Raw genomic sequence first — 72,089 nt, forward strand, 5'->3', positions numbered from 1 at the left:
AACACCTTCTTATCCTCCCAATCCGGCAAAGGACTCTTAGGGTCAAGAAGTGCTTGCCTAGCAAGATGATAAAGTGGTGGATATTGATCGTAGTAAGTATTCACCCGATCCTTTTAAGGTTCTCTATGGATATGCTTCATTAACTTAGTCAAATAATCATCGCCTTCCACAACATTAGGGTCATTAGTTGTGAATTCTTCGAAGGCAAAGGGCTAAGATAGTATAACCATGGAGGAGGGCTCTTCAATCGGATTTTGTTGTTGGTTGATGATGGTCTTGGCAAGCTTGGGGACAAGGATAAGGTAGTTATTTCGGCGAGTGGAAATACGACTGATTTTTCTTGGCAAGATAATAGAGTCGGCTCCCTTGATTGTCTATTCATATCCCGGGGCGGAGTTATCATGCTTCACCCAATGAAATTTCTGAATCAATGTGCACATATCAAGGAGATTACCACCTTTAATCGGTTTGTATGCTTTGTTTTCAATGAATTTCGGGTTAAAGTGTTTGGCCAACCTCGTTATCAAGCCTTCATTAACAATAAAAGCTGTCTTTTCTTTTCTTTCTTTGATGTCCAACCACCTCTCCAATAACAATTTGAGAATATTGTAATCATTCTTTGACTTTCCATAGACATTCATTCTAGACTCCATGTAGATAAGGTCAAGTTCGGTCATGTGGTTTGCTTCTTTTCTCGCGATCAAGGTGTTCGAAATGGACCTATGCCAATACCGAATACCCGGATGGTGGATATACAAGGCTTTGCATTCTCTAAATGTGGTCAATTCTCTTCCGGCAATTGCCTTCCAAAGGGGTTTAGAATCAAAGTTGAGGGGTTTATTGAAAAAGTTCCAATGGTCACAAAGTCCAAATATCTTCCCGAAATGATCCTCAATCATTCTCCTACTTTGGTTTTCAAGCCGAAATTCAACATATCTTCGAGTCTCAATCTTATACTCCCTCAAAAAACTAATGAATTCCAAGGTAAGGGCGGGGTGAGTCAATTTATTCATCTCAAATAGGGTAGATAACCCTATAGACTCGATAAATGCTTTGGTTTGGTCAAGCACTCCCAATTTTTCCAAATTATCTTGGCAAACAAACTTTGTGGCAATCACTTTATTTTTGGCAAGGGATTCGAATGCAATTCTATGCTCATTAGAAATGAAAGTTACCTCCGGATAGTCCTTGTGTTGTTCGACCTCCGGTATTATTGTAGCAACTTCCTCAATGGCCTTAATAGGGTCCCTTGCTTGCTCCCTAGCTTGTTCCACTACCACCAAAGCCTTTGATGCTAGAACTTTTTGCCTTTTTGATAGAGTTGGGGATTTTGATGCTTGAGTGTTTCCTTTTATTCTTGCCATGATGATTACTCCTTGTAATTGATGTCAACAAACCTTTGATATGCTTGAATGCTATTCTTTTCTTCCAACTTCAATCAATTTCTCAATCAAATTGGGGGTTTTCGATTTTGCCTTAACCCTTGAAATTTTTGATTGATTTTGATGTTTAATAGTCTAAATGGTGATGAAGGAGTGATTTGAATTGAATTTGAGCAAGTTTGCAATAATTTTTGATGAATTTGGTTGAGTATTTTGTGATTTTGGATGATAGGGTATAGTGTTATAGTGAAGGAATGTGTTTGTGTTTGTGAATGAAGAAATATAAATGAGGATTTAAGGTTGAAGATCCCGTGTTTTAATTGTAGTAGCAGGTAGGGACGCTCGAGCCTTGTTGGGGACGAGCGGATTCTGGATCAGGACTTTTGCTTGTTCTTTGGGGATGCCCGTCCTAAGATGGGGTTGAGGGAGCTGAGCTCTGGGATGCTCGTCTCGCTTTCAGCTCGGGCGGATTTCAGTACAGCTCCCCCCCTCTTTTTTTCTTTGCTTTGCTCCAATCCCCACGGGCTCAGGTCTACTCGTGGGGATCCCTTTCCCGCGACTTTGATTCTTCATTTCCTATTCTTCCGTCATGGGGTTGCACTACAAAGACTTAGTTAGCCTAGGCAATTACTTCCCCACACTTGATCATCATACACTACACATTTCAAACACAAAAAAAACCCTCCCTCACTTTCTCCCATGTCAAAAAAATTTCTAAAACAAAGCATATAAGATGCAATGCAAACATAGAGTAATGTATAAATTAAATGAAATGCAAGTTAAGAGGTTAGAATATTTACAAATGGTGGTTTAGGGAGGACTCCACCAAACTCTCCTTCATTTGAGAGATGTCAAGGGAGGAAAGCAAGGGCGTTGTTGATGTTGCTCAACGCCTTGTAGAAGTAATCAAAGTCTTGTTGATTTTCATGTTAGAGGTCTTGCATAGACCTCGGTACATACTGGTCATCATTAATGTAGGAGTCCGAGTCAATGTTGTGGTGACAAGGATATACAAAGCCTTGGTTTAGGGTCATAGCATTTCCAATGTAAGGATTAACCAATCCGTTAAATTCGTCATCCCATAGACCATATACGTCATTTGCTTCTTCCCCCATATTGAGAGGATTATGAGTTGGCAAGAGCAACTCCTCTTTCTTGTTGGCATGGACAATGACGCCTTCATTTATGGGTGAGCTTTGCAAGCTCTTATTCTTATTGTGAAAAATTCCATGCTCTCCGAATAGAGCCACTTCAATATCATCCACTTCTTTCTTCCAATTGGGCGGTGTTTCCTTGCCCTTCTCTTTAGAATTTTCATTTTTGACTTGACCCTTGAATGGGGATTTCACTTTCTTCTTGTCACCTTCCCGACTATAGTGATCAACCATAAAGCATGGTTCATGCAATTTGGGAGCTCTCATAGTCTTATCAAGATTAAAGGTGATTGTTTCATCACCAACTTTAAGTGTGAGCATCTCGTGCTTTACATCAATCACCGCTCCGACGGTGTGTAGGAATGGTCTTCCTTGAATGATTGGTATGTTGGAATCTTCCTCCAAATCAACAATATCAAAGTGGTTTCTCTGTTGTTCAGTCTGCCATTTGTAGAGTCATATTAGTGCACTTGAGCTCTCCCACACCTAGCCTTTCACATGCCGAGTATGGCATGACACTCATACTTGCACCTAGATCACATAGTGCCTTGTTGAATGTGGTGTCACCATTGGTACATGGAATGGAGAAACTTCCCGGATCTTTGAGCTTAGTTGGGGAATTCCCATGAAGTATTGCACTACTTATCTTCGTGAATGCGATGGTCTCCAACTTCCTAATGGACTTCTTCTTTGTAAGGATGTCTTTCATGTATTTCGCATAGGCCGGCACATGGTTGATCATCTCCGTGAATGGGATGAAAATATCTAGGTTCTTCACAATCTCCATGAACATTCCAAGTTGCTCATCAAGCTTAGGCTTGGCTTGGCGACCTGGAAATGGAAGTCTAATCATAATAGGTTCTTTCTCAACCTCTTTGGCCTTCTCTTCATTTTTATTCTTCAATGAGTCATTGGTAGTTGGTTCCACTACCCTAGGATTTCTCCTCAATGGTTCCATCACATCTCTTTGCTTGACACTTTCCTCAATATCATCCTCATCAATTTGCTCCTTAGGTCCTTCATATTGTGTACCACTCCTCAAGTGGATGACATTGATGGTTTCATGTCTTGTAGGAGGATTACCTTGAGGAGGTAATTGTCCTTTTTGTCTTTTGGAACTTAAAGCGGCCAATTGGGACATTTTTGTTTCCAACATCTTGGTAAGAGCAATGACATTATTGATGGTAGTGTCTTTGGCATGGCTATCTCTTTGCATTTGAGCAAAGAAGTCTTGTTGGCTCTTTTGCATTTGAAGGACCGCCTTTAGAACATCAAACGCTTGGTCATTGGATTGATTGTAAGAGGGTTGGTTTTGGAATCCTTGGTTTTGGTTGAAAAATGGTCTTTGAGTAGGATTTCTCATTGGAGGTGGGGTGTATGTTGGTTGAGGATTTTGAACATTTTTACTTTTGTATGAGATGTTTGGGTGAAATTTGGTGTTTTCATTGTAATAGATGGAGTAAGGGGGTGCCATTATTGTATGCTTGGAAAGCATTCACTTGCTCATTTGTGCCCCTACACTCTTGTTGATCATGTCCCAAAGTTCCACAACTCTGACATACACCATTTAGAATAGAAGATATTACTGCCATGTCATTGACTTGTTGATGTTGCTTGGATGATTGAGAGGGTTCATTCATCTTGACTATGGCCTTCTCAAATTTCAAGTTCATTGTGTCAATATAGGAACATAGTTCGGCACCCAAATCGGCACCCAACCGAGTGATGGATTTAACTTCATGTCTCCCTCCCCTAGTAGCTTTTCTTGGCCTACTATATTGAGAGTTGTGAACCGCAATCTCCTCTATCTTTTCCTAAGTTTGATTGTCATCTACCTCGGTGAATCTTCTATTAGAACCCATGTTGAGTACATTCCTTGAATCTTCATACAACCCATTCCAAAATTATTGGACAAGAAACCATTCGCTTAGCCCATGATGAGGACAAAAGTGACATGTATATTTGAATCTTTCCCATGCCTCATATAGAAATTCTTCATCTCTTTGTTTGAACCCGGTGATTTGGGCTCTTAACATGTTGGTTTTATTTGGAGGGTAGTACTTCTTGTAAAAGGCAAGTGCTAACTTTTTCCATGAATCAATTCCAAGAGTGGCCTTGTCTAGGCTCGTCAACCATTGCTTTGTCGCTCGGATCAAGGAAAAAGGAAATAATACCCATCGGATTTGATCTTAAGTTACCCCCATTTTGGAATTGCATCACAATAGTCACAAAAAGTCTCCATGTGTAGATGAGGATCCTCACTAGGCATCCCTCCAAATTTGCTTCTTTCGACTAATTGTATGAATGCGGATTTGGCAATGAAATTACCAGTCAAGTGGGGTGGTGTTTGAGTACCATTGGGTAGGTTCTCCTCGATAGGTACGGAATGAGATGAAAATTTAGGCATTGTAGGTTGATTTTGTGGTTGGTTTTGAATTGGGTTATCCTGTCCTTGTCTTGCAAAAGGGTTTGTAAACTCAACAGTATTCGTTTGGATGATATCAATGTCCACAAGTTCTCCAATACCCACAATTGTTGAAGTCCCTCGAACGGTTCTTCTAATATTTGTCAAAGTTCTCTAGATTTTGTGATCAATAGGCAAAAGACCGCCTTGTGATCTCCTAGTCATGCAAAAATCAAACAACTAGAAAAAAAAATTAAAACATCCTTGAGGATTTTAACTTCCCCAAGGTTAAGAAAGACACAACTAAAAACAACAAATGATAACAACTCAATTAAACACCGTCCCCGGCAACGGCGCCATTTTTTATTCGGGTCGAAATTTTGTCGTCTTAGTTCTCCAATCAAAACATTATTTATATTCTTCAACAATCTACTCTTAGTAGAGCGGTAAGTAAAGGTCGGATCCCAATGGACAGGTATTATATTGACTTATCGGTTGTAGAAAGCTATGTCTTTGGTGTCACAATTTGGGTTGAGGTTGAGATTTGCAATCTAAACTACTTAACAAAAGCAAAGTAAATAAATGAAAGTAAAGCAAGGTAAGAAAATGGGGTTTGCAACAATTGATTAAAACACTAGGGTGTCATGGGTTCATAAGGTTATCATGATGAGATCACATAAATAAGTTTCATAGATGCAAGCAATTTATTGTTGTAATGGAATCAAGTTGGTTTATATCTTACAATTCCTAAAGAGTTTTGGGTCTCGGAGCCGAGTCGGTCTAGACTTTATAACACCTACAACGACTTAATTCTCCCTATTTAACTATATGTATGGTCTAACAAGCCTTCAGGTGGTTTATGTCTTACAAGTCTTGTTGAAAGGATAAGAGAATCATGCTTGGTTGTCATTCAAGAATTTCATCAAGCATAACATGTGCATAAGTTGAAACTACCACAAGCAAGCGTTCATATGAACTTCTTAATTAAAGATCTACCCCATGATTAACTTCCCTAATCCCTCTCTAACCCTAGTTAGGGAACTACTCACTCATTATCATGGTGAACATGCTAACAATGGTGTCAATCATCTTTACAAGTCTAAAGATGATGAAGGAGTAAAACAATAAACAAGGATTAAGTACAGAGTAGAGAAATTTTACCAACTTTGGTTGACCAAATATAAAGCAAAGAACAATAGAACAAGACTTGATTGATGATGAAGAGTTGTCAATTCTACAATAATCCTCAAATAATCTTCAAATTACCCAACTAAATCTAAGAATACTTGAACAATAATTAAGGAAAGAATATGATGTAATTAAGATTGAATTGTGTAATTGAATTGTATTAATCTACTAAATAACTTGAATTAATCTAAGAATACATGATAACCACTTGCTAATACAAGGGAGTATTTATACTAAGTACAAGTATTAGGTTAACTAAAGGCTTAAATGATAATTAAGTCCCTTAAATGAAGTTTAATGCCTTGCAAGTTTTACTATGGGACGCACGACCTGCCCTTGTTAGACGCTCATCCTGCCTTGAAGGATGTCTGTCCTGCTTTGGGACGCTTGGGTTGAGCTTGGAGACGCCCGTCCTTCACTTAAGGACGCCCAGACTGCTTTTGGGACGCCCGTCTCAAAGGCCAGTTTTGCTTCTTCTTCATTTGGCTGCCACATAATCCGTGGGGATCATTGAGGAGTCGCGGCGGTCCTTCATCATTGCCCATATACTTATTTTATTGACTTAGGCCTTTAGTATTAGTCTCCTATTTGTTGCTTAGCCGTTAGATGCAATCAATTTATCTCCGTTTTTGCTCCATATAAGCAAGGCTAGCATTCCTCTCCTACCAAGGACCCAAAACCTCATAGAATATGCAAAATAGGGAGCAAAAGATAAGAAACGACCATAATACATGAAAGAAAGCATAGGAACGAGGCTAGTTAGGGGACTAAATATGCATAAATATGAGTCACATCACATTCTTGACATCAATTACCGCGCCCGCGGTATATAAAAAGGGCCTACCCAAAATGATTGGGATTTGGGCGTCTTCGGCCATGTCAAGGAGAATAAAATCAACCGGAATGAAAAACTTACCAACTTTTACAGGAACATCCTCCAAAACTCCCAAAGGGCGTTTTATAGAACGATCCGCCATTTGCAAAGTGACCCTAGTACATTATAAGACTCCCATATTTAGCTTATCACAAATAGAATATGGCATCACACTCACACTAGCACCTAAATCACATAAAGCTTTATCAATAGTATAGGTGGCAATGGTTCATGGAATAGAAAAGCTACCGGGATATTTTAACTTAGTTGGCGACTTATTTTGCAAAAGAGCACTACACTCGGCGGTGAATGCTATAGTTTCAAGTTCATCAAAAGTCCACTTCTTAGTTAAAATATCTTTCATGACCTTGGTGTAAGATAGAATTTGAGTAATTAATTCGGTAAAAGAAACGGTTACCTGTAAATTCTTCACCACTTCCATGAACTTACCGAATTGAGTTTCCTTTTGATGCTTGGCAAATCTATGGGGGAAAGTCACTTTGTCTTTTTCTGTCACTTTAACTTCAACATCTTTCTTTGGAGGAGCATCCACCACATCTTTCACTTTCTCAAGAACGATGGGTTCATCTAGTTTCTTGGGAATAACTTCACCATTATTTACATTAGGAGAAACCTTCATCTAACAAGTACCTCCTCACTTTCTTTGAGCATAGGGGGCTCATCATATTTGGTACCACTTCTCAAGGTAATAGCAATAACGGTATCATGTGGTTGCTTACCTTGGGGTGGTAGTTGAGCCGTCTTCCTTTGAGAGCTAGAAGAGGCTAGTTGAGCCATTTGATTCTCTAGCATTTTGATGGCGGCATTGTGAGATTGATCACTTTTTTTTTTTGCATTTGAGACAACAATTCAGATTGGGTCTTAGCCATTTGCATCACCAAGGCTTCAAGTTTGCTCCCCCCTTGGTTATTTTGTTGGGAATTTGAAGATTGAACTTGAGTTGGTTGGAAGTTTTGTTGAAAGTTTTGTTGAGGTGGCCTTTAATTTTAATTTTGGCTTTGATTTTGATTTGTATAGCCTGGTGGATAATTGAACCTTTGTTACGGGACAAAGCTATTTTGTTGTTGTGGAGGCAGAAAATTATTTTGTGGTGGTTGGGGCCCAAAGTTATTTTGGGGTTGAGGATTTAGCACATTATTGCTTTTGTAAGACAAATACGGGTGAAACTTTGTGTCGAGATTGTAAGTATTTGAAAAAGTACCCGGTGGAAATGAACTTTGTCTAAAACTTTGAAAAACATTTACCTCCTCAATGGTGGCTTGACATAAGGTGGTGCAATGTCCCGCACCTCCGAAACCTTCACAAACAACAATTTGGCTAGAAGTGGACATGGCATTGACTTGTTGAAGAGAGGAAGCCGCATTTTGAGTCTCCAATTTTTGTTAAAGCATGGCAATTGGAGCCTTCAAAATGGTTGTATCGGAAGACTTTTTGCAGTGTCACACCCCAGACCTGACACAAAGATTTAACCTTTAAATGTGACCAACTGTTTTGGTGTTTTCCCGGATGCAATAGACTTTCAGAATTGGATTAAAAATACCAAATTGCCTACTAAAATCATGAAATTTGGTGACAAGATAGTTAAATGAATAAAAAAACTGATTAAACTTTCAAGAATTTTGAAGCACTCTAGGTATTTTTGATAAATCAAATAAGACTGCATGACAGGAGAATTCAGACAATCTGACGCAGGATTGATGTTTGAGACTAAACAAGGACCAAGGGATATAATTATCAATTCAATTCCCACAGAATACTCACAGGGAAGTAAGCTAACTAATTGGACAACTTTAACTTGAAATTATCATAGCCATGCACAAATAAAGACCAACACAAGTTAACAACAAGATCAATGAACCCACAGTCTGAGCACATGATTGATTAAGCCTCATTAACAGACTTTGTTCAACACTTAAAAGACTAAGCACAAGTTCTAGAGGTTTAAAATTGAGAGAAAACTCAGGTTTAATATTCATCAAAAAGCTGCATGAATGCTGTTGGAGGAGAGGTCCTTATATAGGCCTTCCTCTTGGAAATCTATTACAAATTTTAACCTAGAAATCTCATCCAGGATTAGTTCTTAGGACATAAATAAAGTACTGGAAATATTTTACAATGATGACAAAACGATTTAAAGGAAAACTGCAATAAACAACAGAAATCCTGCACTGATATTGACATGCTGCTTCCTAGGCTGTTGTGTTGTCTTGGCTGGGAGTATAAGGACGAATAGGTGCAGTAAGGGCCTTTACTTTGGCTCTTAGATGGTATCTGAAATATGGAGAGAAAAGCAAAAGTATCCCATGAATAGCTCCTTCTCTGTTTAGCCAGAAATGGCAATATGCTTTATCCTTTATGTCCCTTTCAGCAGTTTTGACTTTCAGTTTGATTTTCTCTTGAATGCAGGGTGAGTTAGACCTGGCTCCTTAGGACTTTTCTGATCTTAGTTACTCATGGTTTCAGCTGGCCAAGGTGACAACTGGTGGTTCAGCTTGTACTGGTACTTGTGACCTCCCAAAGCAGGCTTGCCAGTGGGTGTTAACGGGGTAGTGTGATTGGGATTCTTGTTTGCTGCCTGATCAGTGTTGCCCTGGTCCCTGGCTCCTGCTGCAGCCTCCCCTGGTTGAACAGGGCTTGTCCTCAAGCCTGTAGCCTCCTCACCATCTGAGTCATAGTAAGGACTGAGATCTCCCATATTGAAAGTGTCATGTACTCCATAGTCACCTGGTAGATCAACTTTGTAGGCATTTGTCCCAATCCTTTCAACAATTTCAAAAGGGCCATCAGCTCTTGGCATCAGCTTGTTCTTTCTCCTAGCTGGGAAACTTTCTTTTCTCAGTTGAAACCAGACCAGATCACCTGGCATGAATTCCTTCTTCTTTTGAGGGACCTTAGACTGTTTCTTGTACCTTTCATTGGCTTTTCAATCTGCTTCTTGACTAATTCATGAAGTTTTAGCATCTGTTTAGCTCTGGCCTTAACATCAAAGTTCATCTCCACTCTTGGAACACTAGATAAATCTAAGGTCATGAGTGGATTAACCCCATAGGCTATCTCAAATTGACTATGACCAGTTGCAGCAGATGGTGCCCTGTTGAATGCAAACTCAGCCTGTGGCAGTTTTAAATCCCAATCCCTCAAGGACTTGCTAACCATGCATCTCAGTATTCTCCCCAATTTTTGTTTGTGACTTCAGTTTGGCCATCAGTTTGAGGATGCTGAGATGTACTGAACATCAACTTTGTTTTCAGAAGACTCCATAGGGTTTTCCAAAAATAACTCATGAATTTGGTGTCCCTGTCAGACACTATGGTTTTTGGTACCCCATGCAGCCTCATAATTTCCTGTAAATAGAGCTCAGCAACACTGGCAGCATCCTCAGTCTTCTTGCATGCCACTAAAAGAGCCATCTTGCTGAACCTATCAACAACTACCATCACATAATCCTTTCCCCTCCGAGTCGTGGGTAAGGCAACAATAAAATCCATACTTACATCTTCCCATGGTCTATTAGGCACTAGTAGAGGAGTATATGGGCCAGCCTGGAAAGAACTCTTGGCTTGTTGACAGATTGAACATCTTCTGAGGATGACTTGGACATCTCCCATCATCCTGGGCCAGTATAATTGATCCTGAAGAATTGCTAATGTTTTCTTGACCCCAAAGTGACCTCCCAAGCCTCCTGAGTGAACCTCCCTTATCAGTAGATCACTGTAAGAACCTCTGGGCACACACATCTTGTTGCTCTGGAACAAGAATCCTTCCTGCAAGAGATACTTGCTCCCTGGGATGTTCTATCCGTCAGTTTGAGTTATCCATTCTTCAGAAAAATCAGGATCTTCCTTGTACATTTCTTTCATAAACTCAAACCCAAGGACTTTGTTTCCCATGACTGACAGTAAGGAGTGCCTCCTTGACAATACATCTACCACTACATTTTGTTTTCCCTCCTTATATTTACTGGAAAAAGTGAATGACTGCAAAAACTCCACTGACTTAGCATGCGCGTGACTCAATTTGTGTTGACCATTGATATATTTTAGTGCCTCATGGTCTGAATGCAACACAAATGGTTTAGGCTTCAGATAATGATTCCAGTGCATCAGGGCTCTGATGATAGCATAAAACTCTTTATCACGTATTTCAATTTAGCTCCATTTAGCTTCTCAGTGAAATAGGCCACTGGCTTCTGCGCCTGAATTAAAAGTGCTCCAATGCCAACTCCGCTGGCATCACACTCCACTTCAAATAGCTGATCAAAATCTGGCAGCTTCAGGATAGGGGTTTCACACATCAATTTCTTAATTCTTTCAAAGGACTGCTGAGCACTGTCAGTCCATTGAAACTCTCCCTTCTTCATGCACTCAGTGATTGGTGCTACAATTAAGCTGAAGTTTTTAATGAACCTCTTGTAAAAGGAAGCTAATCCATGGAATCCCCTAACTTCAGTGATTGTTTTAGGGACTGGCCAGGACTAAATTGCTGAGATTTTCTCCTGGTCCACTGATATACCCCTTCCAGATACAATGTAACCTAGAAAGGTCACCTCTTCAACCATGAAGGTGCACTTTTCTAGTTTGCCAAATAACTTTTGCTCCCTGAGAATTTTAAAAACCACTTCAAGATGCCTGATATGATCTTCCCTGCTACTGTTGTACACCAGTATGTCATCAAAGTACACTACAACAAACTGATCTAAGCATGGCCTCAGCACTTCAGTCATTAACCTCATGAAAGTGCTGGGTGCATTTGAGAGGCCAAATGGCATCACAAGCCACTCATATAACCCATGATTTGTTTTTAAGGCAGGCTTCCATTCATCCGCCTCCCTGATTCTCACCTGATGGTACCTTGCCTCAGATCAATTTTAGAGAAACCTTCGGCACCACTCAGCTCATCAAGCATATCATCAAGTCTTGGAATTGGGAATCTATACTTGACAGTAATATTGTTAATGTCTATACTGTCAGTATACATTCTCCATGTTCCATATTTCTTAGGAACAAGCAATACAGGAACTGCACAAGGACTTAGAGATTCCATGAGAAAGCCCTTGCTCATAAGCTCCTCAATTTGGTGTTGTAATTCCTTAGTGGCTGCTGGATCACTCCTATAAGCAGGTCTGTTAGGCAGTACAACACCTGGTACAAGATCAATATGGAGCTCAATTCCCCTCAAGGGTGGCAGTCCATTAGGCAGTTCTTTTGGAAAAACATCCCTGAACTTATGGATCAAATGTTCAATTTCTGCAGGCAACTCTGACCCTCGTTTTCAGTCACTTCCTTGGATAGCTCGATCAATATAGGTTGGTCCTGTTTCATTTCCTAGATCATGGTAGCCTCAGACCAGAACAATACACCACTGATCTCTTCTGGCATGTTTGGACTCCCATAGTTTCTGTGATTTGGTGGTAAGGGGGTCAGGGTGACCTTTTTACCCTTCATGTTTGAAGCTATAAACATTCTCCTTCCCCTGATGAGTTGTATTCCTGTTAAACTCCCATGGTCTCTCTAACAGCAAGTAGAAAGCATCCCTGGGTACAACATCACATAGTACCTCATCCTTGTACACTTCCGCAATAGAGAATGGAACTAGACATTGTTTGTCAACCTTAACCTCTGCTCCCTTGTTTAACCATCTTAGTTTGTAAGGATTTGGGTGATCCTGAGTCATCAAATTCAGCTCGTTGACAATGGTGATGGAAGCCACATTGGTACAACTCCCTCCATCTATGATCAAGTTACAAACCCTTACCTGAACTGTGCATCTACTCCTGAAGATCAGGGATCTCTGGTCAGCTTCTAAGGGTGCCTGTTGTTAATGCATAACTCTCCATAACACCAAGCTGTGCCCTGTGTTAGGGTAAGCTATATCCTCATCTTGGCTTGATTCCTCCTCAACTTCCATTTCCTCCAGCACTAGGCTCTCATCCTCCTCAGATTCAACCAATCCTTCCCTTTCCCACTCTTCTACTTCAATTGCTGTCAGTGCTCTTTTAGAAGGACAATCCTTCCCGAAGTGGCCATTCTCTTGACACTGAAAGCATTTGATCTTTCCCTCAGTCACATGTGGGTTGGTTTCCTGGTTCATGAGGGTTTTTCCTTGATCTAGTGTAGGTGGTGCAGCTGGTTTAGGTGTACTACCTATCCTAACACCAGTAAATGGTCTGAATGCAGGTCTAGTGGTGGTTTTAGACACTGCAAGCTTAGCCTTTCCCATTTTTTCAACTCTCAAAGACAGTTTAACCACATCATCATAAGACCACAAGGGTTGCATCCTAACCTTTATAGCAATATTCTTATCAAGACCCTCCAGAAACCTACACTACTACAGATACATGCTATAACAACGGTTAAAAACCGATGTTATATAAAAAAGAGGACGTTGTTAAAGCGTCTGTTGTTAAAGGTTTTAACAATGGTTGGTTCCTAAGAAACCCGTTGTGAAAACTATTAACAACGGTTAAAAACCGTTGTCATTACGAGACATTCATTGTGGAAAGTGTGACTAATTTTTGGTGGGAAAGTTATAACAACGGGTACAATAGAAAAAACCGTTGTTATAACTAAAGACAACGGGTTTTTTTAATAACCGCTGTTGTTGATTTAAAAAAATAAAAAAATAAATTATATTTTACTAGATGCATGCATTATTACTGCAATTCCGATGCATAATGCATTATTACTGCCAAATCCATGCATATGAAAAGACACAATAATATATGGAATGAGAAGGGTTATAAGATTTGGCACAACTTCCTAAACATATTAATTAAAAAACAACTCAAACGACACATTACTAAGTATAAATTCATGCATTATCTCAATAACCATTCCATTATATCACTATCTCCACCCTAAACTCCAAACCCTAAATTTTTAAAACCTAATAATAAACTCCAAACTTCCTTCAACAACAATGAATGATACCATTCGTAATACATGCATTATGACCGAGTACAACAAGAGTTTCATACGCCGGTTGCTGGACATCGAGAGGAGGTACATGAGCTACCTTGAGGATGATCCGATCGCACAGAAGGACGCCAAAAAAATGGCTTGTTAGAGCCGCAGATAATGCAGCTATATGACGATATAGCATCTGCGGAACAAAACATCGAAATAGCAAAGGAGGAGAGGATGAATATCATAGAAGAGAATGCATCTCTCTATGCATATCTAAGAATTGCATTTTTGGCAATGTAATAAGTTTTTTATGTATTTATATATTAATTAATTAAGTTTATGCATTCCTCTCCATCATCTTCTTCTTTGTTTTATTTTATTTAATTTGTTTTACTAGCTAATAAACGCAGAAAAACAACAGTGACAAAACTAATTAAGCGAATAATACTTAGAGAAAGAACAATAATGATCGAGAAAACACATGCAAATAAAATAATTAGAGAAAGAAAATAATGACAGATATGACAATACCTAAAACCATAAAGCGATATATATTTACCTGATAATTAGAGAAAGAAAGAGACGATGACAACAGTGACGGAGATGATAAAGCGACGATGAGAAAGAGTGTGGTTGTGTGTTTGTATTTGCTGTGTTTGTGTTTGTTTTTGTGGCTGTAGTTTATCTGTGTTTGTGTGGTATATATTGTGGTATTTGCTTGAAAGTATTGACAACGGTTTTTACACATAAACCCGTTGTCATTAGAGAATATATTAACAACGGGTGCTTAGAGAACCTTGTTAAAAAGTATTAACAACGGGTTTATATATAACCGTGGTAATTACTTTTCACTAATTTTGCGCCAAATTATTAACAACGGTTATAATGTATTACAGAGTAAACTGTTGTTATTAGTTTTTATATTAACAACGGTTGTGCAAGTTTGACCCGTTGTTAAAACTAATAAAAACGGTTAACAGCACATAACCGTTGTAATTAAGTTTAGTAAAATTCGCGCCATCCATTCTACAACGTTTTATGGAGATTTTCGTGAATAAGCGTTGTTAAAGGGCCGTTGTGGTTGCCTGGATTTGTAATAGTGCTAGCAATGCTTTGCTTAGGTTTTTCATTAATCTCACACTACAAGGTTAACTGCTCAAAGTCCCTTAGGTAGGTTTCAACTGCTCTCTCATCTTGCCTAAGTTTGGACAGTTTAATAAAGAGATCTTGAGTGTAATCCTTGGTGACAAATTTAATCAACATCTTTTTCTTAAGTTTAGACCAAGACCTAAGTGGTTCTTTCCCTTCTCTAATCCTTTCGTATTTCAGATTATCATACCAAAGAGAAGCATAACCTTTAAGTTTCAAGACAGCAACTTTAAAGGCCTTAACATCAGTGTAACCTTTATACTAAAAAAATTTCTCAATATCCCTAATCCATTCTAATAAACATTAGGATTTAGGCAACCAGAAAATTCAGGGATTTCTACCTTTAGATGCTTGTCTGTGTGCTGAGGCATCTTCTTTTTTGTGTTCTGATGCTTTCCTCTGATTCTGATTCATATCCACGTGGTGGTTGTCCTCTCCCTGCTCCCATGAAGAAGCCTCTGCCTCTACTTCTTCCTCTGGCAGGTGGTTTGGACTGGACAACATTACATGGACAACATTAAGTAGTGTATCCACATTTCCTGCAAGAGTTTCTATTCTGGTATAAATACCAGCAAGTCTCTCTTCACTCATGGTTGTTATTGTATTTTGTTGTAGGTAGGGATAATGAACTCACAGTTTCTCTCAACCCAAGACTAACACAAAGGTGGAATTGTTTTAAACCTTGCTCTGATTACCAAATTGCAGTGTGAAACCTCAGGCCTGACACAAATATTTAACCTTTAAATGAGACCAACTGTTTTGGTGTTTTCAGGATGCAATAAACTTTCAGAATTGGATTAAAAATACCAAATTGCCTACTAAAATCATGAAATTTGGTGACAAGCTAGTTAAATGAATAAACTAACTCTGATTAAAATTTCAAGAATTTTGAAGCACTCAAGGTATTTTTGATAAATCAAATAAGACTGCCTGACAAGAGAATTCAGACAATCTGACGCAGGATTGATGTTTGAGACTGAACAAGATCCAAGGGATATAATTATCAACTCAATTCCCACAGAATACTCACAGGGAAGTAAGCTAACAATTTGGACAACTTAAACTGGAAATTATCACAACCAGGCATAGATAAAGACCAACTCAAGTTAACAGCAAGATCAAATAACCCACAGTCTGAGCACATGATTGATTAAGCCTCACTAACAAACTTTGTTCAATATCTACAGACTAAGCACAAGATGTTAACATGCCTGACTCTTAACTATAGACTAAGCACAAGTTATAGAGGTTTAAAATTGAGAGAAAACTCCGGTTTAATATTCATCAAAAAGATGCCTGAATGCACTTGGAGGAGAGGTCCTTATATAGGCCTTCCTCTTGAAAATCTGTTACAAATTTTAACCTAGAAATCTCATCCAAGGGCCAGGATTAGTTCTTAGGACATAACTAAAGTACTGGAAATATTTTACATTGATGACAAAATGATTTAAAGGAAAACTGCAATAAACAACAGAAATCCTACACTGATATTGACATGCTGCTTCCTAGGCTACTGTGTTGTCTTGGCTGGGAGTATAAGGACGAATGGGTGCTGTAAGGGCCTTGACTTTGGCTCTTAGGTGGTATCTGAAATATGGAGAGACAAGCAAAAGTATCCCAGCAACAACTCCTTCTTTGTTTAGCCAGAAATGGCAATATGCTTTATGCTTTATGTCCCTTTCAGCAGTTTTGACTTTCAGTTTGATTTTCTCTTGATTGCAGGGTGAATTAGACCTGGCTCCTTAGGACTTTTATGATCTTAGATGCTCAAGGTTTCAGCTGGCCAAGGTGGCAACTGGTGGTTCAGCTTGTACTGGTACCTTTGACCTTCCAAAGCAGGCCTGTCAGTGGTTGTTAACAGGATAGTGTGATTGGGATTGTTGACTGCTGCCTGATCAGTGTTGCCCTGGTCCCTGGCTCTTGCTGCACTTTTCCTTAGTCTTTTGTGGTGTACTTCGGGAATTGACATAATGTGAATCATGAATCGCCATGGATTCAATTGTGGTATGAGTAATATCGGTGACAATTTGATCAAACCGCCCATTGTTGGCAGAATCAAGAACTCGTCGGGACTCGTCACAACATCCATTGTATAATGTTAGAGCGAGAAACCAAGGATCCAACCCATGATGTGGGCATTTTCTTTGCAACTCCTTGTATCTCTCCCAAGCTTCATAAAGGCTTTCTCACCCTTGTTGACGAAATCCCGTGATTTGGATCCTCAAGGTTTGAGTTTTCTCTGATGGAAAATAGTTTTGATAAAAGGCATGAGCCAAAGTCTCCCAATTGGTGATTGCCATGGAGGTTCTATCAAGGCTATTTATCCATAGCTTAGCCTTGTCCTTCAATGAAAAAGGGAAAAGTATCTCCATTATTTGAGATTGTGTGACTCCCGTTTGTCTAATCATTGAGCAATAGTCACAAAATTTTGCACATGCAAATTGGGATCCTCCAAAGGACTTCCCCCAAATTGGCTTCTCTCCAAAAGGCTAATTGTAACACCCCGATTTACAAAGGAGCCTTTAGCAAGACATTCCCTAATAAACCGGACTGTTACCATCTCGGTTTCCCGAGGTAGTGATTATAAAGACATAACAATCCAAATTACTTTAATTATACTTTAAGTGAATACTGTTTACAAAACCGTACAAACTAAAACTGTAGCAAAACAATTTACAAACTTTTAGCGGAAATAAAACTTCTAAAACAAGGTGGATAACTAAACATGATTAAACGAGGTGGACTAGACACTAAGTCAGGCAATCCAAGCTCTCTTCCCATCCAAATCCTATCGGTCTCGAGGTACTGTCAATTCCCCATTAAAAGGTTCACCGCAGGTGTTCACGAATACACAGGGTCAACCACGAGGTTGAGTAGGGTAATACAATGCAACAAGTATGTATGATATGCATGCTCCTCCATCACCACCACCATCTCATCGCAACTCATAACCCGGACCACCCACCATACCGATCCCCTAGACTATATATCGACCGTAGCCGATCCGCCATTTCCTTGTTGAGGACACCAGGGCAAGTCTGCAGAACCCGCTGGGCCTTATCACAACATCATCATCACCACACCACATCACCACAACATCTTCCATCTCCAATGCATATGAATGCTCAAAAGAAATTAATGCAACACAATATGTATATCATTGAACTGATCAATCATAAAATCATGCCGGTTACCAAATGTTGTGATAACATACTCAATACGATCAATTCATCAATCACATTCCAAAGATATGAATCATAACATGAATCAACAACCACGAATCAAGTCAACGTTCACAGTTTGGTCATATGAAACACAAACAAGTCAACACAATTCAACAACAACGATAATAAGTCAAGTGTATTTCCCTACCTTTTCGCAATCCAAGCACACACAAGAAACCAATTATGATCCTTCACATATACATCACCTAAATAACATAATTATGTATAATTACCACCTACTCAATCAAATAATCATGCACACAACCTAGACTCATCATAACTTAATAGGAATATCAACTTAAAGAACAAACACGACTTTTCCTGATTTTCCAGCACATGACAGACTCGGAATAAAATACATAACTAATTCCAGAAAAATCAAATTGATACAAGGCCAATTGGATTGGAACCCCATGAGTCATAGCTACAACCTATATCTAACGAAGGTTTCTCAAATTCCAAACTTATTAAGGGTTTTCAGACTGATTTCCAAAAGCTGACAGAATCCGTCGCATAAAAAGTATAGACTCATAAAACGGGTTTGACAAATGATTTTTAAGAAAAACCAACGCCTAACTCATCTAAACTCTTTAAATTTAATATATGAAAAAGACCCAGCGCCAATTCAATATCTAAATTATGTTTTAGAAGTAATCTTTTAGCCTCTACTGATTCGCGGACTTTTTAGATAGACGTTCACAAATAATTTATTCAGGAAAAACTACACGGTGAAATGCTACCAATTTTCAGAGGCATAAACTAGGCTTGGAATAAACATGAGTCTCTTCTTTAACTTTTTGCATCCGACGAATTTAAGACAGGTAAAACATTCAAATAACACAGACAAACGAATCTGTAAATTGCTGTAACTATTTTATTCATTTATCTTATACAATTTATAATAAAAAACCCCTAAACCAATTTCTAGGGTTACAAAAATTATTCCAATACTACTATGATTATGCTAATAATTGAATAAAGAGGTAATAGGATAGTCTACTTACGAAATAGGATAAGAATAGGCTGAGAAATCGCCTCGCAATGCCTCACGAGTTCTTCACACACGGTTCCCTCTTCTCTCTTTTCTCTCTTTTCTCACTTTTCTCATGGTTAAAGTGAATATGGTGATAGGGAGATTAGGGTTTAGGGTAAATGGTGGTTACATGTTCCGGGTAAGGCAAATGGGTTAAACGGGTATGGTAATCGGGTACATGTAGATGGGTAAATGGGTGATACGATTCTTGACCCAAAAGACAAAATGTGATGTAGCCCGACTCAACATATACGATATAAACCCGACTTAATAACATTCACGATATTACGATGCAACGAATATAAAATGTATAATAACTAATATATAATAATATCCGTTTAATCGATTATATAAAATACGGGGTATTACAGTCTCCCCCCCTTAAAATGAACTTCGTCCCGAAGTTCGCTCCCGTACTCAAACATAAAAAGGGGTATTGTATATCGTACATACGGACATCACGCATTTCTAACACGGTTAACACACACGTGTACTTTTGACACATCAATTAAATATAACAGACACGAAATGTTACATTCTACCCTCCTAAAAATAAACTTCGTCTCGAAGTTTAACTCATCTTCACTTAACCCAACTAACTACAACTAATAACTACCTGAGAACACAAATGTAGAACAACTAAATAACTACCTGAGAACACCGTCATCTTTCCATAGAAGCAGCTTAGTTTTTGGTCATGGCGTGGAAACATACACACGTAAAAAAAAATAAAAAATAAACATAGAGAATAATAAAAACACTCCCCATAAACTAATCTGAACCTCTAACTTATTCCTTAATATAATAGACACTCTCATCCTAATCACTAACTCAATCTCAACTCATTACTCCGTCTCGCTCATTACTCCGTCTCATAATATAATACTCCAAAGTAACCAAATATCGTATTCTCATCGTCGAACCTAAGCCAAGAACAAGGGGTGAGTGAACTGGCGGATAAAACCGCGAAACAATATTTCCATCTCAATATCGATTTCCAACAATATAACTAACTCAAAACCATGGCCCCACTGGACCGTAAACATAACTCGGCACAACGGCCCCGTAACTCATAACTCAATACCAGTAACAAATTCCATCTCAATTTCAATATCGATATTGTCAAAGGTTCAAAGAACCGTGCTCAACACTTAGAGTAAATACTCCAAGCTACTCACCCACAAGTCAAGGTCAAAGGAAGCGACAATTAACAATACAATAAACCGTGCTACCATAACCACGAAACGAATGAAATACAATTGAAACATCTGATATCCAAAAGCAAACTTTAGCTCATAGGCCATTCAACTCACGTTTATATAAACTTCTCCTACATACACCACCCTTAACAACAAATAGGATTCAGAAACTATTCAACTGCACCAGTAACCATTGTAATTATTAACCAAATACACTAAATTCCATCACCATTAATCAAATCTTATATGGCTGCTTCTTATCAATACTAAAATACGAACTTGCCCTTCCCAGGCAAACCCATCTCACCATAAGACAAATCTATTAAATAGAAAATATATATCCGTAACTAGTAATATATTATGTAAGTAACAACAACAATATCAATATACTTTATTAAAATTTAACAGCATGAATCAAATAAGTCAATAGTAATTAACAATTAACATACAACCCCGAGTAATAATAATAAAAGTATTAGGATCGGTAGAATCGTGTTACCTCGATAAAGAAAATAAAACTCAACCACGTCCTCGCATATGACGAAAATAGCTCACTAACTAATGGTCTTCATAATCAAAGTTAGTGTTGGGATAGAGTAGGCACGATGGCAATGGACATGTATGTAATTAAGCAAATTTGATGATCAATTATAGACCATGAACGAGCGAGAGTAAAAATAACAAAACAATTTAAGAAACTTCTCACATTTGTAAACATATCACAGAAAATAGATCTACCACTACTATCCATCACAATCACAGGATCTTATTGACATGTCCATACAACCATTTACTCACTCACTGGTTTAGGTTACGAATTAGACCGATGAATTTAAACAATCAACAACATACTCATAATTCATGTTTTAAATTATCAAAATTATTTGCACGATATAAATTAAAAAAACATATATCCCAATAAAAGTAACAACATATGATCCATGACAACAACAACATACTTCCATATCACACATGTGTTTAACATTTTAGCAACCATATCATTCAATTGTGTCCAAAGAACTTAGTATAACTCATTTTCACCAAAAAAAGGATATCGCATAAATAGCTTAAACAAATACATTTGCCATCATATACTTTGTAGAACATTATCTATGATAAAAGATTAGCAACTTGAACAACTTCCCTGATTTGCACGATTTGAATAATTAGGCAACTCGTAGGCTCAATTAAACGTAACTATAACGACTATCATTTAAACAAACGCATATCATGTGAATCATCAAAGGGTTATCCCATTATAATTGCCAACATTGTTATCATAAACAATCTTCATTAGAGTATAATTGATAGCAACAACTCGAGAATATAGATATGTCAAATGTCGTGCTACATCAAACAGTTTCCTTTATATCACGCCCATACAATTGCAAGAATCACTTTAGCATTTTATGACAATATAATAACGAACATATCCAATAAGGAATACAACACTGTTTATTATCATGTCATAGGTTTAGGTTCAACTGAAATAATTTAATGCAATGAAAGTAATAAGTATAACTATAGGCACACAGACTCACATAAAAGACATTAGAACTCAATTGACATCCTACATGTGTGAACATTTAAACATAATCATTACTACCATCCATGTGTAAACATTTAAACATAATTATTATAAATATTCCTGCGAGTATATTAGAACAATCAAGTTAACATTTAACGCCACCAACTTTACCAAGATATGACAATATAGTTTTATATTTATATATATCCGACCACTATACAAATATGATGAGCACACCAGTGATATTACAACATGCCAAACATATATAAAATATGCAAACAACTGGACTCGTATAAAATATTTCACCCTCGATTAAGAATCAAATTAAGCTATTCAATTTCACTCATACTATCATGCCAACAATGTTATCAACTAAACTTTAATTTTATCCCTTGTTAAGATACATAACTACTGAACATGCATGCTACTATCATCATATAAAAACATTGTAAGGTCGCATTAATAAGGCTCATGAAATAACCAAACAATTGTATGAAAACTCAACATAGAACGCACATTTTACAAGTCATGATCCACGTTGTAACTTCCAAAGACCACGAACAAATAACCGTTTGATTAAGACTTGATTCATATTACTTTTATAAAATACGGAAAGTTAAAAACACAGGGGAAAAAGAATTAGGTCTAAAGCACAAGAATTCCATTTTTAAAGAATTTTACAACTCAGTTGGTCCAAACAAGTATGTGACAGCAATTGGTCCGAAACTTGGGTCAGTTTGCAAAACCTACCATTTAATATAGAGACATCAAGAATTTTCGTGGCTTATCAATTTGAAAACATATGCGAATCGTCTGATCGATGGAGTTGGAATTATGCAAAAATTATTAATACAATTTAAATGAGGAGTTTTACAAAATCGTTGGTCAAAACATCACTGCACAGGAACTTCCTGACCACAGCCCACTAAAATATTTATTACTCCTAATCCGTATATCCTATAAGCATGAAACCAACGCCAAATAAACACTAACTCATGAGGCTATCTCTCATAAATTTTTATCCATAGGCAATAAACAGAAAAGAAATGGCAGTAAGGTCAATTAAAGAGTAAAATCAAACAAAACGAGTTTCAGCACTAGGTCATTCTTTACTATGTTACAAGCTCTTATGAACATACTATGTATACTAACCCATCCCAACTTAAATCTCACACTTTGTACTTACGTAAACATCTATCCCATAGAATCCCATCGCATCTCGATCTACTCCTTACATCTAAATCACGATTGCTATGACTAGAAACATGCAATTCAATAGTGTTTCTGATTACTATCACAATACTATACTAGCATGGCTTCGGGATCACATAACCGCATATCACTAGACATAATAGTACTATCAACACATCATTCAACATCCATCCAGATAAATATCATCAATTCGCAATTATTTTCACGCTCGCGATTACCACAATCCAACACTTCATTGATTATCAACCTGAACACGAAAATTTTATTTCTCATCTCCACAACATCATATGATCACGTCATCATTCATACAAAATACTTACCGTAACGTTGTCTGTGAGAATGGTTAGAATATATGGGTCTCAAGGTATACATCAACTCGATTATATCAAAGGTTTTCCTTCTAACTACCCCATTCACTCAATTTATCTCGGGTTACCTGGTTCAAAACTGAGAGGGCAAAAGAGCACGCATTAAGGGCGCCTTCTTAACCGCACTGTGAGATCCAAACAGTTTATTCCCAGGGGTTCATTTTATTTAGACACATCCTACGTTCGTTGGGTTCATTGGTTTAGGCCTGAGGATCGTTCGCTCTGATACCACTTTGTAACACCCCGATTTACAAAGGAGCCTTTAGCAAGACATTCCCTAATAAACCGGACTGTTACCATCTCGGTTTCCCGAGGTAGTGATTATAAAGACATAACAATCCAAATTACTTTAATTATACTTTAAGTGAATACTGTTTACAAAACCGTACAAACTAAAACTGTAGCAAAACAAGTTACAAACTTTTAGCGGAAATAAAACTTGTAAAACAAGGTGGATAACTAAACATGATTAAACGAGGTGGACTAGACACTAAGTCAGGCAATCCAAGCTCTCTTCCCATCCAGCTCCTATCGGTCTACGAGGTACCACAATCTGCTCCCCATTAAGGTTCACCGCAGGTGTTCACGAATACACAGGGTCAACCACGAGGTTGAGTAGGGTAATACAATGCAACAAGTATGTATGATATGCATGCTCCTCCATCACCACCACCATCTCATCGCAACTCATAACCCGACCACCCCACCATACCGATCCGCGGAGACTATATATCGACCGTAGCCGATCCGCTCACCGCACCGAGGACACCAGGGCAAGTCCTGCAGAACCCGCCTGGGCCTTATCACAACATCATCATCACCACACCACATCACCACAACATCTTCCATCTCCAATGCATATGAATGCTCAAAAGAAATTAATGCAACACAATATGTATATCATTGAACTGATCAATCATAAAATCATGCTTGGTTACAAATGTTGTGATAACATACTCAATACGATCAATTCAATCAATCACATTCCAAAGATATGAATCATAACATGAATCAACAACCACGAATCAAGTCAACGTTCACAGTTTGGTCATATGAAACACAAACAAGTCAACACAATTCAACAACAACGATAATAAGTCAAGTGTATTTCCCTACCTTTTCGCAATCCAAGCACACACAAGCAACCAATTATGATCCTTCACATATACATCACCTACATAACATAATTATGTATAATTACCACCTACTCAATCAAATAATCATGCACACAACCTAGACTCATCATAACTTAATAGGAATATCAACTTAAAGAACAAACACGACTTTTCCCGATTTTCCAAAGACATGACAGACTCGAATAAAATACATAACTAATTCCAGAAAAATCAAATTGATACAAGGCCAATTGGATTGGAACCCCATGAGTCATAGCTACAACCTATATCTAACGAAGGTTTCTCAAATTCCAAACTTATTAAGGGTTTTCAGACTGATTTCCAAAAGCTGACAGAATCCGTCGCATAAAAAGTATAGACTCATAAAACGAGTTTGACAAATGATTTTTAAGAAAAACCAACGCCTAACTCATCTAAACTCTTTAAATTTAATATATGAAAAAGACCCAGTACCAATTCAATATCTAAATTATGTTTTAGAAGTAATCTTTTAGCCTCTACTGATTCGCGGACTTTTTAGATAGACGTTCACAAATAATTTATTCAGGAAAAACTATACGGTGAAATGCTACCAATTTTCAGAGGCATAAACTAGGCTTGGAATAAACATGAGTCTCTTCTTTAACTTTTTGCATCCGACGAATTTAAGACAGGTAAAACATTCAAATAACACAGACCAACGAATCTGTAAATTGCTGTAACTATTTTATTCATTTATCTTATACAATTTATAATAAAAAACCCCTAAACCAATTTCTAGGGTTACAAAAATTATTCCAATACTACTATGATTATGCTAATAATTGAATAAAGAGGTAATAGGATAGTCTACTTACGAAATAGGATGAGAATAGGCTGAGAAATCGCCTCGCAATGCCTCACGAGTTCTTCACACACGGTTCCCTCTTCTCTCTTTTCTCTCTTTTCTCACTTTTCTCATGGTTAAAGTGAATATGGTGATAGGGAGATTAGGGTTTAGGGTAAATGGTGGTTACATGTTCCGGGTAAGGCAAATGGGTTAAACGGGTATGGTAATCGGGTACATGTAGATGGGTAAATGGGTGATACGATTCTTGACCCAAAAGACAAAATGTGATGTAGCCCGACTCAACATATACGATATAAACCCGACTTAATAACATTCACGATATTACGATGCAACGAATATAAAATGTATAATAACTAATATATAATAATATCCGTTTAATCGATTATATAAAATACGGGGTATTACACTAATGAAAGCCGGTTTGATCTCGAACTCAGCGGCTCCAATTTTGGTAGTAGTGATAGCCCTTGGAAGCATAGCCGTGGTGGGCTTTGAATGATCGGAAAGTTTAACCATCTTTTTGATTCGAGATGGTGGTGGCGGTGAAGATGATGAACTAGAACCTTCTTCCTCGTCTCGGATTGGATAATTGGTACGAATGTGACCCAAATCACCATGACTAGAAGATTTGGCAAGCTTCTTGAAATAATTGAGTCGGCTATGGAAAGTTCTCCCGGGTACCGGATCGAAGGGACTCAATTCTCCAGTGCAAGAGGAGCTCGACATAAGATAACAATCTTAAGAAATTTCTAAGTAACGGTCTCAAGGAACAAGCGTTCCTTAAGACAAAAGAAAACAAGATAGAAATCAACAATTCAAAATGCAACAAAATCGCGCTCCCCGGCAACGGCGCCAAAATTTGATAGGCTATCGCACACCTGGCAAAGATACCCTAAACGTAGCTAAAAAATTAATCTAGTAAAGTAGGGATCGAACACAAGGAGACGGGAATTGCGTAATGAACTGCTATGAGTAGAATTCTATCTAGGTCGATTCGATTGTTTGGTTGGTTTGGTTTGATAAACTTGTAAATAAAATGATGTAAATTAATAATGATAAAGAAGTCTATGGGAGTGGGGTCACACATGCAAATATATAGATGTTCATGTTAAACTAGGAATAGATATCATTGTCAATGAGTTAGGTCTTATGGCAACCACCTCTCGGCCTTATTGTCAACCATAGAACAGGTCCTAACGAGCTCTCGTTATGGCTATATCGGTCTACTTAGTCTAATTCATTTTCGTGCCTCTCAACTTATAAAAGTGAATTAACAAATTAATCTAAGATAGTGATCAATTACCAAATATTAGCAAATAAAACAAGCATGTGATAGAAACTTATCAAACAAATATTATATCATCCTAATTTAACCTTTACAAATATTATTCATGCATGGCTTCCCTAATCCCTAGACAAAATGGACTACTCACCCATATTATAAATATGCTAAATAATGATAACATATGAATTAGTGGAACTACTATGATTGAATGTAAATATAAAATATTATGAATTATGATGATAATAACTTGATAATGAAATGTAACAAAGTAATATGAGATTGCTGATAACTAAAATGTAAACTACGAAATAAACAAGAAATGAAATTACCGTAACAAGAGAATTTGGACTTGAACAAGAAGAACTCACATGACAAACCCAAATAACTTGAGTGGAAAGATTGTTTTATTAAGAACAAATGCTTAATGTAAATTGTTTATAACAAAGGAAAGCTTAAAGAAATGTAAACTAATCTGAAAACTAGAGTATTGTGTGCTTAAAAGAATGCAAAGTGTAAGGAAAGATGATCCCTAATGAAGGATTAAGCACCCTTTATATAGGAATAAAGGGTGAAACATAAAATTCATTGGGGAAGGTCACCCCGATCTGGGACGCAGGTTTGTCGATTTATTGCTATTAATCCTTGATTAATAGCAAACTAGTATAGACCCCGTGCATGTATTTATAGAGGTCTAGTTTTTAGTATATTATTAATAAATAACAAAATTAATCAAGAGATTTATGTAATGACATGATGTTTATTTTAATGAAAATATTTTTTTTACGCAAAATTAGTGATAATATTTTATACTCCAATTTTTTTATATCATATTATCATCCTATTTATCAAAATCTCTTTTATTTCACAAAACATCATTTTCAAGCAAAAAAGAAGTTTATAAGTGTGTCTAAAAGAGAGGTCAAAATATTATCTAAGAGATAAAGAGAAAATAAATGGGAAGACTAAAAATGGAGGGGAGATTTTTTTTAATAACATATATTTTAGCTATGACTTATCTTACAAAGTCAACAAAATTTTTATCACAAAAACCTAGAAACAAATCCTCTATAATACAAATCTTTGTAGATAGAAATTATTTCAAAATAGGAAAGTAAATAAGAGTTAATTATATCAAAATAGGAAATGAGTTTTTAGGCGGGAAAATTTGAAGCTTTTCCTATTCATTTAGTATATAGGGGATGGTATCCTATGTTGTGTCATTAAGCTACTTAATTCCCCGAGTTAGAGCATCATTTGGAATCCTAAGCTCTGCAAGCGCACTTGATCTTTTAGACTTTGGTTGGGCTTCTTTTTCATTTCTTCATTTGCATCATCCCATGTTCATTTCTTCATGCTCGGGATTTCCTTGCTCGGAATTTCTCTAAACGCCCTTCCATTTGCATGATCTTGTTTCATTTAGCCGTATGATCTTTAGTTCTTGCAAATTTGAAGGGAAAAAGCTACAAATGCTTCATTTCCTACAAAATACAATGAAAACAAGAAGATACCTAGAACACAAAATTAGCTCACCAATACACTAATAAAAGTGCAATAATCAAATGAAACCGAGCTAAAATAGGAGGTAAAATCGTATATAAATTAGACACATCAGTCGGGCCTTTGTATTTTCATAAAATCCTATGGCCGTAACCGCTTATTTAGCGGGCGGGATAGGTCGTGCCAAATGGACGGTATGACTCATGAACAACTCTACTTGATGTCTACTAATTGGAATTGAACTGGTGGGATTCTAATATCATGAAGTCTAGCTCAACTCAATGTCATTGCGTCGTTATCAACCAACCTTGTAGCCAAACCCGCAACCATAGACAACCTGAAAAGTCTCACTGCTCACCATATGACGGTAATATATAATGGAACACCGCAGACACAGACAAACAAGACAAAAACCAAAGAAACACCACATAAAGTCAGTACTACAACACAATAAATCATTAGAACGGAAGAATTTAGATATAAATTCACAACAGAAATCCACTCCAATATCGATCAACTCCAAACTCCAAGTAACCAATGTCCGAACCGCATCCCGGACACGACTACTCAAAGCAGCAAGTAGCTCTGCCGAGTTACCCATCGCAACAGGGAATCCACCCCTGCCGATGTTAGATTGGAACACTGAACATCAAAATCCCCGTTCATCGCAACGAGCGAACCCAAGCTCATTAATGTGCACATCCCCCTTGCGACGAGTGTCACAAGGGGCAAAATAAGAGGGTGAAACCATCTCCCGAGATGGCTCATAATGTCCAATCCACATCTCCAACAACACCATCACAATACACAATACAATAATCAAGTAATCACAACACACCCAATTACAGTAAATCAATCAAATACAGGCTGTATTGAGTAAGGAAACCCTACCTTTACGCAATCCAATAACACCCAAGAAACCTCAATAGAATTTATCCAGTATGAGACCGTCACCTACATAAAATAATCGCATATCATCACTATAAACCCTAATCAAAGATTCATAAGAACATATTTGACCTAAATACCAATCCTAAGGTTTGGTCACAAAAGATACTGAGTACAAGAATTAGAATAGAAACTTATACAAAAGAGCACTAACAAAGGTGAAGATCGAGACCCTAATCCAATAATCGCAAAGAAGCTTCCCACCAGGATGAATAGAAAGACGAGAGATGAGTTTAAGTGACCTAAAGAAGAGATTAGGGCTAAAAATGATGTTTTAAAATGTTAATACGATTTTATAAACCTCTTCTAATCATAAAATACAAACCGCGGAAAAGCGACTCCCAGACCGGACACTCGGTCGAGTACCAGAGGCACTCAACTGAGTACGCACTACTCGACCGAGTGTCTCGCCGACTCGGTCAAGTGACCCCTAGGCAGTATCCTACCAAAACGTACAAGTTATGCACTTGGTCGAGTACAACCCACTCGACGGAGTACTCCGGGTCAAGAAATGCGTAGTATTATAGTCTTTCCTTCTTAAAAGCAAACTTCGTCCTCGAAGTTGATTCTCATACTTGCACAAAACAACCCTCTTCCCCTAATCTCAACACAAACTCCATTAAACTCCATAATACCGTCAAATACCATCAACACTCGCACCAACACACTACTAATCTACCATACTGATCACTAACAAATCCAATACCATAACAGTTCACCAAACAAGAACAACTACCGAAATGAAATGACAAATTTTACCACCCTTAAAATGAAATTTGTTCTCAAAGTTTGATCACATGCATAACCGTATCTACACAAAACCGTCAATATTATAGCAACCATACATACCTACAACATTACTCTATATCTATTCATATCAAATACATAATACCACGAGCACACCCATTACTTTTAACGATATCTACCATATGTCCATCCTTAATGCTACAACCAAGACTTAGAACCTCAAAATATATCTCAACATGTAGAACTACCAAACTTTCTTTGTCGCATCCTACTCTTTCTAAGATAAATGTTACGTTGTCGCAACCCAACCACTACTAGATTCTTAGCTATTCCTTTCCATAATTACCCTCTCATGTCAGTGTGACACTGATAATCCGTTTCGTCTTAATATAACCACTGATGAATACTCCACTATCCAATACTTTGACAAATTCCATGCCTCCAATCATCCCTCTCACCACCTAAGATTACTACCAAATCCTCTGCATTATCCGCTACTTTAGCCCTTCCACACTTCCACACTTCCACACTCTCCGTGCTTCACGCACTTATCTCAACAACATATCACACGACCAAAAATTCTTACATACCAAAGAAATCAAGAAAAGTTCCCTTTAATCGTTAACAAACTCTTTCATACATTAACATTGTACTCATCAGCAAAACTACATCCATCTTGCGCCGACAAAAGATTAGGAACTACATACAACTTCTAGCTCAGTAAAACACATATACCTCGGACTACTTGCAATAACTATGTCAACATATGATTCTTCCAACTCAATTCCCGAAAGTACCCCCATAACTATGCCTTATTAACGAAATGTCTAGGAAAGGATGACAATACAACAACCACAACAGAAACTCCCATCCATTATATACCTTGTCCTCTCACTCATAAGTCGAAAATTATAGAAAAAGTTACGGTATTAAAAACACGACATCTGATGGAGCGGGTCGTTGTCCGCCATCAAACAAATTTATACCCAACTACTAGCATAGCAAGCAAGTCGGAGTCGATCCATGGGACGGGGGTATTCAAATTGTTCAATCTAATCGTGGTTGTGCTAAGGGTTGTTACAATTGGTTTAGGATGATGATTCTAAACTAAAGAAGGCAATGTAATAAAACAAGCAATAAAACAAATAAAGATGTAAACAAGTAATAAAGGATACTAGGATATCATGGGATCATAGGGGAATCATGGTAAGATAGCATAGATGAGTTATACAGATGCACGCAATTTGTTATTGTTGGAATCAAGTTAGTTCATGTCATATAATTCATAAGAAGATTTGGGTCCCGGAGCCGAGTCATTTGTGACTTTACAACACCTACAAGTCGACTTAATTCTTCTTATTAAACTACATGCATGATAAACCAATTCCTAGAAAAACTTACATCTCGGAGACGAGTCGGTTAAGACTTTACAACACCTACAAGTCGACTTGGGTTTTCCCTACTCAACAATATGCACGGTCTAACAAGGCTTGAGTTGGTTTATATCTTACAAGCCTTGTTGAATAGATAACAGATGGGTAAAAAATGCAAGGTTTCATAGTCTCGCATTTCATCAAACATGACATGTGCATAAGTTGAAAAACAATAAGCAAGCATTCATATGAACTTCTTAAGCACAAATCTATCCCATGATTAACTCCCTTAATTCTCCACTAATCCTATTTAAGTAACTACTCCCTTATTATCATGGAAGACATGTTATCAATGGTGTCAATCATTACAACAAGTATAAACATGATTAAAAAGTGAGGAAATAAACAATAAAGATTAAAGAGTAAAGAGATTATGCCAAACTTAAGATGAACAATTGGAAAGGAAAAAATAATAGAAGAAAACTTGATTGATTGATGAAGAGTTGTCAATTCTTCAATAATAACCCAATAATCTTCAATTACCCAATAATAAAGCTTGAACAATAATTAAGGAAAGATTAATGTTTAATTTGTGGAAAGATTAAAGGATAATCTATTCTAATCTACTCCTAATCTAATCTAAGAGAGATTGATTTAGTCTAAGGGAACTTTTTCTAAGCTAAGAGGACTTAGTCCCTTGATTATTACAAATGGAGTATATATAGTGGTACATCATTAGGTTAAGCGAGTGTAGATTATTAAATAACATTCTTAAGTGTTGAATAGAGTTTTTCAAGTCCCGAGGGACATGCGCGGATCATGTAGCAACTCCTAAGAAGATCCGTGCGTCCTAGCATGCATGCAGCACGTTTGGTCCTGCAAAGGAATCCGCTCGTCCCGAGAGAAAAACGCGCAGCGTGAGCCTCAACCCGAGCGGGTTGAGCTGTAACTCGCTCTACTTGAGCTTGACTTGCGTGGGTTGAGCTGCAGTTTCGCTTTTTCTTGCTTTTATGCCTATGATCCTTCTATATACTCTTTATTCCTACATCCTTGGTCATCATTCTTGCCTCCCCTTCATTCTAGTCCATCCAAGATCGTCAACAAGCTTCCGAGTATGCGCGAGAGACGGGAATTCCGCCTCATTTTCTTCTTTCGTACAAGACATATAAAATGCAATAGGAAAGCAAAATAGGAAGGAATTGACTGATAAAATGTCTATGAAATTCTATATTAGTATGCAAAATAGGTTCAATTAGGGGACTAAATGTGCGCAATTAAGAGTCACATCAAACATCCCCAAACCGAGCCTTTATTCGACTCGAGTAAAGAGGTGACTAGAACTAGACCTTTATTTAAACTATCCTAGTAATAATATAACCGATGTGAGACCACTAGCGGGTCTCACTCTGTCCCTTCAACTCACAACAAGACATCTATGAGGTAAGATGCCTTCTTACAAGGTAAGGTGGGGCTTGGCAAAATGGCAATACATCCAAGCATTAAGCACACAAAACTAGTAATGGATGCATCTAAGAAAGAATAGCCACTTTCCTCATCTAAGTGGCAAAAATCATCTAAAAGGGAAGCAATTTAAGGGTACACACTCCATTGTATATATCATTTCTCCAAGCTACTTAGTCGAAAAGGATACCAACAAATCACCTCCAAGTTGTGTCAAACTAGGGTACTTTTATCCTCAATCTATAAATGCTTTTGTCAAGAGTAGACTCCCTATGGTATTAGAAACACTGTAAGATCGTGGAATTCCCCTTCTTGCTTAGACAAGAAGAAGGGTCGTCCCCTCTCCACCATGCACAAAAGTGAGATCAATGGAAAAAAGGGATCAATATGCTTTCGAGTTTCATAATGGGAGTTTGCTTTTGATTTTGTTATCCCCCCCAATTTCTTGTGGCATTTGACATTTTTTAGAACAATTTCCTTTTGTCATTTCTTTCATGTTTGACATTTCAATACTTGACAATTTTCAACTTTTGCATTTTTTGAACATTTTTAAAGTCACTCCAATTTGTAACGAGGGTGCTTTTATTTGAAGCATAGGAGTTCTTATTTTGTACTCCTCTTTTCTTTGATGCAATTTTGGCAAACTTCTTGTTTTTCATTTTGGTACTTGAACATAAGTTGATAATTTTTGTGCCCATTCCCTTTTTGTTGACAAATGATGATAGAAGTGGAAGATGGTTGCATGGTTTCAAGGGTCACCTTGGAATAAACGGTAGCTAAGGAGTTATCACACCACAAGGTACTCTTGACTAGGTCTTAGTCCCTGGGTCAAAGGATACTAGCATGACACATCCTATGGTGTTTTAGAGGTATTCTAATAAGCAAAGTCTCAAGAAGAAAAAGTATCTACAAGGGCCTTATATACACTTGTCAAGTTTCCCAAATAGATGTTTTCACAAATTTTTTCCTAAAATGCAACTACATGCCATGATGAATCTAACATTTATACAACCTAATGCATATGCTTCTATCAACTAGTGTGCCATATAAACTAAATGCAACTTCTAAGATCACATTGGTTTGTACCGCATCAACCAAAATAAGGCCACATAGTCATTAACATAGAGAGGAAAAAGAAAATTGGAAAGATCATACCATGCGGTCTTCATATTCCTCATGCCTCGGATGTGGCGTAGTCGATCCAATGTGATAAGAGGACAAAGAAACACAAGTACATACACAATATACAATTCTACACTATAAAGGAATGAACATGTTTTTGGTTTTTTCAAATTTTTAAATTTTTATGGTTTTTGTTTTTATGCAATAAAAGAACATATTTTTGAGTTTTTTAGAAATTTTTCAATTTTTATCATTTTTTTTTTAAAAGTTAAGTTACAATTTCCCATCCCCACACTAGTATGGGCATTGTCTTGAATGGCCAAAACGATAGGAAATTATGAAATGCAAGTTAAATGAAAATGCATGATTTCTACACTAATATGCAAACTATATGACATATATACATAACTGATGCATTCTAATTCATTATATATGATGCATGCTTTATATTGTTCGGAGAACTAATTTGAATTAACTCGCATTCCTTGTGTTTGAACTTCCCCAAACCAAACAAGACACTATTTCCAGTGCAAAAATAGGGAAATTTCATGCACAAGGAAAGGATGCAATTCATGAATCCTAGTTGTCATTTTGGATTTTCAAAGCGGGAACAAAATATGACACTTCAATGGAACCGAGGTGGGAGTCCTTTAAATATTGCTAGGACTCAAGAAAAGTACTCAAGATAAAGACTAAAAACATGATATAGAGACAAAGCTAAAAGAGGTGTAGGAAACTCACAATGGAATAGGTTGAAGTCAAGTAATCAACCCCGCATGTGTGGTATCCTCCAAATAGCCTTGTTAACCCTCAATTGTCGCTCATTGCGACATCCTCATCACCGACATCATTGCCGTCATCATCATCATCATCATCATCATCCCTTGCATCATCAGTTTCTTCATTATCTTCTTCATCATCCACCTCCATTGACTCGGAGGATTCACCATTTCGATTATCAACTTTGGAACTTGAACCTTGCTCTTCTTCTTCTTGGCATGAATCATTACCTTCCCCGTGTTCATAAACAACAACCTCCTTTCCATGTGCCACCCGACTATCCATATCAGCATCTTAAGAAGCATTACGAAAGAATACCTCCCTATCCGCCCAACTAGGCAAAGGACATGAAGGATCAAGAAGTCCTTGCCTAGCTAGATGTATAAGGGGTGGATATTGGGCATGGTAGGCATTCACCCGATCTTCATGAGCTTTTTTATGCATTTGTTACATTAGTTGGGTCAAATAGTCATTGCCTACCACGACATTAGAGCCACTCGGTTTGAATTCTTGGTAGGCAAAGGGGTTTGGTGGAGTCACAAAAGTGGAGAAGGAGGGCTTTGCAATTGGTTCCCTATGTTGCTTAATTATCACTTCGGCTTTCTCGGAGACGGGCAATAGGTAGTTTAGTCTACGGACGGAGAGACGGCAAATCTTGCTATGCAAGACAAAGGACTTAGCTTCTTTGATGAGCCACTCATATTTGTTCTCAAGATTGTCATTCTTGACCTAATGGAATTTGTTGATCATAGTGCTCATATCAAGGAGTTTGCTCCCTTTAACCGGTTTGTATGTGTTATCTTTGTTGAAATTTGGGTTAAAGTGCTTAGCTAGCCTTGTTACTAAGCCGCCGTTTACAATGAAGGCCGCTGCATCTTTCCCACTATCAATCTCAAGCCATCGATCAAGCAATAGTTGAAGAATGTTGTAATTTTTGGTGAACTTTCCATTGATATTCATTTAGGACTCAAGGTAGACAAAGTCAAGTTCGGTGAAGTGATTGGTGCCTTTTGTAGCAATCAAGGTATTGCCCACAAACTTGTGCATACTCTTATGCACGGATGATGAAAATATAAAGCATGACACTCCCGAAAAGAGTCAAATTTTCAACCGGTAATGGCTTTCCAAAGGGGTGCGGCATAATATTTTAAAGGCTTCTTCTCATAATGATGATATTGTAAAAGACCAAACACATTACCAAACTCACTCAAAGTCATGTTTCTACTCTTGTTCTCAAGACGGAATTCAACATAATGTCGAGTTTCTATCTTAGACACCTTCAAGGAGCTTATGAACTCCATGTTTAATGAAGGGTAAGTCAATTATTCCATTTCAAAGAGGGCTAACAACCTCATGGACTCGAAAAATGTTCTAGTTCGCTCAAGCACACCCAATTTTTCCAAAGTGTCTTGACATATAAACTTGGTAGCCACAATAGTCTTTCTAGTAAGGGATAAAAATGCATTCCAATGAGCATCGGTTAAGAAAGTTACCTCCGGAAAATTTGTCAATTGTTCTATAACCGGAGTAGGTGTGGTAGCTTCCTCAATAGGAGTTGCGATTTCTTGGATTTCCATCCTTGGTTGTGTCACTACCAAAGCCTTAGATGCAAGAAGAGCTTGTTGTCTCTTTGATAAATTTGGAGTCTTTGGTGCCTTATTTCCGCCTTTGGTCCTTGCCATTTCGTTATCCTTCTCAAATTGGTATCAACAAACCAAGATTTTGCTTTTATGTTCCTTGCTTCCTCAAACTTCAATCAATTCCTCAATCAATTTAGGATTTTCGAATTTTTGCACAAACCCTAGAAAATTGATTCAATTTGTGAGGAATTTGATGTTTAGATGGTCTTTTGTTGATAAAGGAGTGATTTAATCTTGTTTTGAGCAAGTTTTGTTTGAATGGTGGTGAATTTTGTTGAGAAATTGGTGTTTTTGAATGGGTTGATTGAGGGTTTAAGTGGGAGAAAAGGTGCGTGTTTGTGTTTGTAGAAGATAGAAATGAATTGGGAATAAGGAAAGGAAGTCCCGTGTTTTGCTTAAGTAGCAGCTAAGGACGCTCGGATCCTTCACGGGACGCACGAATCGTCTTACAGGACATCCTGGAATTTTAAACCAGTGCCAAGACGCGCGGATCTGCCTCAGCTCGAGCGGATTCTTTCTGGGACGCTCGGATTCAACTGGGGACGTGCAGATTTCCTTACAGCGAAATTTCATAGACGGAGACTTCCCAGGACGCGCGGATTGATGCCAAGACGAGCGTCCTAAGGATGGGGACGAGCGTCCTGAGGATGATCTGCTCAGATTTTCTTACAGGGCGTTTTCTTCAATTCAAACTTTCCCCAGACCCGCGTTCTACGGCCAGGACCCTCGGATGCAAGCTGGGGACGCTCAGATTCTTCACCGGACACTAGGATCCTTTCCAGCTCCTACGAGCTCAGGACCGCTCGTGGGGATTCTTTTTCCCGTGTCATTCTTTCCTCTTCTCCTTTGTTAAATGTTGTGGGTGCACTAAAAAGGCTTGGTTAGCCTAGGCATTTGCCATCCCCACACTTGGTCAAACACTACACATCAAAACACGTTAAAATACCTCCCTCCCTTGCTCTTATGTCAAAAGTCCTGATCAAAGCACAAAAATCCAAATCTAAAAAATGACAAAGATGCAATAAAGGAAATAAAATGCGAGTTAAGAGGTTAGAATATTTTCAAATGGTGGTTTAGGGAGGACTCCACAAAACTCTCATTCTTGGATGAGATGTAAAGGGGGCAAAGCCAAGGTGTTGTTGGTGTTGCTCAACACCTTGTAGAAGTAGTCGAAGGATTGCTCATTTTCATGATAGAGGTCTTGGGTAGACCTTTGCACATTGTTCTCTTCATTGTTGTAATCCAAGTCAAAGTGATGACAAGGATCCACAAAGCCTTGGAATAAGATCATAGCATTTCCAATATAAGGATTAACCAATCCTTCAAATTCATCGTTCCATAGACCGCAAACTTCACTAGCTTGTTCCCCAATGATGTCATGAGTTGCTAAGGGCAACTCCTCTTTCTTGTTATCTTGGCCAATGAGTCCTTCTTCATTACTTGTCATGATGGGTGAGCTATTCAAGCTCTCATTGTTGTTGAAATTTCCTTGCTCTCCGAATATAGCTACTTGAAGGTCATCCACTTTCTTCTTCTATATGGGTGGTGTTTCTTTACCCATGGCTTGATCTTTGCATAGAGATTCTAGCTTCTTTCTATCACTTTCTCGACTAAATGATCGACCATGAAACATGGCTCATGTAGTCGGGGAGCTCTCATTGTTTTATCAAGATTGAAAGTGATTGTCTCATCCCCTACTTCAAGTGTGACCTCTCCATATTTCACATCGATTACCGCTCCGGCGGTATGCAAGAAAGGTCTTCCTAAAATGATAGGAATGTTGGAATCCTTTTCCATGTCTACAATGACAAAGTCTACCTGGATGAAGAATTTGCCAATTCTCACGGGCACATCCTCCCATACCCCTAAAGGTACCTTGTTGATCAATCCGCCATTTGAAGACTGATGTTGGTGCATTTGAGCTCTCCCATTCCTAGCCTCTTACATACCGAGTATGGCATGACACTTACACTTGCTCCAAGTTTTAGAATTATTTAATCTCATAATTTACATATTCATATATGAAACAATTTATTTAGTCATAAAATAAATGCTAGATCTTATGCATGCAAACTTTAATAAAAGAGATGGAAAAATCTATTTCTCACCATCTTATTTTCCGCCATTTGGGCACCAACAAGATCTCCTTCTTGTTAGTTCTTGAGCTTTCCTTATAATGGATGAACAAGGTTCAAATTAGAACCTCTCCCAAAAGCATATATCCAAGGTGTTACTCTTAATAATTAATAATATTATGAACAAGTAATATTATTAATCTACCTTAAAATTGACCCAAAATATTTATTCTATTATCCTCTATTTTGGTTTAGAGAAAAGAGTTTTTGTGGTTTTTCTTTCTCTAAAATGTCTGACAAAATGTAGAGAATAATCAATTTTCTTACACTAGAAAATTATTTGTTGAAGAAGTGAATAATAAAAGAAAAGCCCTTGTTTTTTCTATGTAGAAAACCGGTTGGAGTTGGAAGGAGAGCCCAATGCATGGTCTTGTGTTCTTCTCAAGACAAGACTAGGCATGCATGGCTAGTCATTAGGCTTTCATCAACATGTTTTCCACTTAATTAAAAACACAATATATATTCCTTAAACTCCCTCCATTTTCGGCACACACACACACATATATATATATATATATATATATATATATATATATATATATATATATATATATATATATATATATATATATATATATATATATATATATATATATATATAATGGGAGGTCCATTTTATATTTTCATTTATCAATTTTGTCATGTGTCACATGTTACATGACATGTTACACCATAATGTATTTTTAACATATTAAAAATCAACATATTAATAAAATATGTCACATACAAAATTCACTAGTAATTCGTAATTACATGTACCAAAAAGGTTTATGAAATTATAAATTACAACGTCTTGTATTTATAATAAATTATTCATTCAATTTCAATTTCAATTGTTTTGTAAACAATAATTTTATCTAATTAATAAAACAATTCGATTACTTAGACCGTATCGCATTTAATCAAATTATAATAAGACACGTTAACTTTACTCACAAAATCACTCATCAATTTTAAGCAATTTAATTAACTCGTATTGACATACGATTAATTCAATAATCAATTAAGAGCGTCACCCTTTAGGTATAACCTAAGGGGATCAACTGATCACCACCGTCGCACGACATTAATGTCAAACTCTAGTCAGCCAATCATTACCGATATGTGTGGACCAGTTGACTGTAAAACATTACATCCCACATGTATTCTTAAAATGAGATTTAAACATGTGATCACTATGATCAACAGTTGTGATCGCATTATTGTCGGAGGACACTTATTCCAACACCAAGGTCACATAATGCTTTGTTGATTGTATTGTCGCTAATGGTACACAGAATAGAAAAACTTCCCGGATCTTTGAGCTTTGGAGGGGAACTCCTTGAAGAATAGCACTACTCAGTTTGGTAAAGGCAATAGTCTCCAACTTTGGGATGGATTTCTTCTTGGTAAGAATATCTTTCATGTACTTTGCATAAGCCGGAACATGATTGATCAATTCCGTGAATGGGATTGAGACTTCTAAGTTCTTCACAATTTCCATGAACTTTCCAAGTTGGTCATCAAGCTTAGGCTTAGCTTGATGACTTGGGAATGGAAGTCTAATCACAATAGGCTCTTTTTTCTTAGCCTTCTCTTCATTCTTCTTCATTGAAATTTCATTGGTGGTAGGATCTACCTCCTTAGAGTTCTCCACAATTCTTTGCTTGTCACTAACATCCAAAATAGCTTCATCAATTGGCCTCTTTGGCCCCTCATATCTTGTACCACTTCTCAAATGGATGGCACTAACCATCTCATGTCTTGGGGGATTACCTTGAGGCGGTAATTACCCCTTTTGTCTTTGAGAGCTAGAAGATGCTAATTGAGTCATTTGTGTTTCTAACATTTTGGTGTGGGCAAGAATGTTGTTGATGGTGATCTCTTTAGCTTGGCTATCTTTTTGCATTTGGGTGAAAAATTCTTGTTGGTTCTTTTACATTTGGAGGACCTCTTTTTGAACATCAAAGCTTTGATCATTTGATTGGTTGTAGGAAGGTTGATTTTAGTAACGTTGGCTTTGGTTGAAAAAGGGTCTTTGAGCTTGGTTTCTCATTAGAGGTGGGGTGTATGTTTGTTGGGGGTTTTGGACGTTTTGACTTTTGTATGAAAAATTTGGATGGAATTTGATGTTGTCATTATAGTAGTTGGAATAAGGGGTGCCATTCTTGTATGCTTGGAAAGCATTAACTTGTTCATTTGTTCCCCTACATTCACTTTGCTCATGTCCCAAAGTTCCACAACATTCACATACTCCACTTGGGATTGAGGATGATGCCACCATAGCATTAATATATTGTTTAGGGGATTTGGAAGCTTCATCAAGCTTAGCTATGGCTTTCTCAAACTTCAAATTTATGGTGTCGATATGAGCACTTAGTTGAGCACCCAACTGAGTGATGGAATCTACCTCATTATTTCCTCCTCTTGTGGCCTTTTGAGGCCTACTATATTGGGAATTATGAACCGCCATCTCTTCGATTTTGGCCCATGTTTGATTGTCATCAACTTCGGTAAACATCCCATTGGATCCCATATTGAGAATATTGCGGGAATCTTCATATAAACCGTTCCAAAATTGTTGCACAAGGAACCACTCACTAAGCCCATGGTGTGGACAAGAACGAAAAGTGTCCTTAAATCTCTCCCATGCTTCATATAATGACTCCTCATCCCTTTGTTTGAACCCGGTGACTTGGGCTCTTAACATATTAGTCTTCTCCGAAGGATAGAATTTCTTGTAGAAGGCAAGTGCTAACTTCTTCCATGAATCAATACCAAGGGTAGCCTTGTCTAGGCACTTTAACCATTGCTTTGCGGTACCGATTAAAGAAAAAGGAAACAATACCCATCGGATTTGGTTTTGAGTATCTCCGGTTTGAGAAATTGCATCACAATAGTCACAAAATGTCTCCATATGTGAATGAAGGTCTTCACTAGGCATCCCTCAAAATTGACTTCTCTCAACTAATTGTATGAATGCGTATTTGGCAATGAAATTACCGGTTAAATTGCTGAAGTAGTGTCCTCCACAATAAGTGCGTTTACATATTAAATCTCGTTAAAGGAATATCAGGGATTTATTTATTTATTTGTCAGCTGGTCATCGTTACTCGGTAATGATTGGCTGACTAGAGTTTGACATTACTGTCGTGTGACGACGGTGATCAGCTGATCCCTTTAGGTCACACCTATAGGATGATGCCCAAATGGAAGAACTAATTATTTGTATGAGATACAAATTAATTAAATATTTGTATTTATTGACTTTTAAGAAGTCAAGTTAATGTATTATTTGATGACGGGTTATGAACTCGGGACAAGGAGATTTGTTATTTAATTATATGATATTTAAATAACAAATTAGAATTTATTAATTAATTAATTTTGTACGATATGTGTATATGTTTTGAGGTGGAATTAATTAGCTATTTAAATTTTACAAGAGGTTGTAAAAATTAGCTAAGTGGGATAATATTGACACATTGTATGTTGATAAAATAGTCTTATGATTACTTTATAGTTTAGTAGTCATTGGTAGTTAATTTGTATTATTTAAGTATTAAATAATTAATTTAATATTTAATTATGTAAGATAATTAAATATAAGACTTATAAGTATTTGTGGGGCAAATGTCGAAAACCGAAATGGACCCAATGGAGTCCCTTATGACCGGTTTTTGTATAGTGAACAAGTGTTCATTAAGTGGATTTTTCCACTTCCTTTTGTTTCCCATATTTGATTCTAAATACCCAGCTATTCATACCATTTGATAAGTTGGAAAAATTAGAAGAAAACCTGGTCACTTGAGGGTACCATAACCGGTTCCTTTTCATCACTTGGAGACCATTTTTTTCTTCTTATTTTGTTCATCGTTTTCATCTAAAAACACATATAAAAATTAAATTACAAGGTTACTACTAATATTATTTAGTTAGTAATTTTAGTAGTATTTTGGGTTGAATCTTGGGTGCCACCTTAGGAGATTACCTATTTTGGTAATTAAGGAGTTGAAGGATCATCCTTATTGTATAAGCTCAAGAACAACATCAAGGAAGAAGTCTTTGAGTTGTGCCCAATTTTTACCATCAACAATGTAAGGACATTTTGTCTTAAAATGGTTTTATACCATCTCTTTTATATATTTTCTATACATGCAAGTAGATTTAGACCACCTAAAAATAATTTGTAATTTTGATATCATAAGATGAGTATTAATTTGGTCTAAACAACTAACATAAATGTGGTGGTGTAGGAGTACTGTTTGGTAGGTTCTCCTCGGTTGGTACGAAATGTGATGAAAATTTAGGCATTGTAGGTTGATTTTGTGGTGAGTTTTGAATTGGGTTATCCTCTCCTTCTCTTGCAAAAGGGTTGACAAACTCAATGTTATTTGGTTGAATGTCCAAAGTCTCCCCAATACCTTTAACTCGTGAAGTACCTCTAGCAACTCTTTTATTGTTGGTTAAGGTCCTTTCAATCTCAAAATCAATAGGTAATAAATTACCTAGTGATCTCCTAGTCATGCAAAGTGTCAAAGAACTCGAATTCAATTAGAACAACCTTGAGGAGATTAACTTCCCCAAGGTAAAGAAAGACACAACTAAAAACAATTAACGAAAATCAAATCAATTAAACACCGTCCCCGGCAACGGCGCCATTTTTTATGGTGCGGGTCGTTGTCCGCCATCAAACACATTTATACCCAACTACTAGCATAGCAAGCAAGTCAGAGTCGATCCACGGGACGGGGGTATTCAAATTGTTCAATCTAATCGTAGTTGTGCTAAGGGTTATCACAATTGGTTTGGGTTGATGATTCGAAACTAAAGAAGGCAATGGAATAAAACAAGCAATAAAGCAAATAATGATGTAAACAAGTAATAAAGGATACTAGGATATCATGGGATCATAGGGGAATCATGGTAAGATAGCATAGATGAGTTATATAGATGCAAGCAATTTATTATTGTTGGAATGAAGTTAGTTCATGTCATATAATTCATAAGAAGATTTGGGGCCCAGAGCCGAGTCATTTGCGACTTTACAACACCTACAAGTCGACTTAATTCTTCCTATTAAACTGCATGCATGATAAACCAATTCCTAGGGAAACTTACATCTCAGAGCCAAGTCGCTTAAGACTTTACAACACCTACAAGTCCACTTGGGTTTTCCCTAATCAACAATATGCACGGTCTAACAAAGCTTGAGCTGGTTTATATCTTACAAGCCTTGTTGAATAGATAAGAGATGGGTAAAAAATGCAAGGTTTCATAGTCTCGCATTTCAGCAAACATGACATGTGCTTAAGTTGAAAAACAATAATCAAGCATTCATATGAACTCTTTAAGCACAAATCTATCCCATGATTAACTCCCCTAATTCCCCACTAATCCTAGTTAAGTAACTACTCACTTATTATCATGGAAGACATGTTATCAATGGTGTCAATTATTACAACAAGTATAAACATGATTAAAGAGTGAGGAAATAAACAATAAAGAGTAAAGAGTAAAGAGATTATACAAAACTTAAGATGAACAATTGAAAAGGAAAGAATAATAGAAGAAAACTTGATTGATTGATGAAGAGTTGTCAATTCTCCAATAATAACCCAATAATCTTCAATTACCCAATAATAAAGCTTGAACAATAATTAAGGAAAGATTAATGTGTAATTTGTTTAAAGCTTAAAGGATAATCTATTCTAATCGACTCATAATCTAATCTAAGAGGGATTGATTTAATCTAATGAAGTATATATAGTGGTACATCGTTAGGTTAAGCAAGGGTAGATTAGAAATAACATTCTTAAGTGTTGAATAGAGCTTTGCAAGTCCCGAGGGACATGCGCGGATCATGTAGCAACTCCTAAGAAGATCCGTGCGTCCTAGCATGCATCACGTTTGGTCCTGTAAAGGAATCCGCTTGTCCCGAGAGAAAAACGCGCAGCCTGAGCCTCAACCCAAGCGGGTTGATATTGTCCCGAGCGGGTTGAGCTGTAACTCGCTCTACTTGAGCTTGACCCGCATGGGTTGAGCTGCAGTTTCCCTTTTTCTTGCTTTTAAGCCTATGATCCTTCTATATACTCTTTATTCCTACATCCTTGGTCATCATTCTTGCGTCCTCTTCATACTAGTCCATCCAAGATAGTCAACAAGCTTCCGAGTATGCGCGAGAGCCAGGAATTCCGCCTCATTATCTTCTTTCCTACAAGACATATAAAATGCAATAGGAAAGCAAAATAGGAATGAATTGACGGATAAAATGGCCATGAAATGCTATATTAGTATGCAAAATAGGTTCAATTAGGGGACTAAATGTGCGCAGTTAAGAGTCACATCAACACTAAATCTTCATGCTTATAATGGAATAAACATAATATTTCAAAATCCTTTTCTCCACTATTCTGCCTCCTTCACCACAACCGATGATGGCATCACAACACCGCCAGCAACAGTCGCACCGCAGCGCAAAGGTATCCGTATCGTAACACGGAGTATCGTGCCCGGATTGTAACTCGGAACACAACAGTCACATCGATAATCATTGCATCCCATACAGTCTCATAAACTTTGTCCCAATACAACATCCATGACAAGAAATGATAACAACCTCAAAACTCGTCTCAACCATTTATTACACGGAATACTTAGATGATAACCTCATGATTAGCATCCCATACTACTATTTAAAGGTCGACAACTCACATTATCACTAGTATACATCATAATTAAACAATCAAATTTAGCTGACCATTTTATAAAACATAAGTAACTAATTAATATATACATGTTAAAGTGATATGCATTACATGCCAAGTCAAGTTCTATTTCAACATATGCCTTCTCGTAACCACAATATTCATCTCAACTTCCTCATAACTAACCTGTTAGAACGATCGACTTCTCTTTTTAACAACATTTCCCCAAGTCGCTAGTGACAACACCATGCCGACAAAAACAAACTCCATTAAACCCATAAATAAAACCTTGATATCCATACTAATTCTGTCCTTGATTATTCTGTCACTTAGTCTAGCAGCGAAGTCTTATACCATGCAAATACTCTACCAACTTCTTACTCCTCTAATTCCTCAAAACTCATGTCTGACATGTCATCCCTCATTTCTTATATAACCCTTAACTCATACCCTCATTACAGTATCCCACACCATTATAATTCCATATATTCATGTCCTATAACTAATGTCAACATTGTCTTAACTCACATCAGTCCTTCTATTCTCATTATACTTGCCAACACTACTCAACAACCCACTTCTTTATACCTAGCCCTTCCGCAACTCAATTATCTTCCCATATCATTTAGAATATTGGGCCTAGTGTATCACCTTGGGGAGCACCAGTGTTGATTGTGAAAATGAAAGACGTGAGTATGAGGTTATGCATCGACAATAGGGAGCTGAATCATCTCACGGTGAAGAACAAGTATCCTTTGCCAAGGATTGCTGATCTTTTGACCAGCTGAGTGGCGCGAGGGTGTTTTCTAAGATCGATCTGAGGTCGTGTAATCACCAGCTGGGGATAGTAGTTGAAGATATTCCTGAAATAGCTTTTCGGCCACGATATGGTCACTATGAGTACGTAGTGATGCCTTTTGGGTTGATTAATGCACCAACAGTTTTCATGGATCTTATGAACCGGATTTTCAGCCCGTTCTTAAACTGTTTTATGGTCGTCTTTATTGATGACATGTTGGTATACTCTAACACTAAGGAGGAGCAAAAGGAGCATCTGAGGTTAGTACTGCAGATATTGCGAGATCATCAGTTGTATGTCAAGTTAACTAAGCGCGAGTTTTGATTGGAGAAAGTGGCCTTTTTGGGGCATGTGATTTCAAAGGAGAGTGTGTCGGTGGATCCTAGTAAGATTGAGGCAGTGACTAAGTGGGAATCATTGAAGAATGTTGCTGAGATTCGGAGATTCTTGGGTTTTGCTGGCTACTACAGGAGGTTCGTGAAGGACTTTTCTAAGGTCGCAAGACCTATGACAACTTTGATGCGGAAAGAGACCAGATTTCATTGCGATGAGACTTGTGAAACTGCGTTCCAAACTATAAAGGAGTGTTTGACTACAACTCCTATTCTAGCTCTACCTGAGGGAAGTGAGAACTTTGAAGTATACATCGATGCTTAAATGAATGGTTTTGGGTTGTGTGTTGATGCAGAATAGGAAGGTTATCGCTTATACATTGAGGCAGCTGAAACCGTGTGAGGAGAACTATCCTACTCACGATTTGGAGCTGGGTGAGTTGTTTTTGCTCTAAAGATTTTTGAGGCAGTATCTTTATAAGGAAACCTTTAAAGTGTTTTAAGATCATAAGAGTTTAAAGTATATCAACACACAGAAAGAGCTGAATATGCAACAGATACAAAGGATGGAGTTGATTGGGGATTATGAAATAGAGATCATCTATCACGAGGGTAAGGCTAATATGACGACACATGCTTTGAGTAGGAAGAGTGTACATTCGTTGTGTATAACTATGTCTTTGATGAAACTGAGGGATGAGATGTCTATGATGAGGATCCATATGATTCGAAAGGGGGAGGCCATCGGGGACTTAACTATCGAACCTGATTTGTATGATGACATAAAGAGGAAATAGCAAATCGATCCCTAGATTCAAGAGTGGAAATAAATGGTAGAGAGTGGCACAGTTTCGAGATTTTCTATCCACACAGATGGGATTGTTCGTTTTGATTGGAGATGGTGTGTTCCTAGTGATGCGGACATGAAAAAGTTGATCATGACGGTGGCTCATTGCACTCCATATTCAGTTCATCCGAGTGGTGACAAGTTTTACAAGGACTTAAAGAAAACGTTTTGGTGGCCTAACATGAAGAAAGATGTAGCCGAGTCATGGCCAAGTGTTTAAGTTGTCAAAGAGTAAAGGGTGAACAACGCAGACCAGAAGGTAAGATTCAGTCACTTGAGGTACAAGAGTGAAAATGGGAGTCAATCTCTATGGATTTCATCGTGGGGTTACTAGTGACTCAGCAATTTAACAATATGATTTGGGTTATCGTCGACCGTTTAACAAAGTCAGCTCACTTCATTTCGATGAAGAATACTTGGACTAAGATATAGTTAGATCTGGGTTATAGGAACCATGTGGTTTGGTTACTTGGGGTGCTAAAAGACATAGTGTCAGATCGAGATGCGAGGTTTATATTGCGGTTTTGGCAAGAGTTGTAGGATTTGATGGGAACTACCTTGAATATGAGTGCAGCTTTTCATCCTGCGACAGTTGGTCAGACTGAAAGGACAATTAAGACTTTTGAAGATATGTTGAGGGCTTGTGCCATGGAGTTTGGTGGATGTTAGGAAGATAAGCTTGATTTGATCGAGTTTTCATACAATAACAGCTATCACACCAGCATTGGGATGGCACCTTCTGAGGAGTTATATGGCAAGAACTACAGGAGTTCGGTGTGTTGGGACGATAGTGCAAAGACTATGGTTTTAGGGCAACAGATTGTGCAGGATATGATTAAGCAAGTTCGCATGATTCACCAAAAGATGAAAGCAGCTCAAGATCGCCAAAAGAGTTATGCAGATTTGCACCGCAGGTGACCAGGTCCGTTTGAAAGTGTCACCTATGTGAGGGGTGATGAGGTTTGTCAAGAAAGAGAAGTTGAGTCGAATGTTTTTCGGTCCTTATAAGATCCTAGACCGCATAGGTGAAGTAGCCTACCATCTAGCTTTACCACCATCGCTTGATCAGGTCCAAAACGTGTTTCATGTTTCGCAACTCCGGAAGTATGTGAGCCATCCATCACATGTTCTAGAAGTTGAGAACATAGAGTTAGATGAGTCTCTAACTTATGCGGAGGTTCCCAAGGAGATCTTAAACTGGAAGGTGCGCAAGACAAGGAACAGTGAGACCGTCTTACTAAAGGTACTTTGGTCTAATCAAAATATGGAAGAACCCACATGGGAACCAGAGGAGGCGATGAGAGAGCGTTTTCCTCACCTTTTAGGTCAGGTATGTTTTGGTACGGGGACGTAACCGTTGTATTTTAGGGGGGTAGGAGATGGTCACATGCATGTTTTGGGGTTAGTTGATGTCAACATAGTTGTGTTTTTGTCACCTTTTGAGTTTGGGAGGAGTTTTTTTATATGACTCCTATTTACACACATTTAGTCCCCTAACTAGACTAGTTCCTGTGCTTTTTAGTATGTATTAGGGTTGTTTCTTGTCTTTAGCGTCCTTCTATGCACATTCTATGAGGTTTGGTGCCCTTTGTAGGAGAAGAGCATTAACCTTTCTTAAATGGAGTAAAGCGGAGCTAAATGGATGATATCCAACGACCAAGAATCAAAGAGGATATTAATACCAAAGACCTAAGTCAATAAAGCGAAGAAAAAGGGCAATGATGAAGATCCCCACGGATCTTGAGGCAGTCAAAGAAGGAGAAGCCACGTTGAGTCACAAATCCGATCGGCTCGAGCTTAAGTCGGGCGACTAAGAGAGAAATCCGGGAGTCTCATGTCCAGCCCGGGCGTCTCAGTGACAAACCCGAGCGGCCCATGCACAGGTTGAGCGTCTACCCCTGCAATCCAAATGGGAAGACGTGAGGCTCCTCCTGAGACTTGCAAGGCTCTAATCTTCTTTTAAGGGGTCTAACCGTCATTTAAGCCCTTAGGTAACCTAATTCTTGTACTACTATATATATATATCCCTCTTGTAATTAGAGGAAGAAAAAGAAGGCTTCCTTAGTTTAGATTAAGCTCTCTTAGATTAGATTGGGTATAGATTAGAATAGATTAATCTTAATTATTCCACAAAATTTCACTTTAATCATTCCTTAATTATTGTACAAGATTTCTTATTGGGTAATTTAAGACTATTGGGTTATTATTATTGGAGAATTGACAACTCTTCATCAATCAATCAAGTTCTCTTCTATTATTCTTTGCTTTCCATTTGCTCATCTTAATATTGGTACAATTTCTTTACTCTTTATCCTTTATTGTTTATTGTCTTACTCATTCATCATGTTTAGACTTGCTAATATGATTGACACCCTTGTTAGCATGTTTTCCATGATCATGAGTGAGTAGTCTCTTAGTTAGTGTTAATAGGAGATTAAGGGGAACTATAACATGGGGGTAGATTTATAATTAATTTAATATGTTATCATAAGATTGCTTGCTTGTTATAGTGTCAACCTATGCACATGTTATGCTTGATGAAATGCTAGACTATGAAACCTTGCATTTACATACATCTCTAATATATTCAAGAAGACTTGTTAGACATAAACTAACTCGAGTCATGTTAGAACATGCATAGAAGTGAATAGGAAGAAAGTAAGTCGACTTGTAGGCGTTGTACAGTCTTGACCGACTCAGCTCCGGGACCCAAATCTTCCTATGAATCGTAAGACATAAACTAACTCGATTCCATACAATAATAATTTGCTTTCAACTATGTAAACATGTTTGTATGATCACCACCATGAATCCCCTATAAACCCATGACACCCTAGTATTGTTTATCATTTGTTTACATCTTTTAATTTATTGCTTGTTTTTCTTTATTGCTTTCATTAGTTTAGACTGAACAACTTCAAACCCCAACAAATTGTGACACTAGCATAAATTGAGATAGATAGACTTAGAACCCAAAGCACCCCGTCCCGTGAATCGACCTCGACTTAACCACTAACTAGTTGTTTGTTGATATTATAAATTGTGTTTGATGGATTAACGACAACATCAGTTTTGTCATGTATAGTTGGAGTTGTTGATACTTTGAGTAGTTGTGGTTGTAGTCTTTAAGCAGTTAGTGTTGTGTTAGGTGTTGTTTTGGGTATGGTATGAACTTCGGTGTGGACATGGGCCACCCGCGGTGCGCGCGGAAGCACTTGAATTAGCGTGCATTTGTGGATTCGCCACCAATGTTTATGGAAAATTGGAACCGTTCGAATACCTCGTGTCATGCCAAGATACAAAGTAGTGACATGAACACTAAGAACTTGTTAGCCTTAGCATTCTATGTCTAGAATGACTCTCGTGGATGCAAATGAACGCGGATGTTCACAGAGATCTGGAGTAAGGGGTGAGGGTACGTATTAGGAAGCTCTTTAATTCGAACACCTAATCCCGCCCGCCTCGATAGCGGCCTCTACTAATGATTAGAGAAATTATTCATATTTGATATGTTGTCGATCATATGCATGCAATGCAACATCCACAGATTAATCCTATCATGTGAAGTAAACTCAGTCGGTGAACACGTAATTTAGCACTCAATTGGGTCGAAGTCGATGTTAGATTAATTACATGTGAATGGTAGATAAATAAATGAAATCATACAAAATAAATATGAAATATTACAAATTACAAAGAAATAAATTACAAGTGACTAAACCAAAGTGGCTTGAGTGTACTGGAGAGCGGGAGTGCCTCAAAGCATTGCAATGGCAACAAATTGAGAGGTCACGGGTTCGACTCCCTGCACGGAAGTGCTGCGTTTACCTGTCATCCTAAAAAGGATGTCTTACATGGCACGCGTGGTTTGCAGGGTATTGCATCTGCCCGAGGGGATTCAACCCCTCGTCACCAAAAAAAAATTACAAGTGACAAACGATTTATGTCATAAACATGCCAAAAGATTTTAGGAAAGAAATAAAAGAGATAAAAGAAAATTGGAAATTAAAAGAAAATTGGAAATTGATTTAAATAAGGAAATTAAAAGAGAATAGGAAATAAATAAAATTAGGAAAAACAATAAAGAAATAAAAATAAAATAGGAAATATGGAAATATGGAAAATATGTCGAATTATGGCGATAATAAGAATAATAGTTGACTAAAATCCTAATTAGAAACCCTACGCCAAAGCGAGAAGAGTTCAGAGGCAGAAGCCAACTCAGAACAGGCGCAGCATCTGTTGCGTCCTCTGGAAGAGGCGCAGCACTTCATACGTCTGTTCTTAAGCTTGGTTCTGACTGTGAAAATCAGACCCGCGGGTTAGTTATTGTTCTTTGGTTGATTTACATTGGTTATTGAGGTACGACTCGAATATAAGTGATTTAGTTGATTACATATGCTAAAGGTCGTCATAAGTCTGATTAAAACAAATTATTTATAATGAATTAAGGACTACGACGGTTTACGATGTCGGATTTACAAATATTGAAACTTTATATTTGAAAACGGAATAAAAGTTATAAAACGGGAAAATAAATAAAATTATGTACAAAAGACGAATTCAAACGACTCGATATGGAGAAATCGAATCCTTTAAATCCGGGTTTGAATAAGATGACGAAAACCCGCATATCTTGAATTTATAAGGGATTTAAGCCGTAAAAGGTTGAAAAAGAATATATAAAAAAACTAATTTGAGAATTACTAGATGAAATAAGAGAAAAAGAACGAAAAAAGAAAATATGAGGCGAAAGGAGCAAAAAACCTGAGGAAGAAAAAGAAGTGCAACAACTGAAAGCAGCCTCTGGAAGAGGCGCAGCAGATGCTGCTGCCTTTCTAGATGGCGTATCAGTTGATGCGATTCTTCCCCGCGTCAGATCTCTGCTGTTTCCATCAGAAGGTTTTAAAAGGTGGTTTTAAAGGACGGTTTTGAGCACGCTTATGACATAAACTCGAACGTTAATAATACAAAATAAAAGTACAATAAATAAAATAGGTTTCTACACCCTCAGGCTTACATGTTAACGTTGTGATATTTAACTAAATCGGTTTTTAGTGGTAACTAGACTCGATCTATGCAAATATGAAAGTGCACTTGAAAAAGGAATTAAAAAGATTGATTAATTATGTTGTAGTGGTCAAATTGGTCGGTCATGCAAACGTGACCGGTACTCAGAATGATCTGAGCTTACGTGGTCGATTGATCAAGCAAGTAGGCGTCGAAAGCTTAGAGCAAGGTCTAGAATGCAAAGAGAGAAGGGAAGGGCGGACACTCGCGTGAAAAATATGTGAGGCAAAGGCCTCTATTTATACTAAATACACGGAGGAATTATGGTAAGGGTAGAATTTGGAAAGGAATAGGAAAGAAAGATCCGAAAACAACCGACATAGTTGAAACACGGAAATTTGGACGAAAAGAAAGCCTTGAGAAAAGGCGCAGCAGGTGCTGCACTCCTTAGAAGAGGCGCAACACTTACTACGTCCTTTCTTGGGTGGGATCCTTCTGCGCAAGAAAACGTGTTTGACAGCCTGTCATATTTTAGGCATAACTTTCTCTACAAGATTCGGAATAAGGTGATTTCGGTGGCGTTGGAAATCTACGAGAAAGATCTAGAACGTTTTGTGAAATAGGCCTGGCCCAAAAAAGTCTTTATCACCTCATGAGGCGGGCCTAAAGGTAGGGTTGTCATTTTAGCTAAATGAAATGCATATTTTGCAATGTGAAATTTAAGTTTAGCCCAAAGAAATGATATGGGACTAAAAATGATATATACTCCTTAGATTTTATGACATCCTAACCTTAGGTAGACAAGCACATTGCTTTTGACTCGGGATCTGACGGTTTTATGAAAATGAAGTGGTTTTTGACCAAGACTCCAAATGTACTTTAATTACATTCAAAATGACCGTAATGACACCTAGACGACAACCATGAGGTAGAGAAGAGTGTATGATTTACCTTTTATTAACCGATTCACAAAACGTCATAAAATCGTGACATATGCTAAACATAAGGCCCAATCATCAGTGAGTGTTTGGCGGGAGGTGTAGAAATGAGGTATCTACAAAGCCCTCAATTTGACTGAGGCTTGGAGAAGGCGAAAGTCAAAGTATAGCCATCAGGTCAATCGAAGAATACAACCTGACGACTATAGCGATGCGAGGCGGCTCAAGGGGTCTGAGCCAAGGACATGTCGTCGGGAACATTTTAGAGTTTGTCGACTTCCGGGGAGGGTCGTTTAAAGTCCATTAGAATACGTAAGGAGGCTTAACAGCCATAAGTAGAAAACATACCTGAGACTTCTTTCCCGAGATGTTTCCGGAGGTGCATAGGAGCTGAGGGTAAGACCTAAAAGATATGTAAGGATTGTGCTAGGCTGTGGGGCCCTAAAGGAAAACATAGACGGGAAGGAGGCCAAATATAAGTTCAACCTAAGGGGTAACCAAGGTTTGGGTTTATGAACTCTAAGAAAAAGTGATCCTAAAGGATTATGATCCTAAGGGTAGAAGTGTACGAACTCTAGGGGAGTTTGGGAACCTAAAGAGCTGGGTTTATGAAGATGGGTATATGAACCTAAAAGGACAGGCTGGTATGGGAACTTAAAGGGTTGTGAACCTAAGAGGAATTGGGATCGTAAGGTTAAGTTTAGAAACTTACGGGGTTAGTAATTCTTATTTTGAACGCATGCGTCTAGGCTTTATAAGAAAAAGGGAAAAGGTATGAGGACTTAGAAAGGATTTATAAGTTTATGAACCTACGGACATTTGGTATGAGAGCTTGCAGGTTTACGAACCTAAGGGAAGCTATTTTGGGATCTAAGAATCTAAGGGTATGAATCCTAACTTTGGGTTTACGAACCTAAGGCAGGAGGCTCTGGTTTGGGAACTTCTGGAGAACGACACCTTTGCTAAACTCCATGAGGAAGCAATAATATTGAGGGTAGCAGGACGTCGGTAGAAACTGCTGGGGAATCTGCTTGCGTTGGCCTCAAGCGAACTCTGGCAAAAACTTGAGGTTGAATCTGCTTGCGTCGGTCTCAAGCGAATCATGCTTTCGAGAAATACGTGGCCTGCAAGCGGCAACGAAATCTTGTTGGGGAACACATCGACGATTAAGAACATCTTGATCGTCATGGAAGAAACCTTGAGCATCAGTACTGTAAAATGCCGCCGCAGAGAACATATATATTGACGACTAGGAACATCTTGATCGTCATGGGAGAAATCTTGAGTGAGCAATAGTGCAAAATACTGCTGCGCTGGATATAACGATTTTAGCAATAGTGCAAAATACTGCTGCGCTGGGGAGAATGAAGACTTGAGCAAAGCCCCCAGTTGGAGCGAGCACTACTTCTAATACTTACCTGCATGGTTAGTAGCCACACCAGAATGCGATCTAATAGGAAAAAATAGCACATAAACACATATGCATGTAAGCAATTATCACATGGACCTCAAATGAGGAAACACATAGGTTTTGCAAAAGTTGTTTCTTTATAAAAGTTGTTTAAAACTTGCTTAAGGAAATTTTGTCGTTTATAATGAATTATGCACATTTAAATGAGCTTTAAACACGTGACTGGTGCGGACGCAGACCTACTGGAACGCGACATATGGATGACTCTGACAGACTTTTCCTAAGTATGCGCAACCCCTAGCCAAGTATAGGTGACAATGCGTATCAGTTCCCAAGGTAGAAGAATTGTAAGAATGATGGGGACATATAAAGGCAAGGCATAAGCCGTGGATCAGCTATCTACTTGGACACCCTTTTGCCGCCGCTTGCTGTAAAAGAGACCCCTCATGAGGCACGATAACTTCGAGAATCGATCTAAAACTTTTGTCATTGTCCAGACCGAGAACTAGGTTGACTCAAATGAGACTCGAAGATCAAAAAAGTGGATGAAGGAAGGGTGGCATCTCGGAAGAGAAGCCCCCAAGATGAGAAGATGACTATAGACTTTGGTAAAAAAGAAACTGTGCGACAAGAAGGATCCCCCAGTAAAAAGGTAGAAATGGAAATTGTGGTTGAAAGGTTGAAATTGAGGTTGAAAGTTGATGTTTGAGGTGGTTGATAATTGAGGTTAAAAGTTGGGACGGTAGTGTCTATGAGGACTGCCTACGTATTCACGTGGAGTGAAATAAAACTAGATCATTGTTCTGAGGTTTGGTTAATTTTGTTTGGGTGTTGTGGTTCTATCCTTCTTGTGTAAGAAAGGACTGCCTACGTATCCACCTGAAGAGGTGAAATCAAACCATGCTCGTAGTTCAGGTGTGTGCCTAAGCTATGTTTTCAAGGCCTTAATGTGCATGGGTCACAAGGGTATATTCCTTTGGTGACTCAAAGAATCGATTTGAGATAACTCCCTCTGATCATAGACCAAATAGGTATAATTTTGTAAAAATTTCCTTGTCGTGTGAGCGCACTTGAAGGTGGACCCTAAGGATGGATATGGGTATGTCCCATTCTAGATAGCAAAGTATTTGAAGACTCCGTATCTGGGTCAAGGTAAAACTAGATTGGATATTTGGAATGTGGAGCTCGGAAATTAGAGGCTTTGATGGACAAATCTCTAGAGCATTATTTTATGGAGTTAAGGCTTTATGGGGATTATGGCTTGTAACGTGGCTTGGAAATGGAGTCTCCTGGCCTGATGTAGCCTGAGCACATAAATGTAGGTTAAAATGACGCGGGATCAAGTTTCCATGTCTTGGCTCTAAAGGATGGGCATACTTGACGATCTTGAGAGGATTCTCAAAATTCCTAACTATCTCCCTGTAACGGTCTCGAGAAGGACTTAGGGTGTGTGATGGGCTGATTGAGGGTACTAGCTGACCATCTTCATTGATGTCTTGATTCTACGTAGACTTCAGCAGTATTCCGTTTAGCATTTAATTTCATACTCGTTCTTGATTCAGACTCAGATTTTTGATTCAGGTTTTTGAAGATAACTTTGACTTTTGATTTTTACATTGACTGATTGAGCCTTATCTTTTTTTGACTCTTTTGTCTTGGATTACGGTTATAGCTGTGGCCTTGAATATGATCTTGGTCATTTCTCTTGATTGAGCCTTTGTCTTTGATCATGGCTCGTATCGTCTTGAATTTTCTTGCTACCATGGATTCGGGTCAGACTAGCACCTTTGATGTGAAACGGGTTGGTGTTTAGTAACACGGGTTGTTTATAGTGGGGAATGGGCTTGCCTTCCGTCGTAGATCGTTAACAAGGGAGATGGTCTAGATTCGTCCTAGAATCATTTGAGATATGCTCGTACTAAACTAGGGTATAGCGAGGTTTCTACTGCCAGACATGGAATAGGTAAGAAAAGAACACGGAGTTTCAGGTCCTCTACAACTCGAATTGGAACATCATTTTAGTGCACTCACATCGACTGACATGTATTGTTGTTTGTTTTAAAATGTCTCAAACCAATAATTGTTGTCACAGGAAAAGGTAAAGGAAGAAATAGGACAATAAGTGGATTGAAAAGTGTATTTTTATTGAAATGAATAATAAATGAATTTAACATAGACTCGAGAAAACACGTGACTCGTGGGACAGCCCCCAGGTTGTCACTAGGAATGGAAATGGACACAAAGAAAAAAAAACTAGAAAATAATTATGGGATAGAAAGCCTAGGACTCGAACTCGGACTTTGACTCGATCTCAGATCCAGACTCATAATCATCGGCCCACGCTTGAACATTTACTCTTCCAGCAACTGGCTTCGGCATCTGGCTTTGAGCATTCACCCATTTGAGCAGCTGGTCCTCATCATTAGGAACACTGGAAGGATATCTGTCAAGAAGAGTTTCCTGATAAGTGGTATATCTATGAGGATTGCCTAAGCTATCTTGTGAGTTAAAGGTTGACAGGAACAATTTCCCACTTTCAATCATATCTTGGATCATATGCTTCAAACAAAAGCATGCTTCTGTATCATGTCCCCTACCAAGATGATACTGGCAATATGCATTACTGTTCCATCTAGGCAGTATGTTTTCAGGGTCCGGAGTTGGACCGAGTAGGTGCCATTTGCCTTGAGATACTAGCATTTGTAGCGCTGCTGCATAAGTGATGCCAAGGTTAGCGAATGCTCTAGGAGCCCGTCCCGGTCTTCTGGGTGGAGCTTCCATGAGTTTAGCCCTGGCACACTTAATGTCAGTTTGAGCAAAGGTCGATACATTATATTTGCCGCTCTCAATATTATCCTGGATGATATTTTTTAGTTTTTAGCAACTCTCAGGTTCATGCCCTCTTCCTCTATGGCATTGACAATACGAATTGCCATCCTAAAACATAGACTTCTTTTTCGGATCTGGGGTAGGCCTTGTTGGTTGAAGAAGACCTAGAGAGGATAAATTGTTTAAGGCTAGGGCATAAGGTATGCCTAGACATGTGAATGACTTGGGAGAGTTGTTAGGTTTCTTTGACGAAGGTTCCATGAGGTTTCCATTGTTGATTTTGATTCCTGGATGAGAAGAACTAGAGATAAGATGCTCATTTGTTGCTTTAGGACTGTCAGGTTGAGGCTTTGTTTGGACACTTTTCAACTCAAGCTTCTTACCCATTTCAGCAAACTGATTCTCTATGTTGGAAAGCCGAGAATTTAGGTTATCAATGGCTCACTCTATCTTGGAAAATTTACTGTTGAAGGCAATGGAAAGCATGAGCATTCAACTTTGGATATCGTCGTCTTCGAGGACATTGATTTCTTCGTCGTCACGAGGATTGAGGAGATGAGAACAATTTAGGGATGATTCTTCATCATGTTTAGTGCTGCTAGACCCACGAGGGTTGATCTTCTTGGATTGCTCGACAGAAGCTGGCACTGGAAGCTTGCCCTCTTCGATCAGATCTTGGATGGTGTGTTTCAAGAGAAAACACTCTTCAATATTATGGCCTCTACCTTGGTGATATAGGCAGTATTTGTTGCCCTTCCAGAGGTTCACCTGCTTCTCTAACGGTGGATCCGGAGTTGGACCTATTGGATGTAGCTTACCTTGGGCAGAGAGTCTCTTCAAAGCATCGGCATAAGACATGCCTAAATCAGAAAGCACTCTTTGATGCCTCCCAGGTTTCCTTTCGGTTGTTTTCGGCTTTCTAGGACGACAGTTATTGCAAGAGGTAAGCTTTGGGCGACCAAGACTAGAGGTTTCTCTAGGTGGCGTGTTCTTTTCCACAATCCCATTTTAAAGGGCGAGGATGCGAATGCTCAAATCTTCTACTGTAGCTTGAACTCGCAGGACCATGGCATAAATGTCTTGGAGAGACACGGTGATTTTGGCTTGAGCTGCTTCGTGACTTTGCTGCCTGACGGAACTTGCTGGATTCCTACTCGACAGAAATAACGCGCATTACAACTCGATTCGACATGGGATCACTCATACTAAGGCAATAAACAACGAACACAGGAAGGGACAAGTAACTACGAGGATAAGATGACAAATCTAGATGTCGACTTGTGAATTCATGAAATGTCGTGAGCGACTTCTCGTGTTTGAATTCACGGTGCTTGACTTTAAATTAGACTCGAGTGTTGAATTTGACGGAATGACCCTTATATGGCTGACCTTATTGACGGGATTGATGACACATGTTGATTCTAGACTCGGGAATGAGAGTAGATACCCGAGGTGTGCTTATAGGTGTTAATAAGTCTTTTATGTATGACTCGGGCACGTGCGACTCGAGGTGTCGGAAATGCTTAGATCCAAACTGAATTGGGGTATCGGGGTCCAAAATGACCGTGTGACACCTTAAGACTTTGCATGAATATTAAAAGACCCAAAATGTAAAGGAAGACGGGTTCATGACTCGACAGAGTTTCGACTAGGACATAGGCGGTTTGAATTTTGACTCTAACTTAGCCCAATAGAATTTACACATATACATTTACATGGTTTGAAAAAATTTTGATTTAAAATGTTTTTTTTTTTTGGACTTTTTTATTTTCATTTTTTTTTTTTTTGAGAATTTACGAAGGATTTCATTTATGGAAAATTTAAAATTGGATGAATTTTGAAAATTGAATTTTACAAAAAGTGGAAAGGTAATGGATTTGAAAATTAAAGAAGTTATAAGGCAAAGAATTAAATTCAAATGCACAGCCAAACTGAATAGACGGGATGAAGTCGGGTTAGAAAAGCTGGGTATTAGATTGTAAGTTTGATCCTCATGGAGTTCGAACTAGGATACGGATAGGCTCTTGCTTTGTATGTTATAAGTCCTTGCACGGACATCTCACATTTTACCAAAAAAAAAAGGTAATGGATTTTATTTTACAAAATTTCGTCATGGTTTTGTTTACAAATGGAGATCACGTATATGATACATGTTGGGGTTAGTGTCCTTAACAGTTAGTGCAAGGACTTATAAACCTCTTAAAAGGATCAAAGGGTATACTTTGTATCATAATCAGTTGATCCACGTTTATCAATAACGGTTGGCTTGCTAGATAAGTTTGACGTTATTGTCATACAGATGGCGGTGATCAACTGGTCCCTAAAAGTCACACCTATAGGATACGTCTTGAGTGACGTGACGGTATGAAAATACAGTCATGTAGATGCCAAATTTGACTAACCAGTTAGTCTGAGTTATTTGACTAATAATTAGTCAAAATGTGATGGTGAGATATTATATTTAATACGGATTAAATATCATGAGCTAAAGGCGAATTAACCAGTTAATTCGTAAATTTAAATATAAGCGTTTTATATTTAAATTAAATGTATATTGAATATAATTATACAATACTGTTTTGTCGGACATGTATTAATAATTCAACTAACCCGTATTATTAGTTGATGCCTTAATTTCCGATAACCGATAACAGTTTATAATGAAACCGCGTCGTATACATTTAGTAAGCTATGGACCGGACCGCAAGTTTAAGTGAAGAGAAAATGAAAAGCCCAAATGGGCTCCTCTCACTCGGTTTGGCCGAGACACACAAGGACAAAAGGAGAGCTTCTCCTCTTTGTCTAACCTAATTCATTTTTGCAAAATAATTAGGTTTTTGGAATTGTGCCTCCCGAATTCCGGATCTCACATCCAACACAACTCACAAAACTATCCCCTCGATATTGCAAGGCAATTAGGGGATCATCTCTAGCACAAGGGCATTACTCGGACTATCTTGGGTGCATCGTTTAGGAGGAGATTTGCTTTAATCTCTCATTGCCTTTTGCACTAGGACCGAAGGTTACTTCTACATCTTTATCGTTTTCATCTTGTTTTTCGTTTTATGACTATAAACTACATATGAATTTTGCGTTATAATCCTACAATTAAAGGGTATTATACGGATAATAACCTACAAGCGGTATCGTGAGCGAGGCCACGCAATTTTTTATATGTGTTTTTCATTAAACGATTTTGAAATCGATGAATTTTGTCTTAAATTTGTCTCGGTGAAATTTTTTTGTCACGGCACAAAATTTTTTTTTTCGGCAATAATTTTTATTGCTGCGTTTTTCTTTGTGTTGGGACCCGTGTCTAGTTTACACGGTTGTGATTTTGTCTTGTTTTTCATTTTAATCTTTGCATATTGCATTGTAATCGATATTCATTGCGATATAAAGAAGATCCGTCAAAATGATTGCATCAAATTTTCGTGTGGCAAATTTTTTTTATCTCGAAAATTCTGGAAAACCGTGCTTCAAGTGTCACGGCCTGTTTTTCCTATATTTTGCATTGATTTGCGTGCCACACAATTTTATTAGATCGTTCGATCTCTTGTTTTCGTGTTGTTCTTAGCGATTTGTTGTTTTAATCGATAATTACAACAAAATGTGAAGAACATGTCAATTGTATTTTTATTTTAATCCGGATTAGAGTAAATTGCAATTGTGTTTTAATCAAACCGTTTTGTTTTGATCCTTTATGCTCACGTTTTGAGCCGCGTAAAATTTTTTTAGCCACTTGAAGCTCTCGGCATTTCTCGCCGTGTTTTAAAAAAAAAATTTTTTTGGCCCCTGGTACTCGTTTCACGTCAACAAGATGCGGAAGAAAAAAAAAAAAAATTTCTGTTTTTTTCTTTCGGCCCCTTTTTATGCATAAAACGTTTTTATGCTCTCGCTTGTTAGTGAAACGGTTCACCCACGTAAATTAAAGTTACTTTAAAATTTTAAAGTAACGGATTATATCGAATTAAAATTAAGTTGATGAAGCGGTTTTGTCACATAATTTTAATTATCTTTGGTGGTTTGGATAAATTAAACATAATTACGGAATTATGTCACGAATTAATTTAATTTAGTTGATGCATTATATTTATCGTTTTATTATATACATTTTGAATGTTTTGAATGCCTTTTAATTACGTATTTAATTATTTTGCAAACGGTTGTAACTTAGTGTGGCCTTAGTAGAACGTGTTACCGTAATGATGGAACACGGTCTTGGTTGTATTTTGAGATCTCGTATCTCCATTTTTATTTCTTTTAATTACGCTTTTATTTAGAATGTAAATAGGTTTATGTTTGTAAATTTTAAATTGTAATTCTTGAGAAGACTAAAGATGGAGACCGAATGCTCACTCCCGCTACTTGGATAAAGATGGAACATCAAGACAAGCTTTTCGGGTCCAACGGTGGATTCCAAAGTTGTATTTTGTTCTTTTACTAGGATAGGCCACACTAGGATTTTTTATTTACGTATCGCATTCATTTTTTTTTTTTTATGTAACGATAGTATGCATCATATTCCGCCTAAAAACCAAACCACCTAATTATTGCATGAAAACTGACACATATAGAGGTCACGAGTTAGTTTTCATTGACATTCGTATGTCACACGATCATGCTAAGCCATCACCTAAATTGATTCATTCACGCAGACGCTAGTTTTTCGTTCACTTAAAATGAATTATAATTAAGTTGATGGGATCTTCCTCGTATAAACCAAAATTGAGAACGGTCTTTATAGGTCAAACTCCAAGGACTCCCTTCTTCGTCGGTAGGCATACTATGACCCCTTCTACGTCGGGTAAATTGGAACCGATTGACTTATTTTATCTCAACACTATGGTCACTCGTACGATCCTGTGACTATGGTGGACAATAGATAGGATTTACGGAAATCTATCGACCAAGAGTTCTTCCTGAAGAATTAGCTAAACAGTTGGCTTATCAATTTACAGAAATTGAGTCTTGGGATCACTTGTATCTTTCTTGAGGGAGATCAATTATGCAAGTGCGAGAGTCTACATGTTTTAAAATGAATTTTAAAATAGACTTAAATCACCTCGATGAGTTGCTTATTTCGTTTTGTTTTTCTTTCTTTTTCAGTGTAGATCACGATTTTAAACTGCTAAAAACAAATGGCTGGTTCAAGTGATAACCCAATGCCAAGTGCCACATTGGACCGTGAGTCCTGGCTTCGGATCTTCATGAATCGGATGAATCGGTCTACTCGATCAAGAATGATGGATCCAACTTCGCGGATCGGGAGGCGGCATTACGGAATGCTGCCGCGCTGGCGACGGGAAGCTCAAATATCTATTAGAGCCACTCCCGCAAACCCAGTCCCACGGCTAGAGCTGCTGAAATCACCAAGTTTAATGATTTATGTATGGAAGCGGGTGCGATTAAAAACGTACTCATTTTTGCAATGGAACCCAATTTGCCGAAACGCTTCATAGCCCATGGTGCAAACAAGATTTTCACCACGCTCACTAAGGAATTCTCGAAAGCACCGAGAATCGTGACCTATGAGCATACCACTCGCTTCTTTGATGCGAGACTCCGAAAAGGCCAACCGGTTAGCCCACACATTCTCAGCATGATTGAGAATGTCGAGAAACTGGAGACCTTTAACTGTAACATCATCGAGAATATTGTTATCGACCGTATTCTTCATTCACTCCACGATGGTTATTCGCAATTTAGAGCGAATTACTATATGAATGATTTGAAGAAGACTCCCCATGAACTGCACTCCCTCCTCGTACAGACCGAGAAGGACATGAAGTTCAGTGGGAGCATGAAACAAGATGTTCTCGTTGTGTCAAATAAAGGAAAGGGTAAGGGCAAAGCTCGTGCAAACCTAGCGAGAGGTAAGGCGAAGTTCAAGAAGTCGGGCTCAGGTAAGAGTGGTCCTGGTGAGTCGAGTAACTCATCGGGCGCGACAAAGAGCAAGAAAGATAACATGGAATGCCATCACTGCCACATGACTGGGCATTGGAGGCGTACATGTCCTGTTTATCATGAGGACTTAAAGGCAGGTCGTGTTAAACCTGTTGGTATGTCTTCTCTCTCTTCTACTTTTATTCATATGATTGAGATTAACCACGCAAGTTACGGAACTTGGGTACTTGATACTGGTTGTGGTTCTCATCTGTGTAATCATGTGCAGGGGCTCCGAAACATCGAACCCCTCGTAAAGGGTGAGGTGGACCTGCGTGTTGGGAATGGAGCAAGAGTGGCTGCCATCTCAAAGGGGACATATGTGATCCAGCTTCCTAGCGGATTTGAGTTATCATTATATGATTGCTATTATGTTCCTAGTCTTTCGAAAAACATTATTTCAGTTTCTGCACTTGACAAACTTGGTTTTTCATTTGTAATAGAAAATAATGCTTGCATTTTCTCTTTACACAATATGATTTATGGCAAGGCGCTCCTTGAACGGAATTTATGTTTTAGATCAGACGACCGAAATATTACACGTAATGAATAAAAAGTTAAAGGTAGGTGATAAAGATCAAACATATCTATGGCAATCGCCGCATGGGACACATTAATGAGAAACGCGTAAAACAGCTCATTAAAAATGGAGCTATCTCGGCCTTTGATTTTCAATCATTTGGCACGTGTGAATCATGTCTCATCGGTAAGATGACTCGTATTTCCTTCAAAGGTGTTGGAATGCGCGCTGCTGACCTATTAGGGCTCATACACACAGATGTATGTGGACCTATGTCAATCACCGCACGAGAAGGCTATAGGTATTTCATCACTTTCACGGATGATTTAAGTAGATATGGTTATGTCTACTTAATGAAGCACAAAAGTGAATCCTTTGAGAAATTCAAAGAATACCAAAATAGGGTACAGAACCTACTTGGTAGAAAGATAAAAACACTACGTTCAGATCGTGGTGGCGAGTATCTTTCTCACGAGTTTGATCAACACCTTAAAGACCGTGGGATCGCCCTCGCTTAACTCCACCGGAACACCCGAGCTGAATGGTGTGTCCGAACGGAGAAATCGAACACTACTTGATATGGTTCGATCCATGATGAGTCACACGGTTTTACCCGATTCATTATGGGGTTATGCTCTTTTGTCGGCCGCTCTAATACTTAACAAGTCCGTCTAAAGTCATTGACAAAACTCCATATGAACTATGGAAGGGAACGGTCCCTAACTTGTCCTTTATACGGGTTTGGGGCTGCGAGGCTTATGTCAAGTGGAGACTGAAGATAAGCTCAGCCCGCGATCGGTCAAGACATACTTTATAGGTTATCCTAAAGGATCACATGGTCATTACTTCTATTCGCCAACCGAACAACGTGTTTTTGTTGCGGCTAGTGCGACATTCTTAGAGAAGGAATTTCTCGAGAATGCTAAGAGTGATAGAACCTTCGACCTGTCGGAGATTCCAGAACCAAACACCGAGCAACCATTGGAGGAACCTATTCCTTCAATCCCTACTGCGATAAATATCCCCGAGGAACCTAGGAGGTCGGGAAGAGTCTCTATTCCTCCAGACAGATACATTGGTATGGTCGAGGAACATGATATAGATGATGTTCTACTCTTGACGAGTAGTGAACCCGCAACCTATAAAGGTGCCATGACTAGTTCTGACTCAAAGCTATGGCTTGAGGCCATGCAATCCGAGATGGACTCTATGTATGAGAACAACGTATGGGATCTTGTTGACTTACCTGCTAAGGTTCGTCCCCTTCAATACAAACATACATATGGGCATTATAACGGTATGCTGAGTGCATTTAAAGGGTTTTGGTTTACAAAGGTGGGTTGCCATACCAGGGAATCAAACCCTGGTATGTGGAGAGGTCCGTGCCAAACAAGAGTAAGGTCGGTTCCTAGTCCATTTCCTCGAGTAGTGAAAGCCCTTGATACAAACAAGAGTATGTACCACGGTATGGTTGACGTCAATCGCTATCCATCTTTGGGCCCAGATAAGAATTTGGACCGTCCTGACAGGACGATTGGTCGAATGGGTTGGCTTAAGCCTAGGAAGGCCGAATGAAACGACCTAAGAAGGTCGAGTAATGAAAACCGACAACTATCTCGTATAAACTATTCCCTAACCTTGTTCAAGTTCCGCCAGCGGAGTCGCCAAACTGTGGACATGGGCCACCCGCGCAAGCGCTTGAATAAGCGTGCATTTGTAGAGTTGCCACCAATTTTTATGGGAAATTAGAACCGTTTGAATACCTCGTGTCATGCCAAGACACAAAGTAGTGACATGAACACTAAGAACTCGTTACCCTTAGCATTCTATGTCTAGAATGACTCTTGTGGATGCCAATGAACACGGATGTTCACAGAGATCTGGAGTTAGGGGTGAGGGTACGTATTAGGAATCTCTTTAATTCGAACACCTAATCCCGCCCGCCTCGATAGCGGCCTATACTAATGATTAGGGAAATTATTCATATTTGATATGTTGTCGATTATATGCGTGCAATGAAACATCCACAGATTAATCCTATCATGTGAAGTAAAGTAAGTTGGTGAACACGTAATTTAGCACTCAATTGGGTCGAAGTCGATGTTAGATTAATTACACGTGAATGGCAGATAAATAAATCATACAGAGTAAATATGAAATATTACAAATTACAAAGAAATAAATTACAAGTGACAAACGATTTATGTCATAAACATGCCAAAAGATTTTAGGAAAGAAATAAAAGAGAGAAAGAAATTATTAAATTAAAAGAAAATTGGAAATTGATTTAAACAAGGAAATTAAAAGAAAATAGGAAAAAAAATAAATTAGAAATAAAAAAGAAATAAAAATTAAATTGGAAATATGGAAATATGGAAAATATGGAAAATATGTCGAATTATGGCGATAATAAGAATAATAGTTGATTAAAATCCTAATTAGAAACCCTACGCCAAAGCGAGAAGAGTTCAGAGGCAGAAGCCAACTCAGAACAAACGCAGCATCTACTGCATCCTCTGGAAGAGGTTCAACACTTCTTGCGTCTGTTCTTGAGCTGGGTTCTGACGGTGAAAATCAGACCCGCGGGTTAGTTATTGTTCTTTGGTTGATTTACATTGGTTATTGATGTACGACTCGAATATAAGTGATTTAGTCAGATTACATATGCTAAAGGTCGTCATAAGTCTGATTAAAACGAATTATTTATAATGAATTAAATACTACGATGGTTTACGATGTTGGATTTACAAAGATTACAACTTTAGATTTGAAAATGGAATTAATGTTATAAAATGGGAAAATAAATAAAATTACAAACAGAAGACGAATTCGACTCGATATGGAGAAATCAAATCCTTTAAAATTGTGTTTGAATAAGATGACGAAAACCCGTAAATATTGAATTTATAAGGGATTTAAGCCGTAAAAGGTTGAAAAAGAATATATAAAAAAAACTAATTTGAGAATTACTAGATGAAATAAGAGAAAATGAACGAAAAAATAAAATATGAGGCGAAAGGAGCAAAAAACTCGAGGAAGAAGAAGAAGTGCAACAACTGAAAGCAGCCTCTGGAAGAGACGCAGCAGATGCTGCGATTCTTCCCCGCGTCAGATCTCTGCTGTTTCAGTCAAAAGGTTTTAAAAGGTGGTTTTGAAGGACGGTTTTGAGCATGCATATGACATAAACTCGTACGTTAATAATACAAAATAAAAGTACAATAAATAAAATAGGTTTTTACACCCTCAAACTTACAGTTAGCGTCGCGAGATTTAACTAAATCGGTTTTTAGTGGTAACTCGAATCGATCTATGAAAATATGAAAGTGCACTTGAAAAAGGAATTAAAAAGATTGACTTATTATGGTGTAGTGGTCAAATTGGTCGGTCATGGAAACGTGAATGGTACTTAGAATGATCTGAGCTTACGTGGTCGATTGATCAAGCACGTAGGCGTCGAAAGCTTAGAGCAAGTTCTAGAATGCAAAGAGAGTAGAGAAGGGTGGAGACTCACGTGAAAAATATGTGAGGCAAAGGCCTCTATTTATACTACACACACGGAAGAATTATGGTAAGGGTAGAATTTGGAAAGGAATAGGAAAGAAAGATCCAGAAACAACCGACTTAGTTGAAACACGGAAATTTGGGAAAAAGGGGTGATTACATGTTTGTGATTAGATTGTTGTGATTGTTGTTAGGTGACGAATTTGTAGAAGAGCGTTTCTAGCCTCAGCTGTAGACTCGTATTCGGATCTGTGTTAAGGTAGGGTTTCCCTACTCAGTTGTCTGTTTAATTGATTGAAGATGATTATGATTGTATTGGCATGGTTAGTATCGTTGTTGCCTAGTCTTTCTTAACTATTGTAGATGTGGTGAATTGACTATATTTGTGAGGTGCGTCCTCTGCTGAGTAAAGTCACTTGTGGTAGTGGCTTCACGCCCTTGAATCACCCCTTGTGGTTCCTGTCACAAAGGGGGATGTGCACATTAATGGACATGGATTGTTGCTCGTTGCGATGAGCGGGTATTAGATGGGCAAGGCTGCGGTCCCCCACTGGCAGTGTGGATTACCTATTGCGGCAGTAATCTAGCAGGACTACACACTTAAGTGTGTAGTGAAATATGAGGCACGATTGGAATTCGAGGATGATAGTAGTGTTGTTGTCAAGGTTGTTTCTTGTATTTTCCTTGTCTTGATTTTGCAGTGAACTGACCCCGTTGTTGTGGGAAATAATCTGTATACTTCCCTTAATTTAGAAGGATTATAACAAATTTAACAATGATGATCAAAGGTCATAAACAAAATACATAAACAAAGTATAAAGGATTCAGAATTAACCTTCGGTCCTAGCAAAATTGGCCTAAGAACAATATCAAAATTGATATTCGCCTATCAGTTGCACCCAAGACGATATGAGATATGCCCTATTGATTGTGCTAGAATCGATCTAAAATTTTCTGTAAATTTTTAGTTGTATTATGTTTTTTCTGATGAGAGAGAGAGGCTAGGTCAAGAAAAAGAATTATGGTAGAATAAACATCTCCCTTTCTTTCTTATACTGGCCGAAATTTTGGAGTCAATTAGGAAAGAAAAATCTTTCCTAATTTCGGCCAAACTGACCGAAATAAGGAGTATTATTCTCCTTATTTTTGGTCTTTCCAAAAATATATAAAGTGTGTTGAATTGTCATCTAGTGAGGATTGAACCCATGACCTCTTGGTATGTGTACCCTCACTATTACCACTATGACACATTCATCTTGTTGATATTAAATATAACTGATTATATCTAATTACGAATTAACAGATTAATTCGTCCAAGCTAACATTACATATATTTAATTAAATATAACTTATTATATTTAATTTACGAATTGACAGTTAATTCGTCTTAACTAATATTATTTAATTTTCATTAAATAATTATCTCATCAACACATTGACTAACTATTTAGTCATATTGGGCATCAATATGATTATATTTCTATAACCACATTTCTCAAACACATCCTATAGGTGTGACCTTTAGGGACCAGTTGATCACCGCCATCTGTATGATAATAACGTCAAAATTTCTAGCAAGCCAACCGTTATCAGGTAAACGTTAATCAACTGATTAAATATACGAAGTATACCCTTGTGAACCTATAAGAGATTTACAAATGTTATCACACTAATTTGTGGAGGACACAAGCTCCAAAAGTTTTTGGTTTTTAAAACTGTGGTGATCCATTCAGGGATGGTGAGCAGGTTGTGACAGGTGATGGTTGTCTTTAGCTATGGGGACGAGGATGGGATGTCATCACTTCGAGTCTAGCTTCCGCTGTCACGAGTTAGATGTTTTGGATTTTAATGTTTTGAGATTTATACACTTTCGTTTTGTTATTTCTATGGAACGATGTAATCGCTAAACATTTTACTTTAATAAATGTTTCTCATTGGTTACTTTTGATATACTAACCTCGGGCAACCGAGATGGTAATAGCTTCTCATGCTAGGGTGGTCGTTGGTAAGGCACCTTGGTATATGGTAGTGTTACACCCCAAGCTAAACATAACATTGTCCTCAATGTGCCATCATGTAAAGCATCCAAGCTAACCTTAAAAACGGCTCAAAGCACATAAACAAGTAAGACTAGAGGTTGTATCTAATGGGATGGGGGAAATATAACTAAAATGCAAAGGAAAGCATACTTACTAGACTAGCTAACCTCCCCCCAAGCTAGTATGTATACGGAAGATCCTTCTAATCATCAATCCATCAAGAAAAGGGCCAAAAGCTATAGTCTAACTTTGGATTTGGTGCTTGATCTCCACGGGATCCCGACGCACCATCACTTTGAGAACTCCCACCTTGGTGACCAACTTGAAATGGATTGACATACCCATAAATACATCTCCCACAAGTAGCCTCTCCTCCATAGCCATCATAACCATAATAACCTCCATATCCACCATAACCACCACCTATAGCCTAAACTCCATAATCCGAACAACAATAATCCGGACCGGGCTCATATGTACCTGCATCAAAACCAGAAGAACACAGAAACCCACCCTCGGGCTAATTATAGAATGAAGGGTAAGGCCCTCTTGGGTAATAACCCCTTGCCTAGCACAATGATCATAAATGGGGTGCAAGGCAAGTCTTTGGTCATTTTGCACGGTGGTCATTTTAAGGCTTAAGTCACGCATCATATCCATCAAATCATTGTTAGAGGTCGAATGAGGAGCAATAGAGGATTGACCTCTTTCTTGTCTCATAATAGTGGGTGGATTAGGTGTCTCCGCACCTAATTTCAAAAGATAAGTGGGTCTTTCAAAGAGGGCACCCGCTAGGCGTGGTTTGGTGTGGACTGATGCTTTAAGTTCGGAAATTTTACCCGAAAGACTAATTGAGTCATTCTTACCAATTTTCCAAATCATATCAGGATGAGAATTTCTTAACCAATTCAAAGATAGAAAATATTCATAATCTAGTCCATCACCCGCCTCCCCTGATGAAAGCAAGGGATGCAAATGTGTGGTCTCTTGGTTAAAACGGCATACCTTGTTAGCAATCCTAGTTACCAACCCACCTAAGACGATCTTACTAGTGGATGGGTTCATTGTTTAGTCAAATGAACCGCAAAGTGGTATGGGTGATTAATCCCCCAATTCTCATCATCATCAACATTTAAAAATGCACCCAAAATTTCCACCTCCAACATCCTCACCGAGTGAGGCTCATTTCTACCGAAAAATGTCTTAACCCATTAAACGTTGCCATATACGAATGGCGCGGTACTGAACGTATTGGTGAGTACATGATTCCAATTGATAAATGGGCGATGGGAAATTGCATTCCATGTATTCTTGGGGTTATTATGGTTGGGTGACTCAATGTGCAAATTCTCATGTTTTAGTTGAAAAATTTCCGCAAATACACCAAGAGTCATCCTATAGTCTTCATTAAACAATCAGGAACTTACACCAAAAATAAAATCCTTCTTCTTTGACTTGTAAAATTCAAAACAAGTTAAGGGTAAGTTCGGGGAAGGTCTTATAACTCATAGTGTATGCAAATTTCATGTCAAGATCCTTAAACAAAGATTTAACATGCTTATCAAGACCAATATTCTTTAAGGAATCATTATTGATGAATTTAGTTGCCTTCATACCTCTGGCTCTTTGAAGGACCTTGCTTGCTTGATTTTGTAGGAGGCATGGAATTTTAGATAAAACTTTCAACTCAAAACAAGCATATAATCATCTAAATCAAGCATAACAGAAGAAATTATTGAACAAGTTCATCCTACAAATATTAATATATCAGAACAGAATAAAACCAATTTCTAGCATATATGAGTGACAAATCAAAAACCCCCAATTTGAGTTAGGGTTTGAGAAATTGGGATTAAAGGGGATTAAATGGATGAAATCAAAGAGAAATGAAGTTTACTTGTTGATGATTAGTGATTAACAAACCTTTGAATCTTGATGTTTGAAGTGGTATTTTGTGTGATTTTAGGGGATAAATGAAGAAAAATGAGAGAAGAAGTAGAGAGCAATACCGTCTGGTGTGTTTGAGCAAGCGAGCAAATGAGCAATATTCCCGTGTTTATGAAAAAATCCAAAAAAAAATAGAGATCTACGTCCCCGATCGGGGTTCACTGCTTCATCGCGTTGACTTTTCTTTCTTCATTTACTTTTATCTCCTCTCGAAAATTAAAAGTTACGACCCCGAACGAGGTTGCTTGCATGAGGAAGCATGCTAATCCTCTGTAAAGCCTTCTTCTCATCTTCAATCACCTATAAATCACAACTCAAAATACAAAGTAATCTAGAAATTATTTCTAATTTTACGAAAACATTAAATTGTTCGGAAATTAAAAACAAAAACAAATAAAAATACGGGTTGCCTCTAGAGAAGCGCTGATTTTATGTCCCGCAGAACGTAGAAGCTTGAGTGAGTTAAGCTTCCATAGGTAGAGGATTCACGGTGACTTCCTCTACAACCCCAACGATCACATTCTCATGATAGACTTTCAATCGATGGCCATTAGCTTTGAATTTTTCTCCATTGGTGGTCATCACTTCAACGGAACCAAACATGTTGACATTAGTGACGGTAAATGGACCGGACCACCTTGATCTTAGCTTTCCCAGAAATATCTTGAAACGGGAATTGAACAATAGTAC

At 38.0% G+C, this 72,089-nt stretch overlaps 1 protein-coding gene, 1 non-coding gene and 2 pseudogenes across 2 annotated transcripts in view; 3 read left to right on the top strand and 1 right to left on the bottom strand.

Annotated features, from left to right (window-relative positions):
• The first annotated feature begins 4,465 nt into the window (after positions 1–4,465).
• Positions 4,466–4,564, top strand: LOC141625074 (small nucleolar RNA R71; annotated as a pseudogene).
• A 12,634-nt stretch (positions 4,565–17,198) lies between these two features.
• On the top strand, positions 17,199–17,306 carry LOC141624323 (small nucleolar RNA R71). Its single transcript, XR_012534130.1, has one exon. It is a non-coding gene; the product is annotated as a small nucleolar RNA R71 (small nucleolar RNA).
• Positions 17,307–41,176: 23,870 nt separating this feature from the next.
• On the top strand, positions 41,177–41,275 carry LOC141625308 (small nucleolar RNA R71; annotated as a pseudogene).
• Positions 41,276–71,861: 30,586 nt separating this feature from the next.
• The window catches only part of LOC141619138 (uncharacterized), a 426-nt gene continuing 198 nt past the window's right edge, over positions 71,862–72,089 (bottom strand). The window contains exon 1 of the mRNA XM_074436162.1: positions 71,862–72,089. This exon is cut by the window's right edge and continues 198 nt beyond it. Coding sequence (XP_074292263.1) covers positions 71,862–72,089 — 228 coding nt within the window.

The sequence above is a fragment of the Silene latifolia genome, chromosome X (genome assembly GCF_048544455.1).
Source record: "Silene latifolia isolate original U9 population chromosome X, ASM4854445v1, whole genome shotgun sequence".
In the NCBI taxonomy this organism is placed as follows: domain Eukaryota; kingdom Viridiplantae; phylum Streptophyta; class Magnoliopsida; order Caryophyllales; family Caryophyllaceae; genus Silene; species Silene latifolia.